Raw genomic sequence first — 71369 nt, forward strand, 5'->3', positions numbered from 1 at the left:
CAGGATCCCCCCAGGCCAGCTTTGCTTCTGGGCATCCCATCACCCTTGAGTATCCAGTGGGTAGGGGACAGACAGGTGGCTTCCTGGGACCGGAGCTGGCTCCCCTGCCCCTCCCATCAGACGGGCCCGAGAGGAGGAGAAGCCCCCAGCCAGACAGCATCCCGACATTCACCCCTCCTCAGATTAGTAGCACATCCATCACTGTTTTTGTTAAGGCAAGAAACACATTTATTGAGAGCACAACGGGGTGTGCCAAGCCCCCGGGAGGGCACTTTCCGACCGCGTCACATGCTCCTCACAACAGCCCTGTGAGGTAGGTGTGCGATCCCATTTCACAGGTGCGGACAGCGAGGCTCGGCGCTCCCCCAAGTCTCAGGGTTCATGAGGGGTGGGGAGGGGTCCAGCCCGCGTGTCTGACACTCAAATCAGTGAAGTCCATCAGTCAGAGGGCGGGGAGGCGGGGAGGACACGCCCCTCCATGCAGGGGAGTGGCCCGGGTCCAGAGTCTTTGGGTCCGGCCTGTCCCATGGGAACGCGTGCGTGCAGGTCTCCCCGTGGCTGTGGAGGCTGAGAGAGACACAGGTGCTGATGAAGGCCACCCGCTCCTGGGCTCACTGGCGGACAAGAGTTCTCATGCACACAGGCACGTGGGAGGCAAGGAGCAGAGAGAGGGTTAGGAGACGGGTCGCTCGGGGGCCTGGACCACGTGGGGAGAGGGCCCTGGCCCCCAGCAGCCATGGGGGCGAGGTGAGCACCCAGCCACTAGCCCCTGCCCTCCACCTGGCGCCCCTCAACACTGGCATCCCACACCCGGTCTCCTCCTCCTGCAGAGATTTCCAGAAGCGTCACACCCCCCTGCACCAGGAACCTCTGATGGTCCTCACCTCACTCACCCAAATCTAGAACGCTTGGCCTTGCCAAAAACCACCCCAGCTCTCCTGTCCAACCCGTTGCCAATTAAACTTGGGCGTTTTCTAAACTATCAGCATCCTCCTCTTCCTAAAAATTCTCCCTGATCCTGCCCACTTGGACCTCAATCCCCTCTCCTCTGAACCTGCTACATCTCTGTATTGAAAAGCAAACCCTTCCGTCCCTCGCTGTCCCTCCAAAGCTGGCCGGGTGCTCCCCTGACGCCCTCCACTCCGCCCTGCAGCCCCCCTTTGGCAGTTCCAGAAAGCCCAGGGCTTCCGTGACCAGGGCCCACAGGCTGCAGGGTGCTGTGGCCAGCCCCAGCTGGGAGGCCGGGTAACGAAACATTTATTTTCACATGAACAATCTCATTGAATCCGACAATAACCACGCCAGGTAGATGTGACTATTTCCAGATTACAGGTGAGCAAACTCATCCAGGCCACATACACATAAAGGTGCTTAGGTGGCTTCGAGCCCCAGACCTTGATCTCAGAGCCAGTATATATGGAGTGCAGCAAGGCACTAGGCCAGCAACCCCGGAGCGGACACTGTCATTATGTACCCATTCTACAGGGGTGAAAACCAAGGCTCGGGGTGGTCCAAGTAACCCTCCCAAGGCCACTACGCTGGCAAATGGTGATGCCACAACCAGGACTCAAATGGGTAAGTGCCCCACCCCCTCAGCTTGAGGGGGTGGGGAGGAGGGCGAGAGGAGAAGAAAGGAGTCAAGGTCTGGGGTCCGATCCCCCCCTCATTTGCTGGCTGACCAGGGCTGCATCCCAGACTGGGCATGTGCCTTACAGGTTAATGCTGATTGTCACCAATGGTGAGGACAAAGACTTTTCAGGTAAAAGACCTCCCCTCCCCAAGGGCGAGGGCTCCTGAGGCCCAGAGAGGGCGTGGGCGGGACCAGGGCACCTCCGCCACTTGGGAATTGCCAAATGCCACGTCATCAAAATCACTTGGACCACCTACTGTATATAGCACAGGGAACTATAGTCAATATCCTGTGACAAACCATAATGGAAAACAATATGAAAAAGAATATATATATGTATAAGTGAGTTACTTTGCTGTACAGAAGAAATGAACACAGTATTGTAAATCGACTATACTTAATAAAAAAAAAAATCACTTGGACCACTACACATAGGAGTACATTTTAGCCCAAATAAAGTTTTATTCTAGATATAAATATTTCCAACAATGTTCAGAAGACAGCTATTTCCATCAGGAGGGTCCGTCCGGCGGCCGCCCTCTGGGCTGCACCCCCTGGGGTGAGCCCCCAGCGCAGACAAAGACCCTCAGGATTTGCCCTGCAGAGTCTTTGCCAAGAAAACACACCTTTTTCTCTTACAGAAACGCATGCAGATTCAACATGTACATCAGCCAACAGTCAATTCAGCTTTTCACATCCACTAAAACCCCGCCTTATCAGTCAGCGAGCACCTACTAGGCACCTACTAGTGTAGACAGCAGGGCTGTTAGGGTCAGAGAAGCGTAGGTCTCAGAGTCAGGGAGGGGGTCTAATAGCTGCTTAGGCACGACCTCACTGAGCTTCGACTTTCTACCTGCCCTCCAGAGGTGGGGACCCAGGCCTGCCCCCCTCAAGAGGACGAGGCCCTGAAAACACCAGGCACCTGAGAAAGTCCCTCCCCCTGGGTCACACAGGACCGAGGTCCATCAGGGAGCAGACACCCACACACAGACCCACAGTCTACCGGGAGGGGGACCCTATCAACCTGTCCCTAGCGTGGGGCCCGCCCCTCGGGAGCTTCAGACACATTCTCAGGGACATGGGGTGGCCATGGTGCAGACACAGCCCACTGCAGCTGTGAAAGGCAGAGGCCGAACCAGGAGGGTGGTGAGGCTTCCACAGAGGGAGGGGCCAGGAGGGAGGGACTCAACGAGATCCCCAGCTCAAGCCCACCTGGAATGGAATCTGGGATGTTCTAGCAGAACTCTGATGTCCCACACACGTGAGACAAGGGCCAGGAAAGGAATTCCGTGGTCACGTGGAGACCCCTGATCCAAAATGACCCCTGCAGGGGTGTCTCCTGGGACTTCCTCCAGAGCAGGGCAGTATCTAATTCGGCCAAGTTTCCAGGTCCCACTGAGCTCTGGAGAGCGTGACCTCCACGGGAGCACTGCTAGGTGTGTGGTGGGGACAGAGACACACTGGGGCACACTTGGGCTGGCAGAGGCTGGCCACGGTAACTGGGAGGGCTTGTTTGGCCAAGTGGAAAGAGTGCCCCCCGGCCTTTCATGGCAGACTGTTCAGTCCTGGCTCTGACACTCCGCTGTCCCTGATTCTCAACTTCCTCATCTGTAAAATGGGCCCACATGCCAATCAAGCAGGGAGCTTGTGGGCGTGGAACAGCCCCAAGTTTGGTTCCAGGCCCATGGAGGGGGCTGAAGACTCATTTGTTTACCTTACAGTCAGGGAAAGAAGGAAGCGGGTGGAGGAAATTAGGAGCACTGGCCTTTCCCTTAAAAGGCAGAAGAAGGTGTTTTAGTCCCTAAAGATGTTACCCAGAAACCCTGCTCGGGCTCTCTCGAAACTGTCCCCCTGCCTTCCTCCCTAAGAAACACCCCGGGGCACCCACAGACGTCTGCAGAAGCCCCTCCACAGGCCAGGCAGCGACAGGTAGGACAAACCCAAAGCAGTCACCCTGCACGCAACAAGCAGCAGCCCAGGATGCGAGGGGAGAGGAAGGGAGGCTCCGAGGAAGGGAGAAAGCCATCACTCATTAACCAAACCAATATTTACCCTGGGCCCACATCGCCAAACGCTTGCAGACTGCTGGGCCTCTGCCTTACACATCCCACTGACTGTTGGAAATACAATCTTAGCATAAGGTCAAGGCTGACTTTTTATTCACTTGGAACTAGGAAAGGCTTCCCTGTTCCCTTCCAGACAGCCCCCAACACGCAACCATTCTCAGTGACAGCCAGCATTTCATTAGCAGCCCTGGGCCCTCACAACAACCCTGTGAGGTAAGCTTTCTGGTGACCCACAGCTTAGAGAAAAGGAGACCGAGGGTCAGAGAGGAAGGAGGAGTGACTTGCCCAACACCACACAGTTAGTTAAGCGCCCCCCGGATTCTCATTTCTAATACAAAACACTGACTCATTAATCGGACAGCGAAAGTTCCATCAAGTGACACCCGAAGCAAGAGTCCTGGTTTTCGAACAACACACATCATACAAAAGTCCATAAGATACAACAACTGTTAACAGGTTAATTAGGAACAAAATACAATCTCTTAGTAAAGGTTATAAACAACCGTCGCTTGCATGGGTTACAATTTTGTTATTTGACCATCTACCTATCCATCCTTTCAACGGAAATGGAAGGTGACCCCCCTACCACTGGCCTGGTACTGTGTTAGGCACCCAGGCTGCTGACATTTGAGCCCAAATGTTGTGAATGGGGAGAGGGAACATTCGCGGGGAGAGGTGTAGTGTCTTTGACAGCTGGTGCCTACTATTTTGGGGGGAGGACACTGTTGGGAGGGGTCTCTCGTGAAGGATAAGTGCCGCCCACAGGCCAGACACAGCGGTAGGCAAGACACAGATGGGGCCTTCCAACCGATTCCGATTCCGGAGACAGGTGTGAACGTGTACCCCAGGGGGTCCAGGGCATTGCCCAAAGGGGTCGTCATTACCCAGCATGAAGGTTCCTGCCAAAATTACAACTACCTAACCTTCGAACGCCATACAAATTTAGCATTCGTTCCCACAATACCCACTGCGTGTTTGACAAAAAGATTCCCCACTAACCTGCCCAAATCAGGCTGCCCCTCCTGGCCTTGTCATCCCGCCCCCAGCCCACCCCTGGGGGCACGCGCACACCCTTTCAGAATCACAGTTCAAAATCCTAGTTACATCAATCCTCACAACAGCCCTGCGAGGTGGGTGCCATGATCTCCCCCAGGAGACAGACTCAAGCTGTCACCGTCAGTTTAAACCACACGTTTGTCCAGCTCCAGGGTCCTGGCTTTGTCGACCACCCCCCACTGTCCAAGGCAATAAATCAAATACAGAATTCTCAGTAGAGCCCCTAGATCTACGCCTTGTCCCAAGCAGGTAGCAGTGAGCTAAGCTGGAGATGGGGGCGCGGTGGTGGATGCCGCCTGGCCTGGGACCTGCATCCAGGGTTCGCCAAGCGCTGTGTGCCTCGGATGCCCTGTTGTGCCAGTAGATTGTTCTGTGCAGACCCCACATGGGGCATGATCCTTGCCATCCAAGCAAGCAATCATCTTCCCCAATTTTTTCTAAATAGACCCCAGAATTAGCAAATCTCAAAGGGGCAGGAATGACTCTAAGTTCCCCTTTGTGCAAGATCAGGGTGTTCTAATGACTTGAAAGCCTGCTCACGGCCAGAATCAGCCTTTCGTTTCAGAACCAGCCCCCCCCCCCCGCCCCCAGCTCTCATTCTGGCCTCTTGAGGCTACGGGCTATGATTTCTGAGCACCAAGGAACACGGTTTGCTGATTACTAACCAACTTAGTTTGGGGAGGAACAAAGTCAGAGAGGGCTATCAAACTTTCCGCAGAACTCGGGTCTAGGGGGTGGGAGCTAAATCAAGGGTCCCGCCTTGTTACTGACACACAAACATGGCCCCTGGCAAACATGCCCATCTCTTCCTTCGAAAGGGGATGGTCGGAATGCATCCCGTGAGCCAGCTCTAGTATAGCACCGGCGGATCTTTTCAAATGTTTGGGGACTGAGTGAACGAATGAAGGGATGAAAGAATGAAGGGATGAGTTACAACCACTGCCATCTGGTGGGAGGAAGCTGAAAGGCTGAGGGCAAAGCTCATGGCAGGGACCATGCACCAGGCAGGGTGGCCTGGGGGGGACATCTCCGCTCACGGGCGGGGGAGGGGGGCCGCTCTCGGACCCTGGCCCTGGTTCCCTCACGGTGTGTGATGCATGGGAAAGCGCCATGGGGAAGGAAGCCGTGTGGGTGACGGTGGCAGATGACATCCAGCTGGGACGTGCTCAGAGCAGTGACCCCGGAGGAAGAAGCCACAAATAAGGGCGTTCACTTCATAACCACACACAGCCCATGGCACTACACAGCCTGCCCAAGGGGAAAAGGTTTGCTTTCAGGAAAGGGAAAGGCCAAAGCACCAGGTCAAGAGACGTAGGCCAAATGCATGGATGGATGGATGGATCAAAATAATGTTGGGAATCATCGCTGGCCTCCCAAGCTTCAATGCTGGGGCAAACATGTGGGTGAGAAATTCCGATGCAGGCAAACAGCACTCGGTGCTATAGTAGAGGGTCAGTGGGAAGATGCGGCCCTCGGCTGAGAGCAGAGGGTGTTCTGGAAAGCAGAGGCAAGGCCACCTTGGGTCACGTGCCCTCCCCGAATGGCCACGGTGACCTCTGAGCCCCGGCTAGCCTTGGGGTGGACCATGAGGGGAAGCCCGAGGAGAACATGGGGTCCATTCTGCTCCTTGGCTCACGGAATTGAACTGTCCCATTTCTGAAGGAGGATTCACTATCAGACCTGATCCGACGTGTCCCCTTAATCAATTAAACCCCGAAGACCAACACGCAGGCCTAGGGGACATTTGCTCACAGGACCCCTGGAACGTAAACGGCAGCTGATCGCCTCAGCTGATTGCGCTGAGAGGTGGCAAATGGAGGTGCAGGGGCCCGTCCTCCTCAAGGTGAAATGGGGAAGGGGGGCGGGTGGGAAGTCCACCACTTAACTCTACAAGATGGTAGCACAGTTGTCCGGACCCTGGAGGATCAAAGAGATAGTCCTGCCCCACAAGAGTTATAGAGGGTGAGGTTAGAGTTTGTAAATCACTAATGCACAAGCCCACCAGGGGGATGTGCCTTAGATACTGCTGGGCTGACAAAGGGAAGATGCCCATTTCCCAGGAAGAAGAAAAAATCCTAAGGTCAAATGAAGGGTCATCTAGGCCAACCCCACTCCCACTAATTGAATCTCCTTAAAGCCACCCTCACCGCGTATCTGCCTGGCCTGCCCCTCGAATGCCTCCAGTGAGGAAGGGCTCACTACGTCCTGAGGACACTCGTTCCATCCTTCACAGTCTCATCACAAAGCCATGACCCGGTGGACTTGGACAAACAGTTCACAGAAGATAAAATGCAATTTTTTAACAAACACATGTGAAAATGTTCAACCGTCATTAGTAATCAAAGCAATGCAAGTTAAAATGACAGAAAAACACTTTTTAACAGAGATAAACTAGCAATATCATAACAAAATAAATGCTAATACATCGCTGGACATTATAAAATGCTGTAAGCCTTCTGCTATTAGTCAATATTCATACAAAAATTCCTGGCCCTTCATTCAAGAAACTCAACCCTAAGAAGTTCATTTGTTCACTCACCAACCCTTTTATTCACCCATCCTTCCCTCCTCTCCTCTAACGGCCAACCAACCACACACTCACTCCCATCATCATCCGTCCTCAATCCTCTCCTCCTCAGCCAACCACTGACCTGCTCCCTCACATCTTCATCCATCCTTCCATCCTCTCCTCTAACAGCCAACCAACCACTGACCCACTCACTCACATCATAATCCATCCTTCAATCCTCTCCTCCTCAGCCAACCACTGACCTGCTCACTCACATCTCCATCCATCCTTCCATCCTCTCCTCCTCAGCCAACCAACCACTCACTCACATCTTCATCCATCCTTCCATCCTCTCATCTAACATTTAGCATCGACAACATTTCAGGCATTAGAGATACAAAGATCAATTCAACAAGCTTCTTGCCCTTAAGGGGCTCACAGCCTAGCAGGAGAAACTGACATACCATGAAACAACGATCATTTCTAGGTGTGGGAAAATAATTCGTAAGAATGAAAAAAAAAAAAAAGTGGATGTGCTAAGCCATTAGCTGTGGCATAATTTGTAACATTAAAAAAAAAAGAGGAATTATGCATAGCAATAGTAACAACAGCAGGTTGATGTGGTGAATGATTGACATAGCCGCTCAATGAGACACAAGGCAGCCAGTGACGTGATGAAGTCTATGGAAGAAAGAAAAATGTTGACGACGGAATATTAAGTGGAAAAGGCAAGATGTAAAAAAAAAAAAAAAAAAAAAAAAAAGTGTATGTGGTGAAGAATGGCAATTAGGTTTAAAAAATGAACGCTCATTTAAAAAAATTAGATGTCCATTTTAAAAAAGTGTGCTCATAAACAGGAATTTGAAGGGAAGAAATAAAGATGGGTGACATGTCGAATGATGGGTGATCTCCTGCTCTAGGTCATGTGCTATCCACACCATTTACATTAGGATCACAAGGGAGCCCTTGGCCCATCTGCCCCAGAGGCCCAGCCTCCGTCCTCCGCCCTCTGGAAGGCCAGCCCCGAGGCCAAGCTTCCTGAGGAGGGAGTTGGGAGTTGTACAGAAATCCAAGGAGACTTGTAGCTCCTGGTGTCACCAGGTGAAGGATTTGTGCAAGGGGTGCATGCAAAGGTCAAAGTCAACAGACAAAATTTGTCTTTTTTTAAAAAAGTGAGAAGAAGAAACACACACTTGAGATAAGCCCTGATCAGAGAGGAGTGCTGAGATCCCATCTTGGACCTCATGGATCGGGCATGGACAGAACCGGATGGGGGCCCATGTGGAAATTCCACCCCCGGCTCTACAGCCCTCGGAACCCTGTCCTGAAATTCAGCGTCTCAGAACTGGAGACCCTTAGAATGCTGGATCCCAAACTCTTAAGAGCTCTGACCCGATGACCCTCAGGCCCTCAACATTCCTAAACAGACAGAACTCATCCAATCCCAACCCACCCTCCCCCCTGGGCATTCTCCCACCAGCCCATTTCCATCCATGTGACCCCTTGACAGCCCCTCGGACCTGGGGAGAAGGCTCCCCGAGAGGTTTGCTCTTGTCCCTATTTCCTCTGTGCACATGGCCGTGGCCCCCCACTTCTCCCCAATATTTTCTAAGTCTTCTTGACCCTCAGCTGACTTTTAAAACCACACAAGGTTTCTTCAGAAAGACTCTCCCAGGCTCTCCCTGCCCCAAGCCCCTCCCACCCCCACTCTGGTCCACAGGATGACACCTGGGCTATTTGGGGGGCTCTCTGGAGACCCTCTCTGAGCAGGTGTCTTCAGGGTTAATAAGTGTGCAGAGCCCTGAAGCCCCAGCGCCACCTCAGGCCCACGAGGTCCTGCTCACGTGGCCCAGACACGTGGCACTGGAGGCAGGGAAGGGGGGCTCCTGACACGTGATTCCGTGTCCTCCATCTTCTAGATGCCGTCTGCATCCATTCAGGGCCCGCCTTCTAAGCATGGAGGCTGCCCCCGTCCCCCTCCCTCCCTCCCTCCCCACATCCTGTCCGGGAACGAACCCTGCAGCTTTGATTCCTGCGCCTCCAGCTCGCTGCCCTCACAGCGCACCTGCATCATCACGGGCCTGGAGTAGAGCTACGCCCCGCCCCAAGCCTGTGGCCGGCCACTCCCTGTCCCCACCTGGGGTCCAAAGCTGCTCCGAGTGGAGTGTAACCCCCCTGCCACGAACCATCCCCTCACCCCCCGCCCACCAGGCGAAACACTAGCCCCAGCTGCACCCGACGCCCCGGGCGCCCCGCTCTCCCAGCCTCGAATCCTGGGTCCCGCCAAGAGGGCTCCTCCTGCTCAGGGCACTCGTTAGGAATCCAATTTTTTTTTTTTAATGTCCCAGATAGGAATCGAGAAGTCCAGAGGGACTCTGGTCCTCATTTTTAGAGACAAACACAGGCACACAACACACAAGTGCACAAATCCTGTCCGGTACAGAGAAAGGAGACTGCACAGAACCAGGGCGTCCCTGGGGTCGGAAGCGCCAGTACAAACAGCCCCCAACCCCGGCGGGGGGGCGGGGGGGTGTGCGGGGGAAGGCAGGTCAGGAGGGGAGAGGACAAGTTCAACAACACACAGTGCAAACGCGCTTTCCGCCGAAATACAGAGAGTACATCGGAAAACAGTCGAGAAGACAGCAAGGCCTTGAAACGGGCTCTGGGGATGCCAGGGCGAGGGGGCCGGGATCCTGGGACCACTTCTGCAAACCCCGGGCTGAGAGGCACCTGCCCTGGGACCCCCTGACTTGAGAAGGGAAGGCAGCCCACCCCGTAGAAGACCCTGGGGGCTGGAGGGCTCCCGGGCACATTTCGGAAAGTTGCGGGAACACGATTTCTGGTGATCTGGCCCCTACTGGCCCCTTCCCAAGCCACCTGCACAGGCCCTGGATGTGAATGGCGCCCCTCCCAGGACAGCGCAGCAGGCGGGGCCCACACAGCCCCCAGGGCCTCCTGCTCCCTGACCCTCTGCTGCCCCCTGGCGGGAAAAGCCTCCCTCGCAGGTGACCCACGCCCAGTTCCCACAACCTTCGGCAGGGCCCGGGGCCTGAGCCCTTCCGCCTCTCCAGGGCTCTAGACGGGGCACTGCCAACACGCAGGACAGCATTTGCCCCACGATCCATCCAAGCGGGCAGCGGATGCCATTCCGAGTTTACAGATGGGGAAACTGAGAATGAGAGCAATGAAGTGAGATGGCCCCCACAGCCAGGGTGTGACAGTGGCGCTCCAAGGCAAGGGTCCTCCTGGGCCACCTCCTCCCCGCCAAGAAAGTGCAGGTAACAAGCACACAACATGCCAAGAGCCACCCCTCCCTGGTACCCACTCCCTTCAGCTGGCGGGAACCCAGGGACCCCAAACTGGAAGAGTGCTCCCTCCCTCTCTGCCTACTATCTCTTCCTTCCTTTTTCCTTCTTTCCCTCCCTCCTTCCTTGCTTCCTCTCTCCCTCACTTCCTTGCAGTCATTCATCCATTTCTTCCAGTCACTCATTCGTTCATTCATTTAGATTTGACGCCTTTATTTACCGACTTCAACAGCATGACTTTCAATTAATCATAGCCCCTCGTTCATGAAGCTCTCCCTTCTCCTATTTATTCGTTTATACATTATTTTTATTCCTTATTCCTTTCTTTCGTATTTCTCCCTTTCTCTCACTCTTCCTTCCGTTCCTTCATTCTTACAAACGCAGGTGCACAGAAGGATGACGAATCAGGCTCCCGCATGCGACATCCTACTGTCCTGGTCCAGGCAGCACCACCTCTCATTCATTCACTCATTCATTCATCTATGCACTCATGCATTTGCCCTTCCTTTCTTTCTTATTTTGGGTATTCTTTTCTTATCAGTCTCCTGGGAAATAACTGTATTAGTCAAAACTCCATGTGCAAAATAACCATCTTTGGCCCATGTGTTTATTTGCCTTTGCTATCTTTCTTCCCTGCCTTTAGTCGCCTTTTACACTTTGCTATTTATTCTTTTATTTATGGACCTCAATTGCATATATTTTATTACATAAAGATGATAAAAGGCTGGAAGATGCAGCCTTGTCTTTGGGTCGGGTATTTCCTCTATTTTTCATTTACTCTTGGAAAGGTGTGATGTATTTATCTATTTAAGGAGTACGTATGTAAACTAATTATAATCCCTGTTAAGACAACCTCTCTTAACTAACCATTTATCACCTTGGTTGTGGGTTTATCATCCTTCCTTTCTCCTTTTTTCACTTCTTATTTTTTTAATCTCTCCATCCTCCCTTGCCCTAGAAAAGGGGATTGGATGATCTCATCCATCATTAGGATTGATGACCTCATCCCTAATCCTAACACATCCTTCTCCCAGACACACCCACGTCTTCGTTAGCTTTTTATTAGTCCCTCCCCCACCCCGCCTTTCTCTTTCACTTAGTTTCACTTTGCCTTCCCTCACCTCTTTCTTAGACTCCCTGATGGTTTTTTTTTTTTTTTTCTTGCATCTTTTCACTCTTAGGAACCTCAGGTGTCCGGAGTGAGATGAGTGACAATCCCATGGGCGACACGCTCCTGGCCATTCCAGGCATTTCCATTTCTAATTCAGTTGTTCATGGGTCCATTCATTCTTTCTGTCACTCTTTTATTTCAATATTTATTCTTTTATTTATGGACCTCAGGTGCACAGAATTGGATTAACCATAATCTGTGGTTCCCGGAGCCTTCCCAGCACCGGTCCATGTGGGGCTCGCTTTTGTTTGTTAATTCCTCATACTGGTGATTTGGTTGAGGATTTATTTAACTATCTCAAGAGCCCAGTTTTGAATCAGTCATAATTCCTGGCTCGCGGTGCCTTCCCGTTTTTTTGTTCTAACATGGCCCTCTCTCTCGTAGATTTATGTACGTATTGATTTATTCCTTCAATATGTTTTTATTGCTAATATCCATCCTGTCATAATTGTCTACGCCCCTCCTTCACCGCTCTCTTTTTTGCATTCTTTTATTCTCGTGAGCCTCGGGTGCAGACGTGAATTAATCAAAATCATCTTTCTCATTCATTTGTTCACAACAGCCATCCCTCTACTTATTCTTTCTTTACGATGAACCTCAGCTCTTACTAGTGATTGTATTTAATGAATAATATTTGTTTATTATATGTAAGTACTTATCCAGGAAGTGCCTCTTCTTCCATAGGTCTATTTTCTTTTCTTTTCCTACATCTTTCTTTCTCCCAGTCCCTCCTACAATTTTTCAAACTTTTTCTCACATTCTCATGGAATGTGTGAATTTATTCCTTCAGGCATTTACTTATGCGATTGTTTTTATTATTTATCAACTTCGGGGCCAGAGATTTGAATTCAAGTGGATGGTCTGTGCTAAACCAGTCCCTTCTCACAGACTTCACTGTATGACTTATTTATTACCTTCTTTACTCCTTTCTTTAAATTGTTTTATTTTTTTCTCCAATCTCAATTGTTTTTTTCTACCAGTCTTTCAGCCTTTTTTTTTTTTTTTACTGCCTTTCCTTCTCTTGGAGCTCAGGCACCAGGGACTGGATGAATCCTAACACCCCCTGCAAGACCAGCCTCCTTGGTCACTGCAAATCTTTTTTCTCATTCACTCTTTCATTCATGCATTCATGCATCCATTCAGGTTTTCTTTCTTTTTGATGATTGTTTTTACACTTCTAGCTGGCAGGGGCACCTAACTGGATACGTGATAATCTACAAGCAGTGGGCCCTCCCCTCCCTGGCCTCACTGAGGTCCTCCCTTATGTATTTCAGCTTTGAACTGCCTCTTGGTTGGGTGGGTGGCGGCCCATCTCAGAAGCCCAGATGTGAATTCATCACTGTGCTTGGTTCAGGCCCCCCTCTCATTCTTATTCCTAGAACTGCTCTCTCCTATATATGTATTTATCTATCTGTCTGTTAATATATTACCTTTCTCCTTTTTTCCTTTTTCATTTCTAATTTGATCTCTGATTTGTCATTCCTCTCCCATTTTCACTGTTTCTCTCTTTCACTCTCTCACTCTTTCTTTCTTGCATTCTTTCATTCTTCGGAGCTCAGGTGCCACGAACTGATGAATCCTAATGTTACCTGCAAACGGCATCCTGGGGCCCTGCAGCTCTATGTCTCATTCCTTCCTTCCTTCCTTCATTCATTCATACCATTCTTCCTTCCTGCTGTTCTTTTCTTCTTATTAGGTATATACTCCTCTACTAATGGAATGGGTGCCCAGATTTTGACCCATTGTGATCTACTGTTTGGGCTGGCCCCTTATTATCACTCCTAGCCTAACCCTCTTCCAAGAATATACCCATTTATCACCTCTTAACTCTTTCTTTCTCTCTTTTGTTGCAGCTTTCCAAATCTCCTCCTTTCTCACTTTTTCTCATCTGTCTTCTTTCATTCTCCTGGATCTTTGGTGCCCAGACAGTGGGGGGGATTAATTACAACCTTCCAACAGGCCCCTCAGGAGTGCCCGTGGCCATGGCCCCTCCCCGCCTCACGCCATCATGTCTTTGCTTCTTTAGATACTCATTCACTTGTTTATGGAGATACTTATTATTTTTTGATAGTACTGTGGCTTTTAGAATTGGACTAACCATAACCCTTGATTCATGACAGTCTATTACTCGACTTCTAGCATTGCCTTCTTTTATATGTTTATTTATTCACCCACTAATGTATTCCTGGACTGAACACTTGTTACTTTTTCTTCCATATTTCTTGATTTTTATTTAGATGTTTGATTTTATTCTCTCTCTTTTTTAATCCTTTCATGGAACAGACCTCAGGTCCCAGGACTGGAGGACTCAAAACCCCTCCTGCCATGCTCCCATGTGGGTCCACAGATGTCCACTGCTCATTCATTCATCCCATCCTTTCCTCTTTTTTTTTTATTTTTTTATTTTTTTGCTTTCTTTCATTTCAGTGTTTATTTATTTATGTGTGCCCAGAGTTAGAAAAATTTGGTTAAAGTTAACTCTCATCTCTGGTCCCCTGGGTCCTTTTTCGGTTTTAACTATCTTTTGAACTCTTCCTCTGTTGTTTATCTTTTTTTCTATGTCTGGAGCATGTAGTTGGACTAATCCTAATGCTTGGCTTATAATAACCTGACATAGTCCTCCTTATATATTTTCTCACCCCCTAATTTTAAAAGTTATCTTCCTTCTTATTAATTATTTTGCGTTTTTCCATTTTTCTTCTTCCTTTCAATCATTTGTGCCCTTTCTCTTGCATCTTTTCACTTTGATGGGCCGCATAATCTCACCCTCACCACTGGTTTATGCATCTCGACTTCTTATTCACTCTTTCATCTAGGTTTTATTCTTTTATGGACAAACTTTAGGTGCCATATACTTGAATTGCACGTGTTCCTTAGTCCACGATGACCTGACATTGGTTCCTGTGTGGCCCTATTTATATACTGATTCAATGCTTTATTGACTTATCTATTGATCTGTGCGTCAAACTGGATCTCCTTCAGGGTACACTTCCTTACCTATTTATTAGTTTCTTCACTCTTTCATGCCTTCATTCATTTATTCATCCATTCACTTATTTGGACCAGGTAACAGAGCCCAGCAAAATGACCTCCCAACCAGAACAATAGAACATTCACAGTATCTTTGACCTTCCAGCTTCTTCCCACCAAGTTAACCACCAAGGTGCACACAACCCACAGTCCTTGACACATATGCATGGCAGATGCAGGCACAGGCAGAGTACATGTTAGTGCAGCCAGAACACCCCCAACCCCCCGGGGCTCACATCCTACACAGATGAGGGTCAGAGTCCCCAGGCCCCCTTGGCGGGGCAGGTGCTTCCCCGTGGACCCCTGTGAATGGCCATCCCCGTGAGAAACCTGTTTCAAGACCCGAGAGTGCACAGAGACACACACGGTATACACGATCTCCCCGGTGGGAAACGACGGACATACAGTTCATCTTAAAACAGACGGCTTTGTCTGTAGCCATATAAAAATATTTTGGCCTTTCAAGGCAAATACAAAAGGAACTACCCATTACCATTGCTGAGTGTCTCAGTCCCAAACAATAAAGAACTTGAAGAGGTTTAGCCGGAAACTTTGAAGACAGAAAATCTGTCCATTCCGCTTTCCAGACATTTCAAGGGGGGGAAGGTAAGCGAAGGTCATTGGAGCTCGAAGCCCGTTTGAGAGGCTGGTCTCTTGGCCCGCGTTTTCTCCTTGGCCCTTTGAAGGGCCCCCCAGCTAGGCCACTTCCATCCTAGTCTGCCCTGCGGCACAAGAGCCAAAGGGAGACTCAGCACTGAAAGGGCCATTCATTTAGAGGAGAGAAAGAGGAAAAATTCTTTGGGGGTCCAGCACTTGAAGCCGCCTATAGAATTCTTTTGCCACAGAGACGACACGAGGAGGCTGGGGGGTCCTGCCTCCGAACACAAGCCCCCCAGGTCCACGCTCAACTGGGCTCACTGGGCACCCCTCTCCCCGTGAGCGGACCAGTGCCCACCAGTCCCTCCCATGAGGCTGCTCTGGGTGGCAGCCGGCCCCCCTTGGTGATCAACCACAGAGGTGCTCCCCACGGCCCCGCAACTTACGATTTCGGAGCTGGAGGGTAATGGGGTGGCGTGTCCACGGTCATGTCCCACGGAGGATTCGAGACGGCTTCAGCTGGAAGGAGAAAGCACTGGGTCACTGAAATAGAATCTCGCCCGACAGAAGCAGGGACGCCCCAGCTTCTAGCAAGTGTGGAATTGGTAAAACCAAGCATTTTGCTTTTCATTGCACTGGCTCACTCTCTCACCCGCCAAGCTCCCCACCACAACTTCCGGGGGTATTTGAAGCCGATGGGGCGGGTGTGGCGGTGTGGACACGGCTCTCAACCCAAGAGCCCTTGGGTTGGTTGGTGCCACCCATGATGCTAAGTGCCCTTTTATGGAACCCAAAGGCTCAGGGCCATTTCATGAGTGAGAGCGGAGCTGGACACACCCAAAGGCTGGGTAGAAGGCTTCCCGGCAGGGCATTCCACCATGAGGGAAGGGCACTGCGGGGCACAGCCAAGCCAGCGTTAGCATGTGCTCAGGCATGATGGGAGTGCGGTCAGCTGGGCGCCTGGCCCTGGATGAGACTAGGGAAGTGGGCTGTGGACCACACCAGGGTGGTGGAGTCTTGAATGGGCAGTGTGTCCTAAAACCGTGGGATGGAAGATGAAGAATGATGCTGCCTGGACAGACATCTTCACTTTAACAATTACATACAAATTTTCATCAGTACCATATAAAAGCCCTGACCGGTTACATCAAGTCTTGGACTTCAAGTATTTGCCTTAAAGTTTTTTTAAAAAGCGTTGAATAATGATAGGCACATGTCATTATATACCTGTCAAAACCCACAGACTGTAGGACACAAAGAGTGACCCCGAAGGATATAAACCATGAACTTCAGTGAATAACTATATTATCAAGGTCGGCTCCTCAGTGGTAACAAATGTGCCACATTAATGCCAGATGTTAACATCAGGGGAAATGGGAGGGGGGGCGGGGTATGGGACTTCTCTGTACTTGCCACTCACTTTTTCTGTAAATCTAAAACTGCTCAGAAGAAGAAAAAAAAAAGAGGCTGTTCATTTTTTAAAAATATTTTGAGGGACTTGATTTTGAACATACATTCAGTAGGCTCTAGTGAAGGTGGGCAGGTGTGGCTGGCAGATGGTCTGTGATGGCTGAGGTTTGAACAGCTCTGTAAGGTGAGGGGGGAAGCCAAAGACTGGGGCGAGAATAATAAAACCTAGAGAAATAGAAGAATGAAAAAGGAGTGCCCCATGGTCCTCCAAGGAACCCCGAGGAAGGAAGAGACCCTCTCCAACCCCCATGCCCTGACTTAAGCCATTTGGGTACACCCCCCCACCCCGGCTGCCATTGCCCCCCCTATTCTCAGTGGTTCACTCACTGGGGTGCCCAAGACCTGGCTGGGCACAGAGGGCTCACCTCTTGCTTCCAATCCCTGTAAGAATTCCTTCCCTGGCCTTGAGCTTCCCAAACACCGTTTTCCCCTAATTGGTTGCTTTTATAACCAAGAAACAGAAAGTCTTTTTAAAAAATCAGTGTTAATCAAGCAGTCATCAGCCCATGGGTACCCGAGGGTAGACTGGTTTTCTAAGGGCTCTCTGGGTGCCCGAGTTGTGCTGGACGCCCCCGGGAGAGTTTCCAGCCCTCCCCAGGAGCCTGTGAGCGCCCGGGGTGGCCATCTCATCATCACCACGGTCCTAAGATGACAATCGGACTCCAGTCCCTGAACATGCGGCAAGACCACAGCCACTGCCTGTTCCCGTGGGACAAAGAAACGCGGGAAAGGGCTTTGGTGAGTCATTCCGGTTTGGTTCTCTCTTGGTGTCTTTTAATAGGACCAGGGAAACCAAAAGCAGCTCAGAGCATCTGGGTTTTTTCCTGCTTCTGCCCAGGGGCCCCAGGAACCCTTAGAGTTCCTGATTGTCCGTAATTAACTTTCGTGCAGACCCCAGGCTGCTCCTTGAAGACGCAGCCCCGGCAAAGTCGTGCCTTGGTTTCCGAGCTGCGTGTCCCAGCCCTGGGTTTGCCGTGATGTATTAGCACCGCGGTGCCAGGCTGAAATCGTAACAGATGGAGACACTGCAGAGATGAGTCAGTGTCTGGAATCAAAGGAAAACACAAGGCCTCCTTAGAGGGTCCAGAGGCACAATTGTCGCAAGCGACTGATCGATGACCGCATGAATGCGTGTGCTGCGCTCATAATCCACGCAGGAAGCACTGCTCCTTACACCGAAAACACCCTCTGGGGCTTGAGAGGATTAGACAATTCTAGCTCTGCCTCTCAAAATGTTTAAAGTTCCTCTTTTCTGAGGGCAAATGGGGCCTCATTGATCTAGCATGTCTTTGGTACAAATCATCTGTGGAGGTTGAGAGCAGAGAAAGATGGAAAAGGATGATTTCTAATAAAACGGTGATTCCCAGAAATAGAGCCTGCAGTTTATACAAACAGCCTCGCCTCGGATCTCACGCTCCCTACCTGTTGAGTGAAGAGTACACTCTTACAACTTTCCCCGACAAACGCAAGCTCTTTGCAGAGCTAATTTCCTGTACCTTTGTGAAGGCCAGGGCCCTGGACATTATGGGCTCATTTATGAAAATGGGAGAGGTAATTGGGACAGCTTTTGAAATCATGTCCCCCTCTCTCTTGCTGGCCCCCATCAGCCCTCTAATTTCAGTTGGCCGGGCTATGGAGGATGTTTACATATGCCTCTTCCTGGAATTTCACTCTTTGCTTCAGGAGTGGGCAATTAGAGAGAATTAAGGCCTATTTGGCGTATGTTTACCGTTAATGGATAGAGTGGCAGAGGAAGCCTTGGGAAAGGCAGTCTGCCGGTCTAATTGAAGCTGGCAATTTTTCGATTCCTCATTTCAGCTTGCAGGTATTGTAGCAACCAAGGTCACAAAACAAAGGCTGCAGCCCACCGTGGTAATCACCGGGTGCAGGCCTGACCGAGGGTTTTGTGAGCTCTTTATGACCGCACTCTGAAGCACAAAGAGACAGCTAGAGATGTTTGCAAAACGGAGTCTGAGATGGGCAGCCGGGGCAGGCCCGGCGACTGATCGCTTTTCCAGAACTTGCCTCCCTGATGGCTTTTTCAGGAAGTTCTCAGCTGAGCGAGCCGGAGCACCAAAAGGCCCAGGGCGAGCCACACGGGATGGTGCGGCCAGGCCCGCCCTCCCGGGACTGCAGCCACAGGGCCAGGCTCATTACACAGCCCAGAAAGGTGTTCCAGGCCTGGCCGGCAGCCCACCTGTGTGGAAGAATGTTCCATAAATGCAATCCCTGCACCGCAGCACGCAGGGAGCCCCTTGGAGCTGCTTTGGAGTGTGAGTCCTATTAGATCTGTGTTCACAAGAAGCTGACCATGGGGCCTGGCTCATGACTGCTCCCCCACTGCCTGGCCGTGGGCGGTGGGCTTCGCATCCACAGCCTGCCACCCCGGCCCCCTCGGGTCTCTGGTTTTTTCCTCGTCTCTAAAGTAGAGGGGGTTGTGGGACTTCCCGGGCGGTCCAGTGGTTAAGACTCCGCCTTCCACTGCAGGGGGCCAGGGTTCAATCCCTGGTCAGGGAACTACGATCCCACATGACGCTCAGCATGGCCAAAAAACAATTAAAAATTTTAAAAAATAATAATAAAGTAGAGAGGGGTTGGAAGGCAAAGGACCAGTGATCTCCAGCCCTCTGATTCTAAAGACCTAGCAAACAAGCCACCCACAGATGACCACTGAGCAACTGGAAGGAATCCAGAGCCCCAAAGACCCTCAGATGACCTCGAGCCTGCACTGTCCCACTTCATAGATGGGAAAACTGAGGCCCAGAGGGCTGGAGACAGGGGCCAAGGTCACACCCACCGTGTGAGCTGAACACAGGCTGGAACCAGGTCCCAGAGAGCCAATTCAGGGCCGCTGCCTGACTCTCAGGTGCCCGAAGCACCCGATTTGAACCCTCTCCTCCGACTGACAAGGCCTGAGTAGCAGGGATGTGCCCTGCTCTCAGCCAGGAGGCCAGTGGGGGCCCAATCTGGACACCTGGGGCCCTCCCTCCCCTCCTCTGGGGAAAGGGCCCTTGCCTTTCTAGCGCTGACATCCCATGCTTCTTCTGCCTCAGAGAATACAGAGAACTGACAGGCCACTGCCTCATTTTACAGATGGGGAAACTGAGACCCAGCAGCCAGCAGTAACAAAGATACTGGCCCAGACTGAGACCCAGGACTCCTTCCCCTCATGGCAGGGACTTTGCCCCTGGTTCCTCCAGAGGGGCCTGAGCCCTCGGGGCAATTTGGGGCAGTGGTGGTGCAAACTGTTTTCCCTCCACCTCAGAGGGTCCCCTTGCTCAGGGCTGCCCCCGACCCCGTGGGCCCTGCCGACTCCCCCTCCCTTACCCCTTCTAACTGCAAACACCAGCCCCGTGATCTCCAAGCCCCAAAACCCCCAATTTCTCAACCCGGTAGGAATGCCTCTATCCCCACCCACAGGACAGCACCGAGAAAGGGCTGGGAAGGCAGAAGGACCAGCACAGCCGTGGTCCCGGATGACCAGCACAGACGTGCAGTCTCTGGCCCCCTGACTGGCCTCCTGCCCCAACTTTCCACCCTAGAGTTCCGTCTCCTTGGCTGTCTCTTGGGCATCAGGTCTGGTTTCATCAGCTTCTTGTTTACAGGCACAGCTACCCCGATGCCTCCTCCTGAGAAACTCGCAAAAAGAAAGCCCTAGAACGGGGGAGCACGGGCATGTCCAGGGTCGCGCCGACGGGGTGGCTGGTTAGACGTGCATCGTGTCACCTCTCGCCTGCGCGCCTCGGAGCTCCCGACACACACACAAGGGCGCACACACAAGGGCGAGGGGCCCTCAGCAGCGCCCCGGCTCCCCCCACCAAGAGGGAACACACACACTCCTCCGTTTCAGGGGAAGGTAATTGAGGTTTCCTTCTTTTCATGGGAAGAAAAGGCACCTTCTATTGAGAGAATGTATTCACAGAACCTGGGAAAACTCATCTGCACTCAGCCTCCCAATTATCCCCAGGTGGCTGTTCTCCATGGGGGGCTCCCCACATTCCTTTCTGCTGGGCCTTTGTTTCCATCTGCACCGCCCTGGGAGCTCCCAGGCTAAGTCTCCTCCTTAAGCCCCTGCCAAAGACCCCTATTCACTCCGCAAAGAGACGCCAGGCAAAAGGTGGTGGGCAGCCTTCCTCCCCCGCTACCCCGGCCCCCCGACTCCCAGGAAGGAGGACTTAAGAACTCTCCATCTGGATTTTTTTCTGAAGCCCAAAGAAATTGGAGAGCAATTAAGAGAGTCAATGACTACACCCTCCACCACCCTCCTCCCCCATAATTAATTCCTCTCTCACACACCCTTCCCCCAAGTCAGGGCCTACCCCGGCCTCAGCTACCCGGCACCTGCTCTGCTCTGGACCGCCAAAGCCCTCAGTTAGTTCCCCGAAGCGTGGCTGCAGTGAAGACTGGGATAAGGGACCAAGTGTCTAAAATCTGGAAAGCACTAGGAATTCCAGGCTGTGCGGGAATCCCAAAGATGGGCCTCTCGGGCACTTCTCTGTGCTCACCTGGGCACAGAGAAGGGGACCCTCCACCTCTGCTGGATCCCAGTGAACTCGGGACCTCTCCCGCTGGCGTTGCAGGGTGTGGGGATGGCTGGGAGGCTATACCGTCGGAGGCCAGCCTCCTCCCCGTGGATTCCCAAGGGCACCCTCGTCCCCTCCACTCCTGGCTCCGAAACACTGACTCGCTCCATACCCGGGAGGAGAGGCTACCTCTGCAACACCCCTTCCTTCAGACCCCTCCCCCCCGAAAGGGCCTGGCTTCTTGAAGACACACTCAGGCAGCTGGGACTTGGGACTGCCCATTGGAACTGGGCACCAGAGTAAAAAGCCTCCCCTCCTTTCCTACCCAGACCGGCCTCTCCCTTTCAAAATGGGGACCCCACGCTTGAGATGGCCTCATTTGGAAAGATACAACTCTTTTCCAGAATTTTCCATCTGCTCAAACCAGGGATGGGAGATCAGGCTGGACTCAACTCCCTTAGCTCCTTGAGGACAGGGGACGGGGCTCAAAGACGCAGAAGGAAAAGGGAACCAGTTCTTGGGACTCATTTGCAACTTGTTCAATGTCAGTCTTCTGAAAAGAAAATGCTCCCAGTGCCCCAGAGCCTTCCTGATTCAGCTGACAATGCCGGATTGGACATTGTCCACTGCCCTTTAACCCTTTGGGGCCTTAATTTGTCTCCCTCCACACCCCCTTCTGTGTAAAGCCGCCTTCCTCTTTTCAAGGAAAAATTCATTAGCAAGCTCATTAAAGACGGGTGATTTTTTTTTTTTTTCTTCTTTCTGGAAGTCAGATCGCTCTTAAAAAAAAAAAACCATATTTAAGTTCCTTCATGTAAATGAATGAATAAGAAACACATGCATCCTGTTGCCCTTAAGTCTTGCCAGTTTTTGACATTATTTAGAGAAATGTGCTTGGAAATACATTTGGGGTTTGAATCACAAGTCAGGAGGCACTAGGTCAGGGGCCCTGAAAGCTGCAATCAGCCCCACAAGCAACCTGCAGGTGGGCAATTGGAGGGTGAGAGAGGGGCATTTTCTTCCTTTCCGAGAGCGCAGAGGCTGAGCTACGCTCTCGGCCCCCTTTCTCATCCACCTCGGGGGAAGCAGGTGGGACCCGAGGGCCAGCTTTTGGGCAAGACCACCAATCTCTTCCCTGATACCTGTGCCCACGCGGAAGCATTCAGCTAGAGGTGGCCCCGGGGACCAGCTCAACACAAAGACAAATGGCCAAAGAACCCCTCGTGCCAAGAGGACAGGGTCCTCTGCCTGTCTGACCGGCCAGGGTATCATTCCACCCCTTACTGCTCAGGGATGCGCCAACCCATCAAAAAAGAATTTTCCTGAAAATGATCATTTCTTTCAACACTTGATAACGGCCTTTCTGCAATTCTTGGGCTGATCGGCTGCGAAGCTGATGGATGATGTTACATTTCAACTTCTTTAATGGAGAACTTGACCTATTTTTCTCTGTTTTCTGCGTAATAACACACAAAACCCAGAATATGTGTTCACCTGAGACTGAGCATTCAAAAATGTCTCTAAAATACAACACACCCCAAACACAGGCCACCCCAAATCCTGAGGAGGATGAGGGGCGGGGGGCTGGCAAAGTCTGGGACTGGCTGGGGACCTGCCTCCACCTTGACTCTGCCCGTCGGCCCAGCCCACCTTGAGGGGGTCCCGAGACATCCCTGAGGGAGAGTCCAGGAGCCGTGGGCATTTGGCTCCTTCCAATGAGCTACACGGATCTTTCTGGTAAGCTCTGGATATGACACCCCAGAGCCCGCATCCTGCCCTTTGTAAAGCTCCCCTCCCGGGCCTCTCTTCCACGTCACTGTGTTTGCAGATGGCAAATGCCAGCTGCGGAGTAAATGTCACGGGGCAGAGTCTGCCCGGTGCCCCTTTCCCTGGAGTTAGACCTGGGCACACCCTCTCCACCTCTCTGCAGCCTGATGGGCTCTCCGGGGAGTGAGAACAAGCAGACAAAGGCATCAGCCCCCGGGTTTGGATATCTCTACCCCTCTTTACCTGCACTGCTGGGTGTTATTAAAAAATACCATCCCTACCCCATTTCCAATTCAGGGGAGAAGGGCAGGGCTACAGAAGAGCTGTCTCCAAAATCTGGTTGACGAAAGAGCCTTATGGAAGCTGCGCTGGAAACCGGAGACCCTCAGGGAGCACAGGGGGTCCAGCCGCTCTGCCCACTGGGCAGCAGGTCACACACAGGCGGGCGCACCCCGAGGCAGGGCCCCCGGCTCTGACGTGAGCCCCGTTCATCACCTTCCCTGTCACAGAGACAGACGCCGTGTATGAGCATCAAGGTGGTTTTGGGGGGGTGTTGGCATCGGGACCAGGACAGTGCTGGGCCCACTGGAGCCTCCATAAACATCTGGGGACTTGAGTCAACTTCGCCTCCCATCATCCAGGCCTTTTCTATCTCCCCCCTGGACCACCCCGGCCGTCTAAGCGCCCCAGTAGCTACCCCAAATGTCTCAGATGTGGGGCACAGAGCCAGCTACACTCCACTGGGGCTGCTGGCTCTGAAAACACCCCGAGGCCCCTCCGTGAGCCCTGCCATGGGCTCCGTCGCCCGGACCCCAGAAAGCAAGGTGCCCTCGGCGGAGCCCCCTCTCTCCCTGTCCGCCTTGCTTAGCTGCCACACAAGCCACGTCACCGCATGGGACCTCCCGGGGCACCGGATTAGACCCTCTAGTCCTTAAGGCAAAGCTGGTCTTGGGCACCCAGAGAAGAGTCCCAACCCTGGGCCTCCCGGGGCTCCATTAACACATCTTGAATAAGTGAACCCCAGATAAACAAATAAGGAGTCCCTGAGTGAATCGTGGGGCTGTAATCCCCTGCTTCCTTCTGCTCTACCATTACTGATTTTATTTAAACAAACAAAACATTCCCATCTCATTGCAATTTCAGGGGTGAGGAGAAGAGGCCAAGAGAAGAACTCACTCAGAAAACCACTATCTGATTAGAAGACATTATCAAGGCCTCATGTGTGAGAAACCAGCTTTCTCACAGCGACTGACGTTACCATGGCTTGTGGGGAGAAATGTTTTTCCAGCTACAGAGCAAACAAGCATTCCTGTTTCCACATCTCCAAAGCAGCCCACTAGCCTGGATTAGGAGGGCAAATGCACCATTATTCATTTCATTAACATGCTCAGTAAAGTTTTGTGAGGACCTACTATGTGCCCGGCCCGAGCTGGTTCTCAGGGGCCCAGATCTGAAGGGGACGCTCCCCACTTACCGTGCTGGCCCACAAGGGTCTCAGCTCTAGACAGCTTCCAGAACCCCAGCCCCATGTTTGGTGTAGAAGAGGACTTGCCCTTGGAAGTGACCCCTCCCAGGTTAAATGTGTACATCCTTGAACCGAGAGATGCGAGCTGAACCTAATGAAATCGTAGTGTCCCAAAAAAGCAAGAAACTCACCCCAAACCAGGAGGGAGTTGCGAGGCACCAGGTGGGCATGAGATGCCAGGTGACTGTCCTGAAGGAGCGCTGGTCCAGGGCAACTCTTCTGCCTCTTCCACCCAGTTCTTCAGCCGACTGTCGCCGCCAGGGTGTCGAGGACGGGCTGACCTTGGGGAGGGGCAGAAAGTTAGAACGCCGGCAAAGCGAGCCCCCAGAAAAGCCACACACACCCCCAGAAAACACACGGAGCCCAGTCTCACCTGCAGCCTGGCTTTCGGTGGAGGGAGGTGGCGCGTAGGGATGGCAATGACAGGAAAAGGTGCAAGAAGAGAAGTGACAGGCCAGGTGGCAGCCCCCAGACCGGCCATGAGGCCGCAGGCAAGGCAGAGCCTGGGACTCGCGGGTACAGAACGGCCGTACAGGCAGGCCCGGTAGGACATGATGACAAGGGGTCTGGGGGGCTTGGGGTGGGGGGAAGGGAGCAGGACAAAGGTCTGGCTGCAGCCCACGGGCACTCAGAGCCTGGGAGGCCAGGCCCATGGGAGGGGGCCTCTGAGGATGGTAGGGGAGGTGGTTTGCCAGCGGGGCTTGTGCCATGAGCACTGGAGACCAACCGGAAACTTGGGAGACCCCGAGGGGGAGGGCCTCCTTGCCCTGGGGGAGAGGCAGGCAAAAGGCAAGCAGCTGGGAGGTGGGCGGGGCAGCAGGCAGGGCCAGGTAACCACAGGTGTGGGCTCAGCCAGGAAAACCAGCCTGTTAGGCAGAGGGCTGGATGGGTGAGACCCAGAGGGTCCCAAGCCCAGTGACTGGGGCACAGAGAAGGGGAAATGGGTCAGGTCGGGCAAGCAGAGACCCAGGTGGGCAGTCAACCTAGCAAGGGGGGTGGGGGGGTGGCCAGAGGAGGAGCCGCCAGGGAGAGCAGAGCAGGTGGGCAGCCAGGCAGAGGCGGAGCCTGCAGTGCTCCCTGGAGGTTCCCGGCCAGGGGCCCTCGACATTGGACATGGCCCAGCCCACAAGTGGGGGGGCAAAGGAGCTGGATTTAGCCCCAGGGGGAGGAAGGCATCATGGAGGGAGGGGTCCAGCTCACGGACCCCAACTCAAGAGGGAGACCTGTGTGGCCAGAGCCCAAGGGGACATACGCCACAGCTGCCCCTGTGCCGCCACCTCAGTCCTGAACTTCAGGCGTGGGGGTCCAGATCAGCCATGAGCACTCAGCTACGGGATGGGGTGGGAGGCCAAGAGGGCCGGAGGGGCTGGCTGGGACCTGCGGCCGAGCCCTGGAGAAGGGCAGGTTCGCGGCCCGCGCCCGCCCCCCGGGGTTTGAATTAAAAGGGGGCCAACCGGCCAAACCAGGCCCGCCCCTCGCACCCCACCCCGCCTGCCTTGCCTGCAGAGCGGGAGTCCGCTGCTCCCGCGCCCGGGAGCCACGAGGCCACCCTGGGCAGAAGCAACCCCCTGGCCCGCCACCCCCCAGGGACACAGAGGCCATCAAGGGATGCGCTAGGGTGGCAGGTGCCCAGCCCGGGGCCGGGCCGTGGGCTTGCTCAGTAAGGATCAACTGTTGGATGACGGGATGGACGCATGAGTGAACGAAGGGGTGAGACTGGTGAGCCCCCACTCAAATGGGGCTGGGGGTGGGGCAACACCCACTCCTCTCGGTAAAAGGACATCCACCCTCCACCCTTTTGACCTAAAACTTTTTGCATCCTCAACAACTCCCGCCTAGCAGCTCAAGTATGGCAGTCAAGTTCCTTCATTGACTCACCTGTCCAAACATACATCCCACATACTCTTACTGAACCCCACTTTGTGCCAGGCTGGTGCTGGGACACCCAAAGGAGAAGTGGCTGGCCTAGGACACCCCCAGAGGCCCAGATGAGGAAATGGTGATGGAGTAGAGAAGAAAAGGTAGATGGAGAAAAGGGGGCAATAAAAGCAGAAAAAAAAGAAAATCAGAAGAATTGGTGTCGAGGGGATCTCCTGAGCCTCTGGGATTGACTTAATGGTGGATGCTGAGACCAGTGGGCCCTGGGAGTCACGGGGCCCACTCAGGAAGCCTGACAGGACCTCTGGGCTGTAAGAGTCGGGCACAGGGGTCCCGTGTGCATAGGCAGCTGGGAGCAGCGTCCGTCCAGGCACAGAAGGGGGACCACAGAACAAGGATGCAGGTTAAAACAGGCTGCCATACACTCAAGAGCAAGTAGCACAGACCCCTCTGCTGGTGGCCCCAGAAGTTGAATTCAACTGCCTTCCACCCCCTCCCCAGGTTCTCAAGCGCTGGAATATTAATGACTTTGGGACATGTATTTTAATTAGTATGTATGTGAGGGTGAAAAGGGTCCTATGGGTTATTTTTTTTTTTCCTATTTAAAATAAATCCTCTTTTAGAAACACCAGGAACTGCTCTATTATTTTACTCTCCAAAAAGTGCACGGAGGAGTGTAGGTTTTTGTGGGATCCCTATTCTCAGAGGTGCCCACCCTCATCCAGTCCCCAAGTCCAGGCAACATCTGGGTCACCGCCACCAAAAGGAGTGGAGTTGCCCCAACTGGCCACCTGGGCCTCCTTCAACATTTTCATTTAGGGGGCTGGACGAGGGTTGGTTTTGTTAACTTGGAAAGAGCATCAAATTCTGATCCATGAATGCCAGGGAACCTTTAGCCAACAAGCAAGTTAAGGAAGTTTTCACCTAAAAGTTTTCTTGCACCAAACACCTCACTTTTCCCTTAGTTGTTTTTTTTTTTCCCCATTTGGCTGAAGGTCTGGGTAGAGGCTGAAGTTTAATTGGAGTGATCTCATCTTGATTGATCTGCCTTGGGGTGAGAAACATCCAGAACTCAGGATTCATAAGGGCAAGTTTCCAACTCAGGCACACTTGCTCTAAAAACATTACTGGGGGACTTCCCTGGTGGTCCAGTGGTTAAGACTCCGCACTTCCAATGCAGGGGGCGCGGGTTCGATCCCTGGTCTGGGAACTAAGATGTCACATGCCGCAGGGTGCGGCCAAAAAAAAAAGGTAATAACAATTAAAAATAAAGACATTCATGGGCTCCTGGGAGTCCAAGAATCAGGACAGAAAGGGAGAATTGGAGGTGGGGGGGCGTGCAGGACATATGGGAGGGGCACATTTAGGGGGTAAAAGGAGTGACTACAGGTTCTGGTGCTGGATCTGAGTGGTCCTGACAAATAGCTGGCCCTCTCATCCCTCTCATCCTATGTGGGGGCCAAATGTGAGCCCCAACCGTGCCCTTCCCTTGGTGGGGGGACTGGAGTACCAATACCCATCCATTTCCTGACCTGGAAGGAGCATTCCACGGGCACTGACCCTGTGGTCATTCTACGGGGTCTATGCCTAAGCCTTTTCTACCATTTGGGGATCTTAAAGCCTCAACACCAGTGAGTCCTAAAAACAAGTCTGGTGTGAGGCAGAGTTGGAAACGTGCACCCCCATCTGTCTGCTTTTGGAAAACGGATCCCAGAGGCCTGAAACGCCCTGGCCCATTGCTGGTCTGCGTGTAGGGTCGAACAAAAGAACTTTCTGCAAAGCAGCCCTATCTGTGGCCCAAAGCTGCCTGCAACTTTCCACCCCGCTCAGTGGATCGCGAGCTGGGACAGAGGCAGAGACTTAAATGGGAAGCAAAATGAATCCTGGGCTCCAGCACCAAAATTAGAAGTGTGGCTTCAGACCCACGTAGCCCGTGCCCTGCGGCCGCGGCCCTGCGGCACTTATTATGATAATCAGTGTGTTTTTCCTTCCCAGACAAAGAAGGCTCCTTATGAGGCGAATATTGGAATCCAGCAGCTACCTCATTAACGTCTGCAGCCTCTTCCTTGACAAGGCCCAAGATTAGCCCTGTGTTCATTAACGGAAAAGGGCGGAAAGTGGAATAAAACTGAAAAACACAGCTGGGGGGAGGGGGAGGGCTCTTTCTGTTGGCCATTCATTCATTGAAAGACTCCGTGTAGCTTCGGGATTTAATCACCAGCCGAGGGGGCTGAGGAGCGTTTAACCAGGATGCAGGAGGTAAAGAGGTTAAACCTGATAGAAGGAGTTAAAAACCCAAAATGGGGCAATTTGATTTGAAAGCTTCCTGGGATTTGTCACTGGGATAATCAATTTTAAACCTTTTTCCTGTTTACTTTCTTTTTGCCTAACCCAAGAAGAAACCCCTTTCTCTGGATGTGGGGTTTTTTTTTTTTTTTGGTGGGTTTTCATATTTTCTGAGTCTCCCTTTCCTACTTTTTTGTCTTTGGTGCCTTTTTCTATTCTTTGCTTCTTTCTCTCCCACTGCCCCCTCCCCCCACTTCTTTCTTCTCTCTTTGGTCCTCCCTGTGGGAACTTAACCTACAAGAAAATCTGATGATGACCCCAATTGTATTTTCTCATGAACACTTTATTGAACTTATTTCAAGTCCCTCAAATAGTGGGACTTAAAATCTTACCTGCAAGACTGCCCACCTGACCTGCCAGGTAAAGACACCCTATTCTGCAACTGAGAAAAAGGTGGCTTGGAAAAAACTGACCTACCCCAAGGCCTCAGCTCTAGGTGGTTTAGACTCCAACCCAGGGTGAGCTGCTAAGAGGCAGGTTCTAGAAGGTGAGGGGTCTGGATACTCCAGTTCCTACGAGAAACTAAGAAGGAGGAAGGCCAGGAGCAGGTGACTCTGTGAAGTCTACAGGGGCGTGTCTGTCAAGAGAAGTGACTGGAGCTGGAAAATGTGAGAGAAACACTGGATACGTGTCTGTGTGTCATGTGCCCATGAGCCGGAAACGTGTCCAGGGTTAACCTCCAGAAAAGTCATTACCTTAGTGACAGCCGATCAGCGGAGTAGAAGAGGTCAGGAAGCAGTGGGTTGGAGAGGAAATTGGAGGTGAGGAAGGAAGACAGCGAGTGTAGACAGGCCTTTCGAGAAGCTTGGCTGCGAAAGGAAAGAGAGAGTGGCTAGAAAGCAGGGCAGGAGGGGCCCGGAGGCTCAGAGCAAAGTTAGGAATTCGGAGGGAATCGCTGCTGGCCGGGAAGGCCAGGTCTGAGACAGGAGGGGCCAGGGCAGGGGACGCCTCTCCCTTTACTATGTCAGATGCCTCAGATGCCCTAATCTGAAGGCCGCTTGAGGGCCTCTTCCCCTAGGAGGCTCAGGCCAGCCCCGGGTCCGGACAGGGAGTTGTGAGGTTCAAATGAATTGATGGTTGCAAAAAGGCCTTTGCCAACTGCAAAGGGAGACATAAATGCTCCCTGTAATTACTCACTGGTAGCAGGACGCTCAGTTTTACAGCCCACTCAAATCTCACTGGGGCCTGGGTTTTCACTGACCATAAATTATGCGTCCTTACATTAAGGATGTAAAACCCAGTGGTAAAAGCTCCTGCCAGCCTCTGGAAGACAAAAGGTCCCTCCTAATAGCCTGGATTAACTCACAGCAGATCTCCGCCCACTTCATTTGTCACCTTCCAAGTCATCCTTCCACCTTCATTTGCCACATAATCCAATCAGCCCCTTTCAGAAGCCCGGGAGCTATTGTCTACACCAAGCCGGGTTTCTCTAAAGCAGCCCAAGTTGTTTTTGTCTCGTCCGGACAAAACTGGTTGGCTTAAAAGGGGACGAAAGAAAGTGCCGGTCAAACGAGGACCCCAATTAGCTTCCAAGAGACTGTTTTCATCATCTTTGTATCACATACCAGGCCTGGTGTGCGGGGCATATTGTAGGCGGTCCAGAAAATGTTTGTTGAATTAATTCTGTTTTTATTTCTTCTGGAATTTACTTATTGAGCGCAAACACAGCACCTAGTGGGTGCTAGCTGTTATTAACTGAGGGGGGACAGGGCTGGGCATGCGATAATCAGGGAGAGCTTCCTGGTGTTAAGTATCTCGCAATTTCCACAGCAATTTACAAAGCACTTTCATAGTGGTTACATCATTTGGCCTTCAAAAGCGCCCTGTGGGGTAGATAAACGCGGGTGTTTTTTTGTGTTGCTTTTTTTTTTTTTTTTTTCCCTAATCCCCATTTAGGCCATGAAAAGAACTGAGACTTGGAGAAGTTAAGCAACGTATTTAAGGTCACACCATTATTGAGAGGTGAGGCCAGCACATGGTACCAGCATTGGGGCCACCCAAGACCCCCAAGACCACCCTGGGCAGCTGGGATTTCAAACAGCCTGCCCCATTGTCAAACATTTGATTGGAAATCAAAGGGCTCTTAGTATAACTCTGGGGCAGGGGGTAAGGGGCAGACACAAATGGCACCCAGGGTCCAACTCTGACCCCTTCTCTTGCCAGCAACGTGACAAAATGCTTACGCTCCTCCAGCCTCAGCGACCTCACTGTAAATGTGAATCAGTCCCGTCCCCTAGGGAGGGGCACTCCGTTCAAATACGTCTTCTTGCTCTCCATCTTTTAGAATTACTCAAATCGATGCCAAATTCATTCTCACCTGTAAACGAGGCAGCCTCACTCACATGGACATCGGACATAGAAATAACATAGGCACAGAACATCGAAAGTGCTCTGGAAATGACCACATGCACCATGCATGTCCTTACTCAAGTCAGCCCAGCACCCGTCTGGGTTCAGCCCCTACCTGGTGCAGGGAGAGCCCCGTGGACTAGGGCTGTCCGGAGCGCTGCGGGAGAATAAATAAGAGGTGTAAGACAGGTGAGAGGGGTAGGGATGGACTGGCCAACCAAACTGTTTCAACAAACATTTGTTGACTGCCTCCTCTATGCCTGGCCCTACCCGAGGCTGCTTGGACTCATTCAATACTCACAACACCCTGGGAGGTTGCTCTTCTCAACCCCGTTCCCCAGAAAGGACAGGGTGATCTCAAAGGTGGTGGGGATGCCCTTGGCAGTTCAGTAGCATGGCGTGGGGCACATGCTCATTCCAGAAGCCCACCCCGGGCCTTGGAATTGCCAGTGAGATGCTGGTTAAGCCCTTGGCCCAGGTCCCCCTCCTGAGAAGTTCCCAAAGGGACCCTTCCATTCAGAACATCACGGGGGTAACAACGGGGTGGACTGAGAAAGACTGACACCTCCCTGGGGTTGGAAACCCTCCAGGTCGCTGACATGTTAACACAAGCAGAGACACATAGAAAAGCAGTCATAGCATCAAGGCAGAAGCATAGCAAAGGTCCGGCGTTAATGACCAATGCCCCCTCACTAGGGCATTGGTTTAAGCCGTTAGCCAAGAGGGACAGCTGGTCAGTTCTGGTCCTCTTCATCCTTCGTCGTCCTGGTCCTGGGGGTCACTGCCAGTGGCTGCTTTGTATGCTGGTGGCATCCAGGAATCCATGCTCCTAGCATGCTCTGCAATAGATCAAAGGTTAGAGGACCCACTTACAAGCCCAAGTCTCAGTATTAATTAAACTTTAAATGAATTAATTACAACTAAAACTAATTAGTTAAATTTTTAAATTGCTAATTTTAACTGCTAATGGGTCTGGGGGTGGTGCAAGGAGGGTGGCAGGGGTGAGGGATTCTGCCCACCATGTTGTGTGTAAATTGCCACAAGGAGGGGTCGAAGTACCATGAGGTGGAGGTGAGCAGCAAGAACCTTGGCATCAACTTGGCATCCAGAGGTGGTCCTTGAAGACAGGGAGGCAAACGGATGATGTCATCCTTGAAGAGAGACCCTATGGCAGGGAGGGGGTGGGATTAGAAACCATCTTGATGACCTCTAATGGCCAGCACAGGAACAGCAGAGGGAGGGAGGGGGCAGTCAGAGGGAGAGGCAGGGGGTAGTGAGAAAGAGGAGGAAGGAGGGGGGAAGAGGGAGAGGTGGAAGGGGAGAGGAGGGAGGAGGGAATGGGAGAGAGGAAGGGGACGGGAAAGGAGGGAGGACGAAAATGGGAGGGGAGGTGGGGGAAGAGGAGAAAAGGGAGGGGGAGGAGGGAGAGAAGAGCAAAGGGGAGGAGGGAGAGAAATGGGAGGGGGTAAGGAGGATTTGATTGACAGGGCACAAGTGTTCGCTGTGTGCGCATGCGCAACCTGAAGCCCGGTTTAGCGGGCCGAGAGCCATTTTCAGACACAGACCGCTAGGGGGCGCGCGGCCAGCACCCAGAGCCCAAGAGCACAGACACCTGCGGCGTGCGCGCGGGAGACAACTTCTGCGCCGCCACCCGCGCCTGGCCCGCAGCTGCCAGGGGCACATATGGCATAAGATGGGGGGGCCCAACAGGTCTCAGGCTAGGAAGGGGGACAGGGGCCACTCCAGCTCATCGCGCAGGGCCACTGTGTCCCCTAAACGTCACGCCTGCCATCACCAGCCAGAATCCACCTGTGGACATCAGGCAGCACGCCCCCATACACGTCCTGGGGTCCTCCTGCGCCCCCCTACTGTCATCTTGCACCAGAGAGATATGAGGATTTCAAGGAGACAGTCGCCATAAGGGTCTTTCCAGAACAAGATTCCACTTTTAATAGGTAAAAACACAGAAATCTTGGCTCCAACCTCCAGAAAATGCAATTAAACATAAATTAATTAAAATTATAAAGGTCCAGTTCTCAGTACACTATTTTCACTCACTTATGCTCTCTGGACGCATGCTACAAAATATGGTACCACTAGAAAATAATATAAAGGCGACCAAAACCGCCTAAAATTATCCAGACCACCATCGAGCCCCCCAGCCCAAATCTCGCCTCCCTTCTACGTCACAGTAAGAATTTCAAGACCCCCGCACGATGGCGCCTAACGAACCATTTTAGAGCCTCTACATCCTACTCAAATGAGCCACATCTTCCTAAGACCCTCAAAACCAAAACCAACCGAAAATAAACTAGTCTGCGTCCACGCTCTTCCACGACACCCTAGGTCATGCAACCAGTGCCGATCACGGCATCTCTGCCCAGCGCGAATCCTGCAACCGCTCCCCAGTGAACCCGGGGGTCTTAAAACATTTCCCCCTTAGGTAAATGAATTCAGAATTCTCCAGTAAATCCCACGCCCGACCCCCTCCAGCAGGAGAACAAAGGCCACCTCCCCTTCCCACCCCGCCCCCCAAAATTCCGCAGTGCCACCAGCGCCCTCTGGCGGCCAGCAAGAAAACCTTCCAGAAACCTGCCACGTAGCAACCCTCTCACGCTCCCCCTCCCCAAGCCCGCCGGCTCAGAGTGGGGAGGGGGCGACGTGGGGGGGGGGGGCTTGACAGGGACAAAGGAAATGGCAAAAGGCGACTTTATCAAAAGTCAAAAGCACACAACATGTCAGAATCTTCCAGCGACCATCACGCAACACTGAAAAGACCCCCGACCCCCAATTCTCAGCTCCCAGTGCCCAGACCCCCCCCAACACGCCCCCTTTTCTGTATTTCTCTCTTCCCTCTTAATTAATCTCTCCCAGACCCAAGGACACAGCCTTATCTCCACCCCAGCCCACCCCCTGCTTCTATTCTGCCTTCGCCCCCAATTACTTGACCCTCCCCCCAGCCGCCCTTCTCTACCGAACTCATCCTAGTGGGGCTTCTGGTAGGTTTGCACTTGGGCGCCACATCTCCACTATTTAAATAAAACAGATGATACCAGGTAGCAATTTTACTGTCTAAATTTTGACTGGAGTAGGCTTTGCACTAACCTGTGTACTTGGATTCAGAATCCCTAGCGGATAAGTACCTCTACTCCTCACGCCTACGGCCACCAAGAACCTGGCCAAAAACTAGCGGGAAGATATGCCCAGGAGACTCGTGTTTTCGGGTGCTCTCCCCCCTAATTCTACGGCATGCAGAATACATCCGCTGCCATACCTCCCACCACTCGTGATTCTAAAGGTGGCTTCAAACACAGAAAATCTGGGTTTTGGACCCCAGGGACTGCGGCACACTGGCCTCTGACAGGGCTTTGATCAGATTCCTCCCACTCATCCTCATTGAAGCTCCTACCACCCAGCCTTCCCTCAAGGACTGCACTGGAAAGTGGCCCTGTGATTCTCCGCCCCCACCCCCCCACCCCAGGAAAATGTGCCTCGAGATTTTCCTTCCTGACAGAATTTCATTGCCGATGCTCGGAGACAAGGCGAAGTGGCCGCCTTCAGGAGAAGGTCCCGGCATCTGTCTTGCGGCATGTCCAGGAGGACGGAGCCCAGCCCAGAAGGGGGTGTCGTCTTCCTTTTGCACATCCTTTCGGGCAAAGGATGGCCAACCACTCACCAGGTAGGGAGGTTCTCGCGCGGGCGCCCCGGCTCTCCCGAGGAGCTGCGGCCAAGGCCAGCGGGCCAGGGCGCGCTCCATCCCAGCTCTCCGCCGTCTGCGCTAGGGGCTGGCTGGGTGGGGTTTATATCGAGGCGCAGAAGGGGTGGTCTCTGACGTCAGCGCATTCTGCTGCAATGCGCTCATTTCTCCAAAAGTGATTGGCCGGAAAAATGAGCCCCCCAGATTCTATGACAAATTGCTCTAGCCGCACCCAGATTGCAGCAAAGAAGGGAGGAAAAAATTCTGCCGCAGTGCCCCTCGCCGCCATGACCAACACCCTGAGCTCGCTGGTGCTTTTTCCTACATGAGCCCCGCGCGCCAGGCGGGCAGATTTCTGTGCACAATTTGCTGGGAGAACTGGACAAGGGGTGGTTATCCTCAGGCGGGCCGAGGGTAAAGCTGGGGCACCGGGGGCAGCAGATCACACACCTGGCTATTTCGGAACCTCCATCAGAGGATGCGGCTTAGGAAAAGAAAATGATGCTTTCTGCCTCTTGTCCTGGGAAATAAAATGCCCCGGGCAAGATAAGCGGTACCCAAATGTAAGTCAGCGTCTGTCACCCCCCTCTTAGCCCACCCGTCCATTTCCGACTGGGAGACTCGATATTGCATCTCCGAGTCAGAAAAACTGGCTTTTGAGTCCCCAGCTCTGCCGCTTACAACCTGCGTGCCCTGAACCCTGCAATGCCCCCTCCTCTGCCAGGGGGTCCGCTTCCTCCACGTTAACAAGGGGGTACCCCCTAACCAGGGTTGTAATAATCTAGACACCAGCCGTGTCCCTATAGGGAAAGTACTTTTGGAGGGAGACTGTGTCCCACAAGGAGATGCACAGGGTACCCCCCAAATGTGAGATGATGTCCACACACATACACTTTGAAAAGCCCCCCACACGCACCGCCCCCGGGGAAACAGGCAGCGACACATGTTGCGGCAGAGCATAGCTGCACGGCCTCGTGCTCCGGGACTTGGCACATGAGATTTAATCCTTAACAGGTGGCGCCTTCGGCAGCTCTGCCGGGCACTGAGTGGCAAAGCGGGCAGAACCGTCAATCAAATGTCCTCTCGCAAAGGTCAAAATGCTGTTGAAAGGGACTAAGGATCTATCTTAGGGCGACAGGTGGGTGGCAGCCGGGAGGGCAAGGATGAAGCGCCTGGTGACAGAAGAGGGGTGAGGATGAGTGATGAGTCCCAAAGGGGAAAGGCGGAGGGGCCCCGCGGGGGTATCAAGTTAGAACAGTTCCCCCGCACTTCTCAGGGGCTTCAAAGCAGCGGCTTCAGAGCGAGCCCCCCATGCCCAGCGATCCTGTACGTAACTATAGCCCAGTCGGGAGATTCCAGGGCTGAAAAGAAGGGACAGGTCTATTTGCAAGCCCACGGCTAGCGACAGGGAGGTGAAAATGGGCCACCAGGTTGCACGAGACACCGAGCCTTGGTGGGAGGGCTCATTTGTAGATGAGCAGGCGGGCTATTGGGGAGATGAAGATAAAGTGGCCTTTGGAGGCCATGGCGGGGAGCTGCCTTAAAGTGTCAGATAACGTAAAGGGGGGAGAGAACCCCATTTACGGCCTGCGGAGCATGCACGGCGCCCCAGAGACTAGAGCCGCAGCAGCAGGACTTGCGAAACAGAAAGGCCCGCACCAAGCGCGGATGTCAAGAAAGCTTCAAAAAATCATGGCTCCGAGCATCCTAGTCAACAGGAGAGCGTTTATTAGCCACGGTATTAATAGCTAGGAAACAGCCGGAGCCAGCGGGGACCAATCAGCGGCCAGGAGCCCCTGTCGTCAAGCCGGCGCGGCCAATCAGACACCCGCAGGCCCGGTTGCTAGCCTCTCGGGGGCAGAGGCGAGGGGTGCGCATTGTCATGGGGGCGCCAGCTCGCCCTCCGCGCGTGGGAGGCCAGCGTGGGAGCCGAGGCGGCCACCAGAGAGGCTCGGTAGTCACGCACGCGGGGTCCCTGGAGGCTGTCCTAGAGCCAGTGCCTCCTGGCGTCATCCCTGCAGCCCCAAAAGGACACGAGTGAAGCTCTGGGAGGGGCCCCCGGCTGTTTGGGGCGCCTCTGAGAGGCCCTGGAAGGAGAAACTCCAGATGGCCAATGCGCATCTCTGTCCTCAAGGCCTGGCCCCCGGGAGGAGAGGTGGGCCTCCCAGCGCAAAGGCCGCCTCTCTGCTTTTTTTTTTCTGGGCTCCCTGACTTCTCCGCCTGGTGCTCAGAGTTTAACAGTAAATCCCACTCCTCTTTCTCAAGGTCTCACTGACAGGCCAAGGTAAAAGACCCTGGCAATTCTGTGTCTCTGACAAGAGCACCGCGGGTTTGAATCCCAGCTCTCCTCCCTCCTAACTGGGAGGCTGCTGTCCAGGCCCTTCACTCTGGGCCCCTATTTCCTCATCTGGAAAAAGGAAAGAGTTGGACAAGATGGTCCCCAAGGACCCCTCCAGTCCTGCTTTGCTTGATTTGAATGTATACATCAGGCGAGTCAAACGTCTTCCAGAACATTCTGCATGACAGTAATTAGTATCAGGTGTATCCTGCCGTCCATGTGGTTACTTCATCATGCTGCTTTTCTTTCCATTGTATTTTATTTTAAACAGAACTCCATGGCAACATGTTTATCCTTCTGGCTTCCTAAAAGAAAGAAAGAAAGAAAAAGATAGGGGGGAAAAAAAGGCAAAGAGAGAAAGACAGACTGCTGTAAACTAATCTCTACTGAGCATGGTTTAACCACTCACCAACACACACACACACACACACACAAAATCCATATGTTTAAATGTTTTCGTTGGCTTTTCGGGAGCTCAGAACCTAACTTTTTAAATATTTGTTGGTCCAAAGCAAAAAAAGCAATAACTTGAAAGAGCTAAATCTATGGTAATATTTGGACCCAGACTGTTTCTCAATCTGAACAATGTCGTGCATGCTTTACTTGCTCGAAAAGGACATTTGAGGGCTCAGATTCATATCTATAGGGCAAAACAGACAAGGAAATCCAGGTTTGAGAAACGGCTCACTTTCTTTCTGTACATGCTGAAACCCAACTCTCCTGAAGAACCCTGGAGGAGAGCCAGTGTCCCAGGCGCAGGGCTTAGCCTGCTGCCTCTTTTTTTTTTTTTTTTTTTTTTTCACGTAGATCTAATTCAAAGCATACATTTTTCTTCTTTTTTTTTAATTCATACTTGGGAACCCTCAAAAGCCGTGTGAGCAGTCTCCCATCCACATGTACATACTTGTGGGCAAGCATACAAACGTCCTAAGATTCAGCCAGGAAATGAAGACAAGCTTCTCCTATAGCCATCTTCCAGGCGTGGGTAAATGTACTCTCTTCTCAAAAACAATACTCAGGCTCTTACTGAACAGCGACCCCTGAGTGCCTGCCCCTCTGAGCAGGCCTTCCCAGCCTTCCAGGTAAAATGCTCGTGTTCCCCAGAGATCTCTGCTGCAGGCCCTCTTCCACACATCCCGAGGGTGGCTACAGTGATAGCCGATGCTCCTGCCTTCCTGATCCCTAGTTCCAGAACCAGCCTCTGTCAATTCAAACCACCCGAGATCACACGTCCCTGAACCACCCCCAGCACCCTTAGACCCCATCCCAAGTCAGAGAAGCAGAAGGACACACAGAGGGTCTTCCTATGAAGCTGCTTTGGAGTGAGGGAGCCTGGAATTGTCGGGTACCACCTCTGTGCCTTCTGTAAAGTACAAGACAGGGCATCAAGCCCCCAAGGATGATCAAATACAGTCCTGCCTTCTGGGATCCTGGAATTGACAATACCTCTTCCAGAATGCACACTAACCTGTGGCTCCCATGCTAGCCAAGCTTCAGGAACTTGATTTTGCCTTCAAAACAAAGTCTAAACTTTCGAGTTAGGCATTTAAGGACTTGTAGGAGGGGCTCCCTTTTTTCTTTCTGGTCACTTATCCAAACACAGTGCCTACCCACATTTCCTGCCAGTTGGATGCTTGGTGGTCCCTGCCGTGCGTCGTGGTCCTAGGGTTGGTAAGTGGGAGCACCACACGGCTGCCTGGGCACTTGTGGATTTTCTACCCAGGGAACCTGAGTTCCGGGTTCAGCCCCAACCTTTGCATAGAAGAGTTTGCCAAACTGTAGATACTAAAAGACAAATAAAATTCAGCGCCTTTCATAAAAGGCCACGGATAAAGCTGACTTCCCAGTAGACTGCTGGCCTTCCAGGCAGCGCATTATGTGTTGGACTCTGGGGTGTGTGGTATGTGGGAGAGAGGGTGGGCATTGCTCTTTAGGGATCTTTTTCATGACTAGAGCCAATGAAAAAGAGCTGAAAGGTAATACCCCCAAATACCACCTCCCCCCAAACCATTAGTTGTTCTGGGTGAATAAATTCTGAATGATTTGCTCTTGTTTCTACTTTTGTGGATTTCTCTACTGACATGTATTGCTTTTATTATGTGTATTTTTTTAAATGCAACAATCCAAGAAGACTGACCATTTGAGCCTCTTTCTGATGGACCGCAAATAGGAAGTATTTTCCTAATAAGTAAATAAAAATCAAGAGACTCGGGACCCCCCTCCTGAGTAGTTGGAGGCACCGTCCTCAGATGGAGGCATTGGAGCGTGGGCTGGGCATGGAGTGTCCAGGGGCAGCCCTACAGCCACACCCGACTTCTGGAAGGGCTCCCCTGAACCTGCCGCAGAGATGAACAAATTCCAAGCTGGTAACAGCAAAAGAAAATGAACTTCAATGGTTGCCTTCATACAGGAAGGGCCTCAGGAAACCCATTTACTGGGGGAACGAGGCAGGCCAAGAACAGGGTCGTGGCGAAGCAGCCCACCACCGTGAGGTGGATTTTAGAAGTCACACCCTGACCCCAGGAGAAGGTGGCCACATTGCCCTGCCTCGCCCACATGCAGCCCCCCTGGCTTTGGGCGTGGGCCAGCCCGGATTCAAGCAAGGGGTTTTCCTGGCCCAACTCCATGGAAATATTTCCTTTGGTGGAGCAAAGAACTGCTTCATTCAACTGCCCGCGGCTAGGGAGGGGGCTGGCTTCACTGTGTTGACAGAACTGCAGAGGCCTGGGGAGGGCCCCCCCCCCCCGAGGAGAAAATGTATTCCAGGTAGAACAGGACTGGAAAGTTTGCTTTTTTTTTTTTTTTCTTTTTTTAACTAAAAGATTGCTAACAGTTGAAAAACTGCCACCCCACCCAAGAGGCTCCAAGAGAAGACATCTGTGCTGGATTTCAGCAAAGACTGTCACAGAGACCTGTCTCCTTAATGGCCAGGGGAAGGGGACCATTTGCAGGCTCGCTTTCAGTTTAAACACTCAAGGTCTGGATCCTTCCAAAGCCCACGGTTGGCTTCCCTGGGCCAAGCCTGGTGATACCTGAGTCTCGGTGCTCACCCAGAAGCCACTAGCCCACTAGTGGAATCAAGGGCGCCTGGGGGACTCTGCAGTTGGAACCCGTGTGCCCTCAGAGGTTGACTTCCAGGGCGCACACCGTCCTCCTCGTCTGACCCTAGGTTTGCCGACGTCCATGTCCCAGTCGGTGCCCAAGAGAGGTCACCCAGAAACAGAGGAAACCCCCGCCCCTTCACCAAAAAGCCAGAAGGAACCACACTCACAAGACTCCTGCCTGAGAGCACAGCTCAGAAGCTCATCTGCCAATGAGAGGCTTGGGAGGAACGTGGGGCAGGAGCAGGGAGGGGCAGGGGTGGTTCTTCACTATGAAAGGGGGTGATAATATCCTACCACCTGGGGCTCTCCTAGGGTTGAAAGGAGACAAGAAACAAACCGAGGGCAGAGCATGGCATGCAGGTGGGGGCCACTTTATGCAGTGCCACCCGAAGTAAGGGGCTAAGACCCCATAATCACGACGCTGATTGCTAGCGTTGTTTCCCAGCTCTTGGGTAGACCAGCAGTCTCGCCGGTGGGTGAGGGTTTGGGGCCCTGAGCTCAGACCTCAGATGCAAGTCCACTCGCTACCCACGTGCCTTGAGTTAGTTGTTTACCCTCCCTGAACCTCAATGCACAATCTGTAGAATGAGGGTAAATGTCTCCTTCGGGAGGGAAGATTAAATGGGCAGAAAAAAATGTGTGCATGTAGTCACCATGTGTCCCCAGTCTGTTTGACACCAGGGCTGGGGATGGGGAGAGATCTTCTTGTTTTCTATGCTGCTTTCTATGAAGCATACATTTATTTTGTAATTTACAAAGTTAAATCCAACATACGTGCTAGAAGTGAGCCAAGGTCTGTGCCACGTGTGCCCTGTTGCCCTGACAAGGACATGGAGATGCCCTTCCTATGTGGGTGGGACAGCCCTGAATGCTGTTGTCTCCAAAATTCCTGAGAGCTTGGCTGCCCTAAGCTGAAGTTTGGGGGATGGGCTCTGCTAGTCCCCGCAATCAGCCAGAGAGTAAAGAGAAACATGCCTCCCCACTCTCAGCCTCTTTGCTGAGCCCCATGGGTTCTCTGTGGACCAGGCCGGCCACCCTAGTGCAGCCACCTGGACCAGTACCCTCCATCCCCACCACCAACAAGAGCCAACTCTCTTCCTCAGCAGGACCCCCGTCCCAAAGACCGGGATGTGAGATGCAGCCTGCAAGCTCAGTAGGGAAATAGATCTTCCAGATAAAAATATTCCCAGAACACTTGGCCTGCCTCCCCCCACTTCCCTGCTGTTCTCCTGTCCGTGGTAGGACACAAGCCCTCTGCGGCCAGCATCAAACATTTTGCAAGGAGGCAGCGAGGAGAGGTGGGTGAAAGCACAGACTCTGACATCAGACAGGCGCGTTCAAATTCCGATACCACCAACTTACTAGCAGCTTGACTTTGAGTGAGTCTCTTATGCCTCTGTGTGTCTCAGTTTTTCCACCTATAAAATGGGGATAATAATCGTACCTGCCCCCCGAGGGTCCTTGAGAAGACGAAATGAGGCCATACATGTGAAGCCCTCAGAACCGTGCCCAAGTAAGTACCCAGTAGAGGCTCAGTAAACCAACCAAGGTGGCATCCTCCCCCTGCCCATGCAGACAGCCCTGCTGCCCACAGAGAGAGTTGATTTAACAAGGCCACCTTTTCCACAGGGACACAGAGCATGAAACCTTTGCCACAGTCTCCTGGTTCAGGGGGAGCAGCTCTGGGCCTGGCAGATGAGAGCTGTGAGCCTCTCCATCCTGGGACTTCCGGGATAGGGACAGTGGCAAAGATTCCGAGGGTGGCCAGGTGCCCTCCATGGCAGCCCCTTCCTAGAGCCAGAATGGAGACGCATCTTGCAGCCTCAGCCCCTGAAAAGCTCCCCCCACCACTCCTTGAAGGGCAACTTCACCACCAGCGTTGCTGGGGTTGACTGCGGGTCACCGAGGGTCATCTCTGAACACCGCAGGTCACCGCGGGTCTCCGCACTTCACCCCCATCTAACCACTTGCTTGGGCTTATGCTCTGCAAACGCTTCGCCCTCTGAGACGCGGGCTCAAATGTTCAACATACCCTTTAGGTGTTTGCGGAAAGGATGAGCTTAAAGGCGCCTGCCTTTAGGTAAACAGAGCTGCCCTTGCACATTTGATGATAAAGAAAAGCAAACAAAGGCCACCTTTCAAAGCCTGCTCCAACCTAAAGACAGCATCGCCTTTGTGAACTGGTGGGGGTGGAGGGCTTCAGGAAGACTCTGGGAGGCCCAGGCCCTTTGAGGAGGGTCCTGCCCACTCACCGCACTGAGCTCCGGTTTCCTCTGCAAAAATACGGAAATCAGGACTCACACCACAGGTCTGCCCTGAACACAGATTGAGACAGACTGACAGACTATTAAAAACAAAAACGCTCCTGCTTTATTCGGAGGGACCCTGAGGGTCAACGTCCAGGGCTGGGGTGGTGGCGTCTCTCTCTGAACCAGTCACCTGGTAGGTGGCACACGTGCAGGGGAGCCAGGCCGGGCACACGGAGAACTGGCTGCCCCCAAAATACACCGCTGAGGGTCTGCGTCTTTCGCCTGAGCTTTGTCAACTTTGAAAGATGAGTTCCAGATAATTTTGTTAATGCGTTCATTCATTCAGTTCAAGAAACACCTACTGGGTGCCTAGGACCAGCGCTGTTTCAAGTGCCGGGGATAAAATGGCAAGTGATGGGCAAGCTCCCTGCCTCTGGGGGTTCCGGGAGCTGCACCCCTACTGTGCACCGGGCTCGGCTCTGGGTGCCTCTGCTCCCGTCTCAGGGGGTCAGCCCAGGCCCTGAGAGCAAGTGAGTGAGCCCCACACTCCCTAGAAGGAGGAGCCAACTAGTGGCAGGCTGTCATTTCACTAAAAGAGAGAGCCACTTGGGGGCTGGGATGCCCGTGAAAAGCTGGCACCTCTCTCCCAGGTCTGAGTATCAGGAATTCTGGGCCCATGTCCTTTCCCGACAGTCTGGCCTTATGTACATTTCCCAGAAATTCTCACTGTTTACTCTGAGGGGCCTCCCCACAGCAGAAGTCGTTCAAATTCTGCTTTCGGCCGTAAGTCACTTTCTGGCTGGCTCGGGGCACAGACATCTCAGAACGTTGAACGTATGGCCACGTGGCCACCCCAGAGATCCAAGCAAAACTGTCTGGCTGCCCGGCCTGAGCTGTCCCTGAAAGGCTTCAGTGTATACCCCCGGCCCCCTGCTTTGGGGGTTCGCACGGGGCCCTCACACACTCCCTGAACAGCCCGTGCAGACCCAGGCCCGGATTTAGGGCTGATTTCCACAGACCAAATCAAGGCCCTAATTTGGAGAAACCTGAGTGCATCTCGACTTGGGGCAGAGGGTGGGGAGCAGGAAGCGGCCGCGAGTGTGTATAAGCTGCCATCTCCCACCAGGCTGGAGAGGAAGCTGGGATGAGGTGGGGGCCCGAAGGCGGAGAGAGGAAGATGGGGAGGGTGGGCAGGGGGTCCAGGTGACTGGTGCTCACTGGCAAGCCCCCTCCAAGTCCCCCTCCCTGGGCGAGGTTTCCGCAGGGGAAGAGCATGTCCACTTGGAACCAGAAGTCTCCACCCTGCCCCGTCCCAGGACCTTGCCTAAAGGATGTGCTGACCAGTGCTACCCAGGAGCGACCATGGCAGAAGAAATGTGGACCAACGAGGGGGCCAGAAGGAAGGCTCTAAGTCCTAAGAGAAGCCCCTGTTTCCGGCATCCTAATCACTGCAGTCTCATATTAAAGCATCCTAGTTGAGTTCCCGTAGCCCAGCTCACCGGAGAGCAGAGGCTCAAAACAAACATTCCCCAATGAATGAGGCAGAAGATGGAACAGGTGCCTGGGAGCCTGGTGGAGGTGCTGCCGCCATTTGTGCGGCACGTCCCACCCAGTGAGCAATGTGGGATGGGAGAAAGAGGGGTCCCAGGTCTGGGGTCGTATACCCCATCAGAGGCTGTCCCGGCACCGGGGAAGGGAGACCCCAACCCACAGCTGGGGGGACCTTGGAGGTCAGAGGCGGCCCCTGTTCACTCTGGGCCTCCCCAGGGTCCTTGCACATTCTGTGAATTAAGAGAAGGATTCGGGGTCCAGGAGGGCAGCCCAAAAGGCGGGGCCTGTTGTGCCCCTCCCACTCAAAAATGCTTTGGAGCAGAAGACAGGAAGCAACCCACACTGCAGGCTTTCGGAGGCATTCCCGGGGGCCCCAACCTCGAGGCAGGTCTCGGGAGGGGGGTTGGGAAGTTGGGGCCATTTCCCATACGTTAAAGGCAGCGCCATGCCTACATTTCAAACCCAACGGAAGAAAGGCAGAGAGAGGCAGAAGGAAGATGCGAGGGACTTTAACATCTGCTCCGGGGCTCAGGGTGGCCTCACCCCGAAGGGCGGGGCGGGGCTCTCTGAACCATGGACGTGGGCTCAGGCCAACAGGCAGCCGCCCAGGTGGCCGTTCGTGCTGAGCAGAGCACAGCACAGACGCAGAGCTGCGTTCCCCTAGGTCAGGATTCACACTTGAGCCCATGTTCCTCCTAAATAAAGTGAAAAACCCCGTCTCGTGCTTCCACTCCGTGCCAAGATTCACTTGCTCCTGGCAAAACCGTGCGCCGAGGCCACATGCAGCTTTTTGACTCTCTAGCACCCCTCACCCCCGACCTGCAGCCAGGAGTGACGGCCAGTGGGACTCTGGGCCCCGGGGCCAGCATCATCCCGCAGAGGGGCTACGAAGCGAAAAGGGAAACGCTTGATCTGGACCACGTCAAGATGTCTCTGCAGGACTTTGTTTGTTTGAGATCTACATTCTTTTACTAAACTATTAAAAGATTCACCATAAAATTCCGCCCACCCCTACACACAAACACACGCAGGTTCCCTTATCAACTTGATACCGCGTCTGCCATCTAACCGGGCACGACTTCTCTGAAAAGCCTTCTGGCAGAAGAGACCAAACATTTAAATGCACAGGATTCTGAGCCCAGCCATTTCCTCTAGAAACGATTCCCACCGAAAGGATTGCGCAAGGGTGCGGACATGCAGAGCCACGGGGGTATCTGGCCTGGGGCTGTCAGTCGGCAAACCAAAAACTGTGCACAGCGGGTTCTCAGGGCTTTTAGTACCTATTTAATAGCTCGTTTAACCTTCACCCATGTACTTGATCAAGCCTGTTTGTGGATAAGGAAACCGAGGCACTGAGAAACGGCTAGTGAGGAGCCGACCTGGGATTCGTGCCACAAGGCACTCCTCCCTGTCGCATTGTAGTTACATTTTCTCCGCAACCCCCCACCCCTTGCCCACCGGGAGGGCAGGGAACATGCAAAAGCTCAGGGCATTGAACTCAGGTCTTGACAGGGAATCCCCAGGGGCTCAGGACTTTCCAGGCTGGGAGTTATCCCCCTCTCCTCCAGCCATGATAAGGGCCACGTGCACCCCCTTATTTGGCCAGGGGAGGGGGCATGGCTGTGCCTGGCGGGCACTCTGGTGTACGACGGAGCTCCGCGCAGAAATCAGTTTGAGTTGACCCTCCACAGAGGAACTGGGTCTTTGGGCCTCTCAGTTTCCCTAACTGGGGAGAAAGGCCTGTAGCGGGTCCCACCCCGACTCTTCAGCAAATACCACAAGGGGCAAGACGTGGCCCTGGGGGTCACTGACCGAGCTGCCGTGAACTGCGCCGCAGGGAGTGCGGTGAAGGAGAGCCCCAGCTCCACAATCCTGGGGCTCCCAATGCTGCCGTCCGAGTGAGCCGTGGTGTTGTACACAGAGGCCCCATGGCAAGGGCAGCAGGTGCCCACGCATCTCCCACCACGGAGGGCCCCAGAGGCCACAGAGTGCTGGGGAAGCTTGCTGAGCTGAAGCGCAGCGGCACAGGGGTAACTAGCAAGGCACACGCACCAGCCAAGGATCCTGGCCCCTTACAGGACCATAAATGGTTCAAAATCACTGCCTTGGAGTCCATAGCATTCAAACTACCGTATTTGCAAGGCCATCAAGCAGCCCAGGCACACACTGGAGCTTCCCAAAGCCCCCTTTGCGTTAGCCCAATGGGCAAATGTTGCTAGCAAGTGTCTAAGGGGCTTCGGAGGGCTGGGGTGAACCCTGCAGGTGCCATGCCTCCTCTGAGACTCCCCGACCCTAAAGCCCTTTCCTCAGTCCTTGGGGCTGAGCAGGAGGAGGGGGATGGGCAGCCTTCAGCCTCACTCCTCCCCCACGGAGGACACGGTCTTTTGCAAACCAGCCAGACCGGGCTGGGGGCCTGAAACCTCCAGCGCTGGAGAGTTCTTCCCCTTCGTAAAGGAACAGAGCAACCCCAGCTGGGAGCAGCCCCTGGATCAAAGAGCCCCTCCCCTGGGGGAATTCGTTTTCAATCACTTCCGGGGCTAAGCAGCACTACCCTCACTCCAGGCTCGGGGAGGGAACCCACAGATTCCGCAGGCTGTGCAGTTTTCATGCTACAGCCTGGGGAGGGGCTGGCACCCCATCCAACACCACTGTAGAAGGGCTCTTTCCGGGTCCCCAGGGAAGCAGTTCAGGCCTCTCCTTACAATTTATCGTGATTTAAGGGATCGTGCTATGGTGCTCTGTTCTTGTATTTACCTCCAAATCCTGCCCACTCTTCACTTTTATAAAAGCCTCGGCCGAGGTTCACCCAAGTTCCCCAGCTATGATTTGGCAGGGCTAAGACGAGGACCAGTCTGCAGACGGCCAGGGCTTTCTCCTCACTGCTGCAGGAGAGTCTTCTGGAAAAGCAGGACCCAGGACTCGCTCAGTGCTGGGGAACAAGAACGCTCCTCCTCAGAGTAACGGGGCTTGAGTCCCTGCACCTTCGGCGCTGGGAAACGGTCTAGGTCCACCCCCGGGGGATGGAGCTGGCCCAGACGGGCGTGTGGAGGCAGTGAGAGTGAGTCGGGCTGCAGCACAGGACACTGCTCAGACTTATGCCTGCAGGAGTATGATACCCAGCTTGGCATCATATCCCAGTGCTGACGGGGGCCCCCAGGACTCGATCACCTCTGCTCAAACCGCCTAGAGGGCTGAAGTCTGCCTGGGAGCCGGAGACAAGGCTGCACCTCTGTCTGACTCCACCATCCCCCCCCCCCACAGGCGGATGATTCCCCGGGAACCAAGAGCCTTGGGGCGGAGGGGAGGGTCGACTAAGAGTCAAGTATCAATTTGTCTGGAAAAGCAGAGTTTCAGATGGGGGAGGTGCAGGACCAGGGCCTGGAGCCATTTGGCCGCAGCCTTACCCCCGAAGACTTGAGCCTGCGCACAAAGTTGCCCGAAGACCGTAGATAACCCGCAGCACTGAGAACTGCGGAGACCCATGACATCACCAACCGTGGCGAACTGTGGTAAATCACAGGGAGCTGTGCTGCAGAGAAATGCATCTGGGCGAAGAAGAGTCAGGAAGCCAGGGGGTCAGGGCAGACCAGTTTGCCAATTACAGCGCTGCAGGATTACGGTGCGGACCGCTGGCAACGGGCGGACCTCAGCCCAGCAAGTGCCGTCTCCTCTCAGACCCACGAACTCTTAGCAATCCCCAGTTTGCGTCTGGGGCTTGAATATTGCCCTGGCCCTCAAGCCACCCAGCAGCCTACCCTCGGCACAGCAGAACTGTGCTCTTTTTTCTCCAAGAATGGAGGTTTGGAGGAGCCAAACCTCCCCCCGAACTCGATAGCTTAGATCCCGGGCCTGAAAGAGGAGGATGCAGCCGACCTCATTCTTGGAGCAAATCGGGCCGTCCCCCTGCCCCCCACCTCGTAGCTCATCCTCCGCAGGGGAGAGCCATTTGCAAAACAGCAGGCCAGGTGGGGGGTCACCCCACCTCTGGAGCTCGGGAGGTGAGTTAGTCTTTTCTCTCTAGCCTGTCTTTCTCTTCTTAAAGGAGCAGCGTGTCCCTGGGTGGGCTGCAAGGAACAGCATCTAAGGATGAAATTTAAGGCGTTCATCTCAGCGGGAGGTCAGCTGCCAGAGCAGCCCAGGCAAGGCCATTCTGGTGACACTCTTTTTCCCAGACGTGGAGAGAACCACGTTGTGGTTCTTGAGGGCGTTGGTTCTGGCACGCTCACACAATTCGTAGCATTTTCAGGAACCACACTACAATGCTTATTTTATTTGTTTACCACAACTGTGCGAGGAAATGGGTTTTCTGTCCTCCAGTTTTGGAGAATCCCAAACTGGCTTCTCTCACTCACTGGGCGGGGGGCCAGAACCATACCAACCGTCAGGGGAAAGATTTGGGGTTACACACGGGCTGTCAGAAGGAGAACTGGATGTTTGGAGCCCCCTAAATAGTTTCCCTAAGTAGGAGGAAGGGGCAATTTCCACTGCAGAATTTCAGCAAATCCTCAAGAGTGTACACAGATTTGCCCGAGAACCACTGGGGTAGGCGTGATTACATGCAGGTACGTTGGAATGAGAAGCTGCCGATCTGAGAATCACGGAGATCCAAGAAGTAGCAACAGGGTGAATGGTGGTGAATCACAGAGAAGAAAAGAAGGCTGGGACCTAGGGGATCAGGGCAGATCCCGCGTGGCAGTTACAAAGCTGCAGGATGACAGGTGGGCCACAGGTAACTGGTGGACTGAGGCAACTGACGGGCCACCAGGAATTGGTCGGCCTTGGGCAACTGGCGGTCCGCGAGCATCTGGTGAACCGTGGGCATCCAGCAGACCACGGGCCTCTGGCGGACCGCTGCGGACCACGGGCAACTGACGGACCGCTGCGGACCACGGGCAACTGGCGGACTGCGGGCAACTGGCAGGCCACAGGGAATTGACAGTCCGTGGGCATTTGGTGGGCCATGGGCATCTGGCGGACCGCGGGCACCTGGCAGGTCTCAGGTATCTGGCGGGCGGCGGGCAACTTGGCGAACTGCGGGCATCTGGCCGGTCTCAGGCATCTGGCCAGCCTCAGGCAACTGGCGGACCGCAGGCAACAGGCGAACCAGGGGCAACTGGCGGGCCACAGGGAACTGACCGTCTGTGGTCATTTGGTGAGCCATGGGGAATTGGCAGACCGTGGGCCTCTGGTGGACCACGGGCAACTGGCAAACCATGGGCAACTGGCAGGTCTCGGGCAACTGGAGAACCGCGGGCAACTGGCGGACCGCGGGCAACTGGCGGACCGCGGGCAACTGGCAGGCCTCAGGGGACTGGCAAGCCACGGGCATCTGGCGGGCCACAGGCATCTGGCAATCCTTGGGGCATTGGTGGACCTTGGGGAATTGGCGGGCCACGGGCCACTGATGGACTGCAGGCAACTGGTGGGTCGTGGGCGACTGGCAGACCCTGGCTCGACAGCAGGCTTTGCTCTTTTTGCCCGAAGGGGTAGCTAATGATTTTAGAGTGACGCTGCAGGGGCCAAACCTCCCCAGAGACCCCAGACTCAATTCCTTAGACCCCAGGACTCAAAGAGAAGAAGGACGCAGCCAGTCTCACAGGCAGACCCACCTCAGGCTAAGTGATCCATTTGCAAAACAGTAAGGGGCGTGTGAGCCTCCTTCGGAATTCTGTTGGCTTTTGAGTTTCCTCTTAAAGAAACAGAGCATCCCCAGCAGGCTTTAAGGAACTGCCCTAGGGATGAAATTTACCAAGTTGTCCCAGAGAGCCTTGCAGGCTCTGACCCCTTTTCCCCAGGCGGGAAGTGCAGAGTGTACCCAGACCCTTTGGTCCCCCGGACCTGGGGAGTAGTCACAGGCCACTTCAAGCATCGGAGATCTGAGCAGATGCTACAAAACCTGGCAAATCGTGATGAAGTAAGGGCACAAATCGTGGTCTGGCAGGGGTGGTGCAGCGAGGCCAGAGGACCGTGGTGAACCTCAGCGTCTGTGCAGGATTACGGTGCTGCGTGCTGCCTGACCACGGGCCACTGGTGAACCGCAGCCCAAAGGAAGTTGCCTCTCACAGTCCGGCAAATTTTGCAATCCATATTTAGAGTCTGCGGCACAAAAATCCTCTTCACTTCCTAGCCACCGGCAGCCCAATCCTGTACCTGGGCTCAGTGCTCCTGGAGATCTTCGGGGAACCCAGCAGGTGCCAAACCACCTCGGGAATCCCAAAGCTCAATTCTGTAGCCCCCAGGGCTGAGAAAAGGAAAGTGGTGCTCTCTTTGACCAAGGGGTGGGTCCATTCTCATTCTTTGGGGGGCTTTGTCCATCCCGGTGCTCAGGCCTCCGGTAGACAGAGCCATTACGAAGCAGCAGGAGGGCACTACAGAGAGGGAATATGGTAATTCTTTTGGCTCTTTGGTCTTTCCCTACCCAATGGGTCTTCTCTTAAAGGGGCAGAGGACCTCCAGGCAGGCTTAAAAGGGCAGTTAAAGTTTGAAATTTACCGAGTTCAGCCTTGGAGCAGTGGAGGGCAGTGGGGTGTGTGGTGTATGCACGTATTCATTCTACTATCTCCCTGATGGGGACACGCAGAATTCGATCCAAAGACTTTTGGAGAGACATTAAGTCATTCTGAAACTGAGCAGGACCCCGTGGGGCCCTCCCGGGTACCAAAGCCTTTCTATGTCCCCTGTTTCTTGTTTGTAGGAAAAGGCTTTAGCTTCCTAGACGTTCCCTGAGTTTCAAAGTACAGATTCAAGCAGTTCCTAATTAGGGAAGTAAGGGAATGCAGAAACAAAGGAAAAGCAGTCAAGAAACAAGTGTAGCAATAAAACAAGAGTTCTAGTTCCTCCTCAAGGGATATATATATACATAACAATCTTTGAGTTGTTCTGCAGGAACTAAGGCCTCCACCCAGGTGGAGGATGGTAGCTAATTGCTGAGACCCCAGACTGGTCAGAACCAGAAGATTGATAAAGATTCCTGGAACACCACATTACCTCACCACCAACCAATCAGAAGACAGTCATGCATCCTGCGGCTATCACCCCAAATTAAAAAAATAATAATAAAAACAAAGTTTAAAAAAAAAAAAAACTCCCCTGAAAACCATTGAAGAGTTCGAGCCTTTTGATCATGAGATGCCTGCTCTCTTGGCTTGGCCCCGCAGTAAACCTTTGTCTGCTCCGAATTCCAGCGTTTCGATCTGTTTGGCCTCACTGTGCGTCGGGCACAGGGACTTACATTCAACAACAATTCTGGCTAAACTGTCCTTTCCTCATGTCTGGGGAGAGGCTAGTGTAGTTTTCCTCCCTACAGCCCACTCTGTGTATCAGATTTTGGGAGACCTAAAGGGAGGTCTGGTTCCTGCACACTCTTACAAAGTATACTGCATTATTAGACCTTAGCATTTATTTAACACAACAGACCTAGGAAATCGGTCTTCTAGTCTCCAGTTTTGTAGAATCCCAGACTGGTCTGTCTCAGGCTTGGGGAGGGCTGGGCCATACAAACCTGGGGAAAAACTATCAGAGGTCATAGCCAGGCTCTCCATTGGGAATGGATTCGGGACAAAGTGCTGCAGCAATTTCTATGCCTTCCCCCCGACCCGCCACCCTTCCAGGTTTCGTGTCCCACAGGAGTTTCTGCTAGGAGTTGAAGATCACAGGGCTCTCAGTGTGTCATGAGCATGAGTGGGTACAAGAAGAGCCAGTGACGGGGAGCCAGGCGACCGCGGCACCACGAATGATGGCAAGACAGCCTGTGAGCTGGGCAGCGTGGCCGGGGAACATGGCCCAAGAGCCCGGTGTGCCACGGCACAGAGGCCATAGCAAGCCTCAGCACCACTGCAGAGTGTCACCTCTCACAATCTCCCTGCCGATTGAAGTCACAGATTAGAGGCCTCGTGCCTTCAGTGCATCTTAGCCCAGGTGCCAGCAGGAAGCCCCACCACACCTTTGGGCATCAGGACCCCCTCTATTAGCTCCAGAGGGTAAGCATGTGGGCAAGAAGCACCCAAGTAGCCTGGGGCGGTCTTGGAGTGGCCCCTGCAGGTACCTAATGCCCAGTTCCCCAACCTTGGGGCTTCACTGGTCTCTAGTCTTTCGCCTGTCCCCTCTGCCCCACCTTCCCAATGCCCATCCTCTGGCATTTTCAAACTAGCATGACCAGGTTGGGGGCCAGAAAATGTGGATTTTGCTTGTTGGAAGCTCCAGGGGGAGTTCTTCCCCTTCTTAAAGAAACAGCCGGGAGCAGCCCTAAAGACCACCCACCTGGGGGTGTTTGCTCCTGTTCTCTCCCCTTGCCCCAGGCTGGGGGAGGGGACCTGCAGGGCTCCAGGCTCAGAGCTGGGCAAGTTCCCAGCTGCCTCCTGGGACCAGGGGAGGGGCCTCACTCCATCCGAACCTGCTACTCTGCTGGGACCCCAGGCATCTGGTTGCTGCCTACTCTACAATTTACTGAGATCTCAGGAGTCTTTACTTGGCATTTATTTTATCGAATCCTCAGGACTGTCCCTGGAGGTGTGTCTTCTGTTCTTCTACATTACAGATGCCTAAACCACAGAAGTGAAGGCACTTGACTTCTTGTACTGGCTGTGCTAAAATGGTTGGATTCCGATCTTGTGACTGTCGTCTCAAGGCCTGTGTGCTGCCTGGAAGGCGAAGTTGGGGTCACAGAACCCCCAGCACAGGACCTTGGAGCAAAGACTAGGCTGGGCAGTGTCCAGGAGCAGTGCCGAGACGGTAGGCTTTGGGATCTGAGCCCTGGTTGGAGAAGCCAGCCTGGATGGGAGTATGGCAGGTCTGGAGAGGTTGAATATTCTAATAAGAGTCGCACCCCTAAAGTTATTTATGACTGAAAACTCCACTCAAAGACTGAAGTGCGCCAATAGGATGCAAGGCCTCCCTGGAGAACCCGTAGGAGAATCTGTCATGTGGAAGATGCCAGTAGCCAGGATTTGATGAGTGACAAGCTTAGGGTACCAAACGGCTCCCCACAGACGACTGAGGCAAAGGATCCTGGTGGCAGAAGGGCTGTTCTTTTTCCTGCACAGTCAGAATGCTCCAGCTGCTCTGACGTTCCCTGGAGCCTCATCTCATTTAATTCTCCCCACAGCCCAATCAGGGAACTGTCATAATATTTTAACCTTTAAGACAATTACAGGAATAATTCTTGTTTCTTGGTTTTTTTTTAAAAAACGATAAGAACAAACAACACAAACAAAAACCAAAGGAGGCAGTGGTGTGTGACTCTGAAAAGTACGGTTTCCCAGCCCCCATCCTAAACTCCCTCCCCAGCCAGCCAGAGCTGGGGGGACCCCGGTCCAGCTGGGTTTCTGGTATTCCAGGTGTGATGGGGCTGGGAGGGTGGAAGTGGAGGGAAGAACTTCTCCATAGAGTCCACTGCATCACTGGAGGGTCAGAGGACACACTGGGTTTTAGGGTGCCCCTCCCACTCTCAGAAAGGAGCCAAGAGGAGGGCCAAGGAAGATGCTGGCAGATCAGGGGGCCCCCTCTGTGTCTTTTGAAGGCAGGTAACCCTCTCAGATCAGCCCTGCTGAGAAGGTAGATTTCAGAGAGTCTGGGGGGAAGGGTGAGCCCCGCAATTTTGGGGAGCGGAGGGACATCGCTGGCTTAGGGAGATGTGAGTTCGGAATCGCTTCCTCCCTGCAATCTTCTCCCTCTAGAAATGCAAACAGAGGGATAATTACTTGATGGGCCCTCCTGGGTCTGGAACTAAAGGGGATGGTCCCCTGGGGCCCCAGTTTTTGCCTCACAATGTCCAGGGAGCAGGCTTGCAGGTTCCCTTTTAACCAAGGAGGAACTGAGAGGCGGCCGAGTTGAGTGGAAACCACCCAGCTGAGCAAAGGTACAGAGCCTGGAGGGGGTCCACTCTTCCCTTCCCATCGGCCAGGTGTCTGCGGCTGGACTAGCCCTAGAAAAACAGAGACTCCATTTCTCCTTCCTCCCTGGGCTCACTTCTCACCTCTCCATCTCCCTCACGCTCTCCTCCGCCCCGACCCCAGACCTACCACCTCCCGTGTGTCTTCCCCACCCAGGGAAGGCAGGGCCCCAGAGAGCCCCAGACCCCCATTGCTGCACCCACCCCCATCCCCAGGGTTCTGCTATGGTGGGGAGAGTCGGGAGGAAGCCCCCCACCATCCGCTCTGATTACAGACCCTGGGCGGGAAGCCATGTGCCCGGGAGCCCTCAAGAGACAGGGCCCCAGCTCGGCCTCACAGCTCCCCGTGTGTCTTTGGGGGAAGGCTGGCAGCCATGGGCTGACTGCTCTAGTTCCTCTGGCCAACCATGAGGGAGGGCGCTTGTTGGACACGGACTGTGTGGTATTTCTACGGTGGCCCGAAGCTGGGACTTCTGGGGGTGGCTGGAGGGTGAGGGTGGGGTGCACGGGCTGCAGCGAATGCCAGGCTCCCAGGATCCCCCTTTGGACAGCGAACCCCAGTGGCCCAGGGGACCTGCCAACACCCCTGAAAGGGCTGGAGGGTCTTTAAGTTGTACAGGAGGGGGAAGGGAGGCTGGGCTTCTTGGGGTGTAAGTCGGTGCAGGGGGGGGGAGGATAAGTGGAGCCTGGTAAAGGGCCACGCGTGGGACCCACTCTCCAGGGGCCCCGGACCACATAGCACCAGAACTCTCACACCAGGAGCCTCTTCTGACCTTCTTCAGCTGCAGAGATCTAGACACATCTGCTGTCCAAATGGAATGCCAAGGTCAGGGTCTGTGTCCAGGGGTCAGGGTTGTCCTGGGCAGCAGGAAAGACTCTAGAACACAATCCCTGACCTACCTACAGCTCCGGCCCCACATCCTCTGAAAATAAAAGATGAAGGTAGTAGAGGGAACACTCATTGAGGGCTTTCTAGGTGCAGGATAGGAGGAGCCCTGGGGCAGGTGTCGGAAGGAAAAGCCCCCAGCGGCAGGGTGCCAGTGGATGGGGCACCCCAGGCACCGCTAAGTGGACACCTTCAGCCTGGAACCTGTGCAGGGGGACAGGGTTGGGTCTGGCAGGTGGGCACCACGTGGGGATCACAGGGGTCGCATCCTCTCCCCACCCCATTCATTTCTTGCCTGGGTCAGGGGCTTCCCGGTCCTAGGCCAACACAGCCAGAAGGATGGGGACCACGCCATGCTGACAGCGTCCCATTTCCCGGACAGAATCATCTCCCACTTAGGCCTCTGTGTGTCGCAGGGTCCAGCAGGGAGGCCAGGAAAGAATCACTGGATTGGAGACATCCAAAGCATGGCCAGGATTCATTTCATGAATCACGAGGCTTATTGCATCCAACTAGCACACAGCACAGGTTAGTCGAAGTAGGGAAAGTAGAAAAGGGGGCAATGAATCACTGCACAGAGAAATCCGGGAAGGAGGCGTCTCAGCACAAGCAGTGGCATCTGGTCCAGCAAACGGTCTCCCAACAAGGATGAGTGGGAAGTCGCCTTTTGCTCCGACAGAACCTCTGGAGCGGCCATCTGGAACAGCTCTCGGCCGCGTGGAATTATCAGTTACTCCTTCTGTTCCAGTGAAGTCTTTCCACGGACGTTGCCAAATGAATTCCTTATCTAAAGTAACACTCTTATCACCCTAAGACACCCACAGTCCTAGACCGGACGTTTCAAAACAACGAACACGGAGTTCACGTTGGCCACGGTGACTCCATTTTCAACTCCGTCACGTAGCTGAAATCCTATACGTTTCACGCAAGATGAGTTGGAATCATAACACAAAGGAAATCACATCATAACAGCCTCACGGCAGCGGTGCAGTTTTAATTTACAGTTTACAAACATCATTTATCCTGTGCCCATAAGAAACTTAGACGGTAGGGAAGTTTGTGAGTAAAAAGTGAAAATAGCTGCAAGGCGGAATGTTCCAGGCATAACGGCCGATGGTAACAGATGTTTATTGGTCCATGCCTGGGAAGAAAGGAAGCGAGTTCTGGGACCAGCAAATTCCTTTGGTTTTTCATCTGTCAGAGGCTCTCGGGGACAACCTTAGAGAGCCAGCCACAGGAAAAGTTTCCTTTTCCCACTGAGATACCCTCTGCCAGTAGGGTTCTCTGGGGGCAGATGCCCTATAAGCATTTCAGAGCATTTTCAGGCAAAATTGAACCCAAAAGTGATCTGGATGGAAGATGTGTGGTGTTTCTGGGAACTTCTGTGTCACACGTACACACACTAGCCTCATCCTGACCCTCGGTCACTCACCCTGAGAGCCCCCACTGAGACACTGCCCCAGAAGCAGGGCCCATCCCCTGGGGAACCCACACTTAGCCAGCTATGTGTACCCTAGGCACAGCAGGGCACATGGAACTGTCCAGAGTTCCCAGCCCTGCCATAGAATTCCCGAAGGCAAACAAGGCTCTTCCAAGTCTAACTCTCCAGAAGTTTCCTTCCCACTCGAAGCCTGAAGACCACTTTACCTCCTTCCCAGTTAATCTCATCCAAGAGGACAAGATTTTGTAGCCAAATATTTTTACCCATATTGAGGTACATGTGACATACAATAAACTGAATATATTTAAATTGTGCAAAATAAAGTTGTAACTTGCATACAATCATGAAACCATCAGAAAAATCAAGGTCATGAACATACGCATTCACTGCCCAAAGTTTGTGCATCTGCCTTTGTACAGTAAGCCCCCCAATATGAATGAGTTCTGTTCTCAGAGCGCGTTCGTAAGTCCAATTTTTTCGTAGGTCCAACAAAGTTAGCCTAGGTACCCAACTAACACAATCAGCTGTATAGTACTGTATTGTAATAGGTTTAAAATACTTTTCACAGGAATAATACATAAAAAATAAACAAACACAAAAAATAAAGAAAATATTTTTAATCTTACAGTACAGTACCCTGAAAAGTACCGTAGTCCAGTACAACAGCTGGCATACGGGGGCTGGCATCGAGTGAACAGGCAAGAAGAGTTACTGACTGGAGGAGGGAGAGGAGGTGGGAGACGGTAGAGCTGAAGGATCGTCAACAATAGGAGACGGAGGGCAAGCTGCAGTTTCACTCACGCCTGATGATGATGGCACAGGTTCTGGTTCCTTGCTGGATTCTTTTTTTTTTTTTTTTTTTAATTTTTTTTTTTTAAATTTATTTATTTATTTATTTTTGGCTGTGTTGGGTCTTCGTTTCTGCGCGAGGGCTTTCTCTAGTTGCGGCGAGCGGGGGCCACTCTTCATCGCGGTGCGCGGGCCTCTCACCATCGCGGCCTCTCTTGTTGCGGAGCACAGGCTCCAGACGCGCAGGCTCAGTAATTGTGGCTCACGGGCCCAGTTGCTCCGCGGCATGTGGGATCTTCCCAGACCAGGGCTCGAACCCATGCACCCTGCATTGGCAGGCAGATTCTCAACCACTGCGCCACCAGGGAAGCCCTGGATTCATTTCTATCTACCCTCTTGAAAAAACGATCCAGTGATGTCTGAGTAGTAGTACGTGCGCACCTTTGAAAGTTCGCAACTTGAAGGTTCGTTCGTACCTTTGAAATTTTGCAACTTGAAGGTTCGTTCGTACCTTTGAAAGTTCACAACTTGAAGGTTCGTATGCAGGGTACTTACTGTAATTCCTCCCTGCCACGAACCTCTTCGCCAGGCAAGCACTGACCTGCTTTCTGTCTCTATAGATTAGTTTGCATTTTATAGAGTTCTATAAAGATGGAATCATAGTATGTGCTCTTTTGAGCCTGGCTTCTCTCATTCACCATAATTATTTTGAGACTCATCCATGCTGTTGCCTCTATGAATAGTTTATTCCTTTTTTTTTCTTGCTTAGTAACATTCCATTGGAGGGATATAACACATTTTTTTTTCCCCACAATTTGTTTATCTATTTACCTGTTGACGGACATATGAATTGTTTCCAGTTTGGGGCTATTACAAATAAAGCTACTATGAACATTCATGTGCAAATTTTTTAGTGAACATATGCTTCCATTTCTTGTGGATAATGCATGGGTGGGAGTGGAGTGGCTATGGTGCCTGTCTTTCACTTTTTAAAACAGCCAAGCTGTTTTTGAAAGTGTTTACACCATTTTACATTCACTTTGATGTACTGAAGTTCCAGTTTGTCACTAAAACTTGTTATGATCAGGCTATAATTTTGCCTTTTTAATAGTTCTGTAGTAGTATCTCATTGTGGTTTTAGTTGGCATTCTCCTAATAATAATGATGAACAGATTTTTGTCAAAAATCAGGTCTCCATATACATGTGCTCTGTTTCTAGATTCCCTATTCTGTTCCGTTGATCTATTTTGTCTCTCTCTTTACCAATACCACATTGTTTTAATCACTATAGCTTTATAATGAGCCTTGGAACTAGGTAATGTTAACCTACCAACTTTATTCTTGTTTTTCAGGGCTGCTTTGGCTATTCTAGGTCTTTTACATTACCATATGAATTTTAGAATCAGCTTAGAATGACTTTATCAATTACTATTTTCAAATATCCAACTGGGATTTTGATTGAGAGTGTGTTGATCTATTGATTAATTTGGGGAGAAATAACATCTTAACAACATTGAGTCTTCCAACCCATGAACAAGGTATATCTCTCCAACTATTTACATCTTTAATTTCTCTCAACAGTTTTGTAGTTTTCATCGTACAGGTCTTTCACATCTTTTGTCAGATCCATCCATTAGTGTTTAATATATTTTGATGTTATTGTAAATGGTACTTTCATTTCGATTTCTGATTGTTGCTAGAAAAACAATTGATTTTTTATATTGCTCTTGTACTCTGCAATCTTGCTAAACTTACTTATTAATTCTATTAGCTTTGTATGGATTCCATGAGATTTCTACATAGATGACCATGTCATCTGCACATAGAGTTTTACTTCTTCCTTTCCAATCTGAATGCCTTTTCTTTTTTCTTTCTTCCCTCCCCCTCCCTCCCTTCCTCCTTTCTCTCTCTCCCTCCCTCCCTCTTTCTTTCTTTTCTTTTTCTTTCTTTCTTCTTTCCTTCCTTCCTTTCTTTCTTTCTTTCTTTCTTTCTTTCTTTCTTTCTTTCTTTCTTTCTTTCTTTCTTCCTTTATTTCTTCCTTTCTTTCTCTCTCTCTCTCTTTCTTCCTTTCTTTCTAATAGAGAGGCTACTGGCAAGATTAGGACCCACAATACAATGTTGAGTATAAATGGTGAAAACAGACATCCTTGTTTCTGTCCTCCAGAGGGAAGTATTCAATCTTTCACCATTAAGTACGATATTAGCTGTAGGATTTGTGTAGATGCTCTTTGACATGTTGAGGAAGTTCTCTCCTGTTCCTAGTTTGCTGGGAGTTTTTATCGCAAATGGATGTTAAATTTGATTAAGTGCTTTTTCTGTGCCTATTAAAATGTTCTTATGGTTTTTCTGTTTTTAGTGTGTTAATATGGTGAATTACACTGATTGATTTTCATATGTTAAACAAATCCTGCATTCCTGGAATAAACTCCATTTGGTGGTGAACATATTCCTTTTTATATATTTATTGTTTGATTCAATTTGCTAAAATTTTGCTAAGGATTTTTGCATCTGTGTTAAAAAGGGATATTGGTCTTTAGTTTTCTTTTCTCATAATATCTTTATCTGGTTTTCATGTCAGGTTAATGCTGACCTCATAGAATAAGGTAGGATGTATTACTTCCTTTTGAATTCTCTAAAGAGTTTGTGTAGCACTGATATTACTTCTCCCTTAAATGTTTGGTGGAATTCTGTGGTGAGGCAATCTGGGCCTTGAGTTTTCTCTGTGGGAAAAGTTTTTAACTACAAATTCAATGTCTTTTATATATATATATATATATATATATATATATATATATATATATATATATATATATATATATATATATACACACACACATACACACACACACACGCGCGCGCGCGCAGCTAATTCAGTTATCTATTTCTTCTTGAATGAGCTCTCATAGTTTGTTTCTTACAAAGAATTTTTCCATATCATATAAATTGCAGAATTTATAGGCACAGAGTTGTTCATGAAATTACCTCATTATCCTATTAATACCAGTAGCTGTGTAGTGATGTCACCTCTTTCATTCCTGATATTGGTAATTTGTATTTTCTCCTGGTCAACCTGGCAAGAGGTTTATCAATTTTATTAATCTTCCAAAGAATCAGCTTTTGGTTTCATTGATTTTCTCTATCAATTTTCTGCTGTACGGTTCACTGATTTCTGTTTTGATGTTAATTATTTCTTCTTTTCTCCTTGCTGTGAGTTTAATTTGCCAGGGTTTTTTGAGGGGGGAGGGGTAGTTTATTAATTTATAAATGGAGGCATTGATCTGAGACCTTTTTAATACAGGCATTTGGTGCTATTAATTTCTGCTTGAAAGACAGCCCACAAATTCTGATAAGTTGTATTTTAATTTTCATTCAATTCAAAATACTTTCTACTTTCCCTTTTTATTTCTCTTTGACTCCTGAGTTGTTATAAAATGTGTTATTTAGTTACCAAGTGCTTGGGAATTTCCCAGAGATCTTTCTGTTATTGATTTCTAATTTAATTCCATTGTGGTCAGAGAATATACTCTGTATGACTTGTATCCTTTTAAACATACTGATGCTTGTTTTATGGCCCAGAATCCGATCTATCTTTATAAATGTTCCATGTCCCCTTGAACGGAATGTGTATCTGCGGTGTTGGGTGGAGTGTTCTATAAATGTCAGTTATGTCAAGCTGGCTGTTATAGCAAGTCAAGTCCACTCTAACATACTGATTTTCTGCCTACTACCTTTCTGCCTATTAATTGTTCTATCAATTACTGAGAAAAGGATATTGAAATAGCCAACTCACATTGCAGATTTGGCTATTTCCCCTTGTAGCTCTTAGTCTTTGTTTCACGTATTTTGAAGCTCTGTTATTCGAGGTATAAATGTTTGGGATGGTTCCATCTTCTTGATTCATGACTCCATGATCACTATAAAATGAACGTCTCTTTTAGCCCGGGTGATATTCTTTGCTCTGCATCTACTTGTCTGATATTAATATAACCACCTGAAGTTTCTTCTGTTTAATGACAGCATGTCATATCTTTTTCCATCCTTTTCCGCTTAATAACCTGTCTGTGTCTTTATACTCGAGATGAGTTTGTTGTGAGCAACATTGGGTCTTGCTTGTCTATTAATAGGGATCCTTGGACCACTCACATTTAATATGATTACGGATTTTACTTAAGTTTAAGCCTATCCTCTTACTATTTGCTTTCGATTTCATCTTTGTTCTCTTTTTCCTCTGTTTCAGCATTCTTGGAACTACTCGTTATTTTTATTATTCCAGTTTATCTTCTTTGTGGGCTTCTTAACCATAACTCTTGGTTTTATTCTTTTAGTCATTATTTAGTGTTTACAGTTATCAAGTTAACTTATCACAGTCTGCCTTCACGTAAATGTCACTTCACAGATCGTGTAAGAACCTTCCATCCTAGGCTTCCATTTCTCTAATCCCAACCTCCATGACATTGCTGTCATAAATTTTACTTTTACATATATTTTAAACTCAACAATACTTCGTTAATATTTTTGTTTTAACTGTCAACTATCTTTTAAAACATTTAAGGAATAAAAACCAATCTTGACTATTTACCCACATAGTAATCATTTGGGGTATTTTTTCATTTGTATAGATCCATATTTCGAATCCCATTTTCTTTATGCCCAAATGACTTCTCTGACATTTCTGTAGGTGCAGATCTACTAGTGATGAGTTCTTTCAGCTTCTGTATATCTTGAAAAAGGCTTTATTTCACCTTTGTTCTTTTTTTTTTTTTTAATAAATTTATTCATTTATTTTTGGCTGCATTGGGTCTTCGTTGCCACGCGCAGGCTTTCTCTAGTTGCGGTGAGCGGAGGTTACCCTTCATTGTAGTGCACGGGCTTCTCATTGCAGTGACTTGTCTTTGTTGCAGAGCACGGGCTCTAGGCACACAGGCTTCAGTAGTTGTGGCATGCAGGCTCAGTAGTTGTGACTCGTGGGCTCTAGAGCACAGGCTCAGCAGTCGTGGCACACAGGCTTAGTTGCTCCGCGGCATGTGGGATCTTCCCAGACCAGGGCTCAAACCCATGTCCCCTGAATTGACAGGCGGATTCTTAACCACTGCACCACCAGGGAAGTCCCTCACCTTTGTTCTTGCAAGATATTTTCACCAAGTATATCAGTGAAGGTATTCTAGGTTGACAGTTTTTCCTTTCTTTCAGTACTTCAAAGATTGTTGCTCTATTGGCCTCTTATTTGCATTGTTTCTAATAAGAACTCTGCATTCATCCTATTTTTGTTCCTCTGGACTAACATGTCTTTCTTCTTCTGACTGTGTTTAAGAGGTTTTTCTCTGTATTACTGGTTTTGAGCAATTTGATTATGATGTGCTTTGATACGGTTTTTTTCCTTGTTCCTGTGTGTGGGGTCATTGAGTTCCTTGGATCTGAGGGTTTATTGTTTTCATCAAATTTGGAAAATTTTGGCGGTTAGTTTTTCAAGTATTTTTTCTGCCCCCCACCCCTTTCTTTCAGGGTCTTCAACTACCTGTATATTAGACTGCTTGAAATTGTCCTATGATTCATTGATACTATTTTAATGTTTTGGATTATTTTCTCTGGATGTTTCATTTTGGATAGTTTCTATTATTAAATCTGCAAGTCGTTTATCTTTTATTCTGCAATGTTTAATCTGCTAATAATCTCACCCAGTGTGATTTTCACCTCCCACATTGTAGTTTTCATCTCTAGTAGTTCAATTTGGTTCTTTTCTTTGTATCTTCCATGTCTCTACTTAACCTTTTGAACATATGGGATATAGTTATAATAGCTGTTTCAATGTTCTTTTTTGCTAATTCTAACATCTGTATAAGTTCTGGGACTGTTTCGTTTAATTAATGAGCCTCTTCATTGTGGGCTGTGTATTCTTACCTCTTTGAATGCCTGGTAAACTTTGATTGGATGCCAGACATTATGAATTTTACCCTGTTTGTGTGCTGCGTATCTTTATATTCCTATAAATAGTCTGAGCGTTTAATCAAGTTACTTGGAAACAGTCTCATGCTTTTGGATCTTGTTTTTATAATTTACTAGGCAGGTCTGAAGCGGCATTTAGTCCAAGGCTAATTATTTCCCACTGCTGAGGCCATACCTTCTTGAGAATTCTACTTGATACCCTGTGAATATGAATTTTTCCAGGCCGGTTGGTGGAAATAGACACTATTCCCAGCCTACGTCAGTGCTGGGACTGTTCCTGCTAATCTTTTTGAATGGCTTAAGGGGTTTTTTTTAATTCCTGGATTTGAGCAAGTCGGTTTTCCTGACCTCAGGTAGTTTCCTCCACGTGGGCACTGCTCAATCCTCTGCTGGGTCCTTGGGGGGAACCCCTGCGGGCCTCCAGGGCTTTCTCTCCCTAAGCGTTTCACTCTGACCTAAGCATTCTAGCTGCCTTGGTCTCCCCAGCCCCTCAGTTCCTTCTCCTGGACTCAGGGACCCTCCAGGTGCTGCCTCCCTTTCCATCCCTGCCCCACAGCCTAGAAATCTCCCAAGGGAGTAAGCTGGGGCAATCGGAGGACCCACCTCATTTGGTTCCCAACTTTCAGTGTTGTCCAGTGTCTTGAAAACCCTCGTTTTATATATATATGTTGTCTGGTGTTTTGGGTGGTTTCACATGGGAGTGTAAATCTGTTCCCCATTACTCTCTGTCTTGACCCAAAGTGAAGGTTCAGCAAAATATGGCTGAGATGTGTCCTCACCTCCCCAGGACCCACCCTGCCCAGGATCACAGCTTTGATTATCTAGATTCCATTCAGCCTGACAAGAAGGATAAAACTTGCCAGTGGGGAACGCCCATTGTTTAGCTGTGAAAACAGCCCCCTACTTTCTCCAGAAAAACAAGAAACAATTTAGGCATGGACTAACACACGAAGCTCAGCTCCGCAGAACTGCCAAGGGGTCAGCAGATAGTAATGGTATTTGAGACCAGATGGATGGAAGTCTAGAAATTCTAACGGTACGGGGAAGACGGGGGTTATCAACACTGCGGAGGGAGGGGGCAACCCCCAAAAGAGGTTTTTCCCCAGCGTGGGAGGCAGCCATTCTGCGGGTGAGAACTGATGGCGAGAACGACAGAGAAGCTGTTTCTGCCTTGCAGAGGGACCATTTATACCAACAGCTTTTATCTCTAGCCAGGAAGGGGGACCAGGACTGGGAGAGGGGCAGCGGGTGGGCCAGGGTCCCCGGGAAAATTCCTTTCTGAAGGTCTGTCTTGTTCCTGGGCAGCCCTGAGGCCTGGAACCTCACCCCCCCCACCCCCCATTCTACCCCGCAGGAGCCGGTCAGGACAGAAGAGGCCGCCCAGGGCTGCAGCAGGACAGGCTGGGGCCTCTCACGGCCTGGAGCTGCACTGCCCCAGCCGGACAGCTGCCAGGGTATCAGTTAATCCCCTCAAGAGGCCGGTAAGGGTGGGTTCTTGGCCCCATTTTACAGATTAGGAGCCAGAGTTCCCAAGTTACTCAGCTGACAGACGGGACAAACCAAAGGGTCAGCCTGAAGCTTCCCACGCTCCGGCCGTGAACGTCTCCTTCACTGCCCTTGAGAGTTCAGAACCTCTGCTCCCCAAATTCCCCGGTGGAGTGGCATCCAGGGGTGTCCTGGACCCCAGACCCTCACTCCTGGACCTCTGCAGTGTGTCTGTACGGGGCGGGGCGCTGAAGGACTTTCTGTCTCCCTCCAGACCTTATAAGTAAAACGAAGCCGCGGTTCCCTCCTGGCATCTGAGATGGTTAATGAAAGATTGATCCTGGATCTGGGGCAAGGGTCTGCTCGATCCTAAATAGGTCCTGTGGAGCCCCAGCAGGAGACTCTGTGTCCTGAAGCTGGAGACGTGCAAGTCTAAAATTGGAAGGCTTGGAGGTGGCCTTGACTTTTTCCGGCCTTGGCTCACCCACAGCCCGCCTTCAGCTGGGAAGGATCTGACAGGTGGTCCCGGCCCTTGGGCCCATGTGCCTGGATTCCTGTGCTCTCAGCAGAGGCCCTAAAATAGACCAGGACATGATAGCCCACGTCCACAGCGTCCTATCTCTCTGAGCAGCCGTGGGGTCTCCTCGCGGACTCTCAGGGGCCACCTCCTCCATTTTCCCAAACCTGTGGCAGGTGAGGGCGAATGTGGCCCTGTGTCTCTGCTCCACTGCTGGTTACCTGTGGGTTTGGGGAAAGTCACCCGGGTCCTCCGAGCTGCGTGTTTTTCATTCGTTCACATTTTCTCTGCCCTTCAACCCGTATGGGTCTTGGGGGCTTGTCCTTCTCCCAAGTGCCTTCATTGCCATCTTTCTCATTCCCAAAGCCCCACAGACATCACTCAGTTTCTTCCATCCACCCAGAACACCCAGAATGCTGCTCTGTACAAATTCACCCCACACTCTGAAGGCTGCAATTTACTTCCGTCTAAAGCCGCCGTCCTCTGTTGGATTTTAAGTGTCCCCAGCGGACAGACAGGGGCAGAGCCGAGGACGCCTGCTTCTCCTGGCGGACCTCGTGAATTGTCATCTTAGACTAGGGGCGCGGGGGGTCCCAGCCGGGCCTTCCTCTGGTGGGAGGCAAGGCATGGCCTTTATTGATCGCACATTGCACGTGCGCGTCCTGCCCGATTCTTACAAGAATGGCACAAGAGCTCGCTGTTTCCCAGCGGAAGAAACTGAGGCTCGGAGCTAGGAACCAGCGCTCTCAAGTTCACACGGCCAGCAATGATCAGATGTGACCTTTGTACCCAGTTCCGTCTCCATCCAGATTGCCCGCTCTTCCCCTCCAGGGCCATAGATGCTGCTAATAATGGTTCCTTATTCCCAGCCTGGAGCCACCAGCTGCCGAGATGTTGAACAAGAGCTTCCTGGCGCCGTGTCCCATGTCCCAGGCTATTTTGGGTGTCAGGAATTCATTCACATTTAGCATGTGGCCAGGACCACTGGAGGGCCTCTCTGCAATTGCCAGCACCTCAGCCCACCCCAAGACCCCCTTTCGTTCCCTGGCAGGCGGGGACAGGAAGCTGAGGGTCTTCACCTAAAAAGCCCTGTGCCTGGAGGAAGTCAGGTGGCTCGAAGCCCAGGACCTGTGGACACTCTCTGACCTTCTGTCCACCGCCCGTAACCTCTGGACGGCTCCGGAAGGTTTCTCTAAAGTGGTGGCCTCCTTTAGACCACAGGAGCCGGCCAAGTAGATGATCCTCCGTCTGGGAAGCCTGATGGTTTTCGCTCTGCCCTGATGTGACTCTTTGGGCTCCCGATCAACCCGCGGTTTCTAAGCTGGACCTCGCTGTGCTTGATTTCAGGCTGGGGCAGTGGGGTCTGCGGGGTGGCGGCCTTGGCCTGCGGCGCCGCGAGTGACTACGTGCTGTGTCCACTCAGGCCTCCCTAATGCTTCTCACAACCCAGCAAGGAAGGTCTCCTCTCCCCATCCCACGGCAGAGGGAGGATCCCAGGACCCCCGGGAGATCGGCTATGCCCACAACTTTTCATTCAGACCTGCGTCTCTCTAAAACCCATAGCTTCTCTCTTTGGGGGTTCAGAAATGTCCACCTTTCAAGTACCACACCAAAGCCACCTCCTAGCAGACGGTCTAGGGCAGCACCAACGCGGTGTGCCACGTCTCAAGCTATTTTCAGGCCCTGCTTGGGTTACGGGCATCCGAGCACTTCCAACAGGTGGCGGGACCACCCAAACGTCCCCCTGCTCGAGAGGAGCCGGCGCCGTGGGGAGCCGAGGGGCCGGATGGGAATGCGTGCGTGCCTGGAGTCTGGTTTCAGAGCCGCCTTCCCTGGTTGGACCCACACTATTGTTTTATTAATAACTGGCCGGCACCGGGCCCGACAGAATCACTAGTTGTTGCAGACTTTTCCCAGTTCTTCATCAGAAGCTGAAGGGGGGCACGATGACAGAGGGGGTGCCTTTGAGGGAAGTTTTCTAGGCCCAGTGGTCTCTGGAAGGCTTCTTTTCACGTGGAAAGTCTTTAAAAGCTGCACGATTCTCCTGGAGGGCGGCGGGTTTGGGAATCAAAGCATTTCAGAGATTTGAGGTCAAGGTTTGAAGGGAAGGCCACTCGGCTCCTTGCTCCATTTGGGGGCGTGGGGCAAGGCTCTCCCCTGGGGCAGCCTGGCCCTGAACCTGACGCCTCCCTTCGGACGTCCCTGGCGGCCACAGCATTCTGGACCTGAGCTCGCCTTCCCTGCAGGACCGTCTCCTTTCCAAGCTGCCAGAGCCTGCTGTGCATCCCACCCCTAATAAAAGGAATCTGAGGTCAGCAGCTCTGGGGATCCCTCAGCCTTTAAACGGCTGCCCTCTGGATGCCGGGGGACAGTGGATACCAGGACTGTGGAACATCTCGACTACTCAGGAGGGGGCACCAGCTCCAGGGCAGGTGGCACCATCCTGAGAACCAGGGCAGGCTTCCGGTGAGGGAGGCCCACGTGCGTGGACACTGCGCATCTGTCGTGCCCCTTGTGGGGTGGGATGAGGGCCGTGCCTCCCTTCAAGTGGCTGCCCGACCTGCACAGAACCTGAGCAGGCGGCCTCCCCCAAACCCCCTCCCTCGCCGGCCACAGCTGTCAGAGCGCCAGGCCGGAGGGCGACTTTCATGTACACATACACGGCCGCCAAGGTGCCACTCGCTTCAGCCACGGGTTTTAAAGAGAATCGGGATCTGTTTTATCTTCCAGTAGAGAGGACTTGGCAACTGCTCCTTCCTGGGTCAGAGACCCCCAGAGGGGGCTTGGGGCAGTACTGGAGGGGAAGCCCCCCAGGACAGCAGGATGCTGAGGGGCTGCTGGGAGGCCCTCTCCCTTCTGAGGGCAGGACAGGGCAAGACAGGGTAGCGGCCCAGAGTGATTGGCCAAGGCCTTCAGGCCATATGAAGGCCCCACCTCCAGACGTGCCTGGCTTGGGTTTCCCAGCCTTTGGCGCTGGGAGGCCACACAAAGATGGTATTCATGGTGAGGCCCTAAATTCTCCCCGGAATGAGGCAGGGTTTAAATAAATACATAAGAAAGTTGGATCCTGGGGCCGGACTGGGCTTGCCCTGGGGGGTGGGGGGAGGTGGGTGCTCTTAATGCTAAAAGAAAGAAGGCGCCCCTGCCCCGACACACACAAGTTCATGGAGAATTAGTAAAAATACTTCTTCTGTGTCAATCAATGGGGGACTCCCACGCACCCCCATTCGGGGACTGTCAGGAAGGACCTGTGTTTGTTGATAGCTCTAGTGACCAAGACATTCACTGCCCATATGTTATATGAGGAATTTAATCTTCCTGCAGGCCCTGAGGTAGGTAGGTCCGGGGGTTCTTTCTTCCTACCCTTTCAAAGGGCGGTCGAGGGGGCTGGAGGAGGTGTTGGGGGTGCAGAGGAGAGTGGGCCCCAAGACACGTGAGGTCTGTCCTGTCGGTCAGGTCAGGGAGACAAACAATTAGAAAAGAAGATGCAGAGCTGCCTGCTCCAGAGCCTGGCCTGGGACCCCATTTGAAAGCCCCCTGGCCCTGCATCAGGCGCTCGGGTAAGTGAAACGGGCATCACTAGCTCTGCTTTCTAGGTGAGGAAACTGAGGCAGGGAACATGAGGGACCTGTGCTAAGAAGTGGAAACTAAACATTTCTTCCCAGGGGAAGAAAATTCTTGGGGCGTGTGTGTGCATACAGGGGCGCTGAACCAGCCATCAGAAGACACATGCCGCCTCAGGACCACCCTTCCTAGCCCGCCCGGAGCTAGTAGGATATGATTTCTGAGTGGAGCAGTCCGGGGCAGGGGGCCCCGTGACCCTTTGCTTAAAGCCAAGTGCCTAGTCTTAAAGGGCTGGGAGGATGGCCAGAGAGCAGAGACGCTCGCCCCACGTGGCCACGCAGGAGGCCACGTCACCACGTGTCTGGGGAGAGTGTCCCTCCCCCGGGGTTGGGGCATGCTTTCTGATCAGGTCAGCCAACTAGAGAAACACAGACCTTTCTTCCTGCCTTTTGGTGGGTTCAATTCCCACCAAGGAGCGGGATTGAAAGGAGCTGGCGCACCCCCCCATCCTGCCACGGGGAGCCACCCAGGACGTGCCTCAGAAGTGGGCGTGGCAGCAGAGAGGAAACGTGGGGGAAGCTTTGGTCTCTTTTCTCAGAAAGGTGTCAGCATTCCCTTTGGAAATGGAACTGGTTTGAAGAGACCCCCGCCTCCCCAGACTTCAGGCATGTTTCACCACTTGCAGAGGGTCTTTTAAGAAATTCAGTAAATCACTCAGTGGGGTCAGCTCTGCACGACGTTGATAAATGAGGATGGACAGATGGGTGGCCATGGCCACCCCTGGAGTTAGTACACCACGGAGCGGAGCTGGGTTCCCCGCACAACCTCTGAGGGCCCAGGGGGTGAGAGAGGCAAAGTGCCTCCCTCCAAATCTGATATGAAGTTTAAAAAAATGAAAAAAATTTTTAAATGTATGTGAATTTTGCTTTGTGTGCCATTCTATGGCCTCGCTTGTTCAAATATTTTTGAAAATCACATATTATTATCGGGTGTAGATCGGTACAACGTTTTTAGAGGGAATATTTCAAATGTGCTTCCGTTGAGTTCTGCTGAGATAGTGTTTAGGGCTTCCCCCCACGTCCCCGCACTATTTGTAATTATAAAAGATTGCAGTGACCTCTTTGTCCATCATTAGAGAAATGGCTGGATGACCGTGGTGACATCCATTCAAGGAATACTATTTACTATTCGGTTGATGAACAGGAGGCAGCAGAGCGACGTGTACAGGTCCGGGGAGAGCTGTCAAAAGCTAAGACAAGAGGAAGGCCTGTATGGTTTGGTTGATCCCATCTGTTAAAAAAAAAAAAAAAGTGCACATAGGTACATATTTAGTTAAATGACTGTATATGCCTCAAAATATTCGGAAGCCACAGCGACTAGTTTAACAGTGATTACTTTGGGGGAGCGTACCTTCTTCTGTATTTGAATCTGTTACAACAAGTTAGTTCCACTTCTGCCACATAAAAAGAGAGATGAGAAACACGTTACTTACCTTGGGATAAAATCATAGATCCAAGAAAGTGCCCCCTATCTACCCCGTGGGTTCTGGCCACACGATCATCACTACTGCATCTGCGTGTCTAGGTTGAGAAGTACGCCCCCAGTGTGTGGTCCAGCCGCTGGACGGCTTGGAGGGTCCCCTGCATGCCCACCGTGCTGGACGCAGACTCAGGCCTTTATCTGCCAGCCAAGCTGGGCATCAGAGACACTATCCAGTGCTGGCTTCTGTTTTGACGGGCTGAGCCTTTCCCTCTTTCTGGAAGTGGGTGGATGGCAGGCAGATGTCTCTGAAAGTGCCCCTAGAGGGAGATAATGGACCCCATTGTCTGTGGCTAAGAGGATGCCTGTCCCTGCCCCTTAAGTCTCATTCAGGGATACAAAGGGGCTCAGAACATGACAAAGACACATAGTTGAAGGAAGATTCACTATCTGGTCTCCTCCTCCCTCTGTCTTAAGAAATCCACGTCCAACGACCTCTGATTTTTGCCAAAAAAGCAAGGGGAAATTGCCCCGACACGTTCCCTGGGCAGTGCCACGGGTAGAGGAGGGGGGCTGCCCAGGTCACCAGGATTAGATGGGGGACTGGTACTTTGGGTACCAACGTGGCACCAGGACACAGGGCACTGCAGGGCCGGGTGGCCAAAAAGGATATGGATTCCGTGAGGCTCTGGCCCGGGGCTCGGCAAAGCGCCTGCCACAATGTCGTGGGCACGCCATTGCCTGGGAGCCTGGGGCTGGGGGTGTGCTGGAACCGAAGGCGAGGAGGAAGGGAGAGTGAGAGAGCTGGAACACCTTGCTGTACCCCAAGAGAGGGCAAAAGACGCTGCCATCCACACGTCCCAGATGCTCCCAGGTTTTAGAGGGAAAAGAATTTGATTACAACCAGAACGTGTGAGGAACAAAATAAGCTCGTTGTGGTTGACATGCTGACCGGTCACCTGGCCAGCGCGGAAGGCCCAGGATGGAAGCTCCGGTCGGTTCTTGCAACCGTGAAGGGCAGAGCGGGCTGGGGCTGGAGGTCAGGGGCGAGCCTGGAGGAGCAGAGACTGTCAGTCAGCGTCGGGGAGGAGGGAGCTTCAAGGAGGCCAAAGGGCTGGCGGCATCCGAGGCTGCAGACGCCTCAGATGCAACAAGGGCTGAGGGTGTCCCCCAGAGCGGCCACAGGGTCTGAGAATATTGTTGGGGGAACCAGGG

General features: G+C 52.1%; 1 long non-coding RNA gene across 1 annotated transcript; it reads right to left on the reverse strand.

Moving 5' to 3' along the window:
* Positions 1-222: 222 nt before the first annotated feature.
* Positions 223-24925, reverse strand: LOC137767766 (uncharacterized). The gene is made up of 3 exons (XR_011074567.1): positions 24781-24925; positions 15811-15883; positions 223-567 (listed from the first exon to the last, which is right to left on the reverse strand). It is a non-coding gene; the product is annotated as an uncharacterized lncRNA (long non-coding RNA).
* Between the last annotated feature and the right edge of the window lie 46444 nt (positions 24926-71369).

Source organism: Eschrichtius robustus, chromosome 1 (genome assembly GCF_028021215.1).
Source record: "Eschrichtius robustus isolate mEscRob2 chromosome 1, mEscRob2.pri, whole genome shotgun sequence".
Lineage (NCBI taxonomy): Eukaryota > Metazoa > Chordata > Mammalia > Artiodactyla > Eschrichtiidae > Eschrichtius > Eschrichtius robustus.